General features: G+C 44.1%; 2 protein-coding genes across 2 annotated transcripts; both read left to right on the forward strand.

The window, feature by feature from the left end:
• Positions 1-14,418: 14,418 nt before the first annotated feature.
• Positions 14,419-33,657, forward strand: VSTM2B (V-set and transmembrane domain containing 2B). The gene is made up of 5 exons (XM_086621156.1): positions 14,419-14,491; positions 15,093-15,277; positions 16,866-16,895; positions 17,885-18,290; positions 33,569-33,657. Exons 1-5 carry the CDS (start codon positions 14,419-14,421, stop codon positions 33,655-33,657), a joined length of 783 nt encoding a protein of 260 aa, XP_086477282.1.
• Positions 33,658-52,931: 19,274 nt separating this feature from the next.
• POP4 (POP4 ribonuclease P/MRP subunit) lies at positions 52,932-56,607 on the forward strand. Its single transcript, XM_086621255.1, has 7 exons — positions 52,932-53,068; positions 53,525-53,588; positions 54,065-54,288; positions 54,935-55,012; positions 55,229-55,290; positions 55,644-55,745; positions 56,250-56,607. Exons 1-7 carry the CDS (start codon positions 52,932-52,934, stop codon positions 56,384-56,386), a joined length of 804 nt encoding a protein of 267 aa, XP_086477381.1. The 3' UTR covers positions 56,387-56,607.
• The last annotated feature ends 12,819 nt before the right edge of the window (positions 56,608-69,426 follow it).

Raw genomic sequence — 69,426 nt, forward strand, 5'->3', positions numbered from 1 at the left:
TGCTTTCTCTGTCTGGTGTTTCATTGAATTTGCAGAAATCTGGCAAATCTAACCAACCATTAAAACATATAATAACAATGACAACAAAGCAGCATGCTTTGAGGGAGTGTACACATGTAAATGCAGATGATGAAGAAACCTAAGTAGAATTTCTGACTCGTGATGAAGAGATTGAATAATCTGGTCAGACACTTTTAGTAATTCATCATTTATTCATTAACTTGTACTATAGTGTACTCCTATTTGTTCTGAGTGCAATGGCAAAGTACAGCTGCACAGAATGCAGGCAGAGAGCTAGCTAACGGATAGTTTTAGGACAGATGGTATCCTAGATTTGCAAGAAGGCCTTTCTATAATTAACAGTGGATTCACCACATCCAAAACATTCGCTTGTGTAATGTGCCTTCATGTATTATCGGGGTTATATTAAAGCCTATCAATTACTTTGCAGAATTCATAAAAATATAGACATCTAATATATTTGAAGAGTAAAAGGTGAGTGATTACATGCATTTTTAATTTAACAATTTTAACTTTATAAATAAGATTTTTTCCCAGGCTGTCATTTCTAATCATGCACCTATATAAATTCATGCTATGATATTAACATTTCATAAACTACAAAGGCGGTTTTCAGTCTGTGTGGAATATTGTAGAAAAATTTCTGTGCAATACAACTTAATAGCATATAAAGTTGTAGCCCAAACACTTGTTCAATGTTTTCAGAAACAGCTCTGTGTCAAAAGTGCAGCTTTTTTTTCTAGCCGGGTAAGCCACAAGTTCAAGTGCAATCAGGTGAACATTTTAGTCTTAGCTTAACCTCTACCATTAGGTAAAGAGTCTGGAAAGCTATCAGCTATTGCTCAAGAAAAGGTCAAAAATAACTGCCAAAAAGACTGAATTCTTTGTTGCTGGATGTAGAGTTGAACCCAGTATAGCCAAAATAACAACAAAAAATATCTTGCAAGAAAAGCTAAATAAAGATGACAGTATCTTAAAAACATAAATGATTACAGCAGTTACGTGGCGGGAGAAATCTGCCTGCTGTTTTAATCATCTCTGGTATTAGCTTTACCCCTGAGAAGGTGAGACCTTTTGCAGGTTTCACGAGAGCAGTGCCCACGGGCTGCAGCTACCCAGCGCTCAGGAGGCCACCACAGCCTCACTGCCTGCACCCTCACATGCCGGTGTCCCGTCTATCACTCTCCCCAGCTGCTTCCCAGGACAGTTGGCCACAACAGAGAATTTCCCAGAGAGCATCTACTGTGCTTCTGCTCTCTAGGGCCTTGTTCTCCCCCCATGAGCCCCAGTGATTGTCTGGAGTAATGAAGAGCATCATTTTTGGTTTGGATCCTGAAAAAATTTTCCTGCCCATCCCTCCCCTGGATTGCTTTAGGTGCTGGTAACTGTCCACACACGCAGAAAGCTACAGATTATTACAGCAGATCCCTCTTCCTTCCCACAGCACTTCCCCCCTTTCTGTAGAGCCATGCTGTAACATGGGAATTATTGAAAAAATGAATTAATATGATTTCTTTTAGCCATGACTAGCATCACCAACTTCAGGCCTCTGGTTTCCAAAGGTCTGCTTTTGACTTGATGGTATCACATTGACAGAGAAACCATAGACAACAGAAGAACTTCCCAGTGTGAAAAACGTTGCTTGTTACTATCAGGATTTTCAGTAATTGTTAGCTAATCTGAGATTCACTGCGATGCACTTCACCAGAGTCTCATTAGTCAACCGATCCTGTCTATTTGACTTGGCATTTCTCATCCACAAAACAAGACCATGAAGTTGGACTTTAAAAGATGCCTTCCCTGACAGCAGAAAGTATTTTGTACAAAATCATAAGCAGCAGTGAGGAATCATCACCTGTAAAATGAAATTATATTCTATCAAGCAGATCATGTATTGCTGATAATCAGTATAAGATGAAGCATGGTTATGATTTTGAGAGCCAACTAGGAGTTTCCCATAAAAAGCTATCTTTGACATTTTGGGGGTAGTGTTTATAGCAAAAGCCATGTGTACCATGCAGGAAGAAAACACAAAAAACATTTAGGAGAGGTTTTGGCTTTCAGGTGCAGGTCTCAGAGACACAGCCAGATAATCCAGGCAGTGCACAGCAGCCTCTCTCCAGGGCAGTGATGGTCCCTGGAGAGGTGGTCTTGGTCCCTGGAGAGGTGGTCTTTGTCCCTGTGCCTATTGCCCTCATGCCGCGCAAGTGAGGCGTGCCAAGCCGCGGCGTGCCGTGGCCGGCACTGGCAGCGAGGAGCAGGACTGGTGCGCCTCATTGCCCAGGTATGCAAAAGTACTTCTGACATTTCTCCCCATTTGTTAGAGCAACCATCTGGCCGATGGACTTGTTCTGAGGTGTAAAGCACAGCTCAGAGAGGCTTTATTGCTAAGAAAGACGCAATAAAAATAGATAAGCAGAAAACATCATATGTAGAGCTTTCATACACGGAATAATAATGCTGGGAAAGCAGCCTGAACTTCCACATACAGTGGCTTAAGTTGGAAGCACCAGAATAGACCATGAGTGCATACACAGCTGTAAGAAAAATACTGATTTTGCTGGGATAGAAAACTCTAATCAATGCTCTGAGCTTTCCTCGCAGTGTTCATTTGCTGCCAGTATTGTCACTGAAGTCATTCGGCCACAATATGCGGTCATCAGATGTGGTTATCACCACAGTTACCATCTCCACAGCTGCTTCCCCGTTTCCTCCTGAAAACCTGAACTCCACAGTAGCAGAAACTCGTGAGTGGTAGCAGGATCACTGCTGTATGCAGAGAGCTCTAAGGAAGAACACATATTGTAGTCAACTTTCTGTAGGATTATGAGGATTATCTCCTAAAAAAGATCAAAATAAAGCAGACCTTCTGAACAATGGAAATCGCTATCTCTAACTAGCAGTGTAGTCAATTTATTTAAACAAATATCTATTTTTACATGGTGGATTAATCTCGGATTAGTGAAGTAAAAGCCTTAATATTAAAGTAGCTGTAAATATTTGAATTCTAGTATTTTTATAGAGTTGTTACTGTTTATTTCAAATACCTTTCTGCTTAGTGATATGATTTATTCTGTGGCTAATCAAATACGTGCCTTTATCTTCTTGCTGTCGGTTGCAATACACTGAAGGTGGATGCTGATCTGAGCAAACTGTAGGTCCCTGGGGTTGGGACAGAACGTTCCTTGGCACAGCTGGGCTAGAGCTGCAGCCCCCCAGCACCGTGACCGCTGCCCACTGGGTGGTTACCCTGCCCACCAGCTGAAATGCCTCACAAATGTCATCCATACAGCCTGAGTCCCAGAAACACAAATTAATTCCTAGCATGCTATGAAGCCTGTCCTTTCCAATTCACCTGGATACCTGCCTCTGCGTTTGAATGACTGCCTGCAGTGAACTGGACATGACTGAATTGCAGCTTGAGAAATAATTGTTCTGCTTAAAATTTTTCACCATATAGAAGGCTTAAATCGGAGCAAAGTCACATCTGAGCATCAGGTCTCTTACTCACATAACAGACAAGGAAGGGAGAAACATATTTATGAGTCCAAGTTTTGTTATCTACAGGCTATAGCCTAAATTACCCTCCTGACAGTCAGCAGAGCTTTCAGAGGGAAGCATCCGAAGTCAAACTCATGCTTATCCCTAACAGGAGCCACTTTGAACAAAAGTGCATCGCAACTTTTTTCTAAAACTCTGCAAATGGAACTATTTGTCAACAAAACACTTTGTTAGAACTATTTGCTCACCCCTAAGGATTCAGTTCATGAAGATGGTTTGTCTCAGACTCTTTTCCAGGATGCTTTTGCAGATTAATTGCTGGTACTTGTGTATTTCTAGACTGATCATTATCGTTATTTTAAATTAGCAAAAACGTAGTTAAATTTTTGTAGAAGTCAAACTCTCCTGAGCATTTCCTTGAATCCATCTTCCCCTATGTTCAATACCTCATCTGAGTATTGGGCTGTCTTAGCCAGTATTTTCTGCCCACCCTTTGTCCTCCTGACAAGCTCCTGTCTGCTGAAAATTATTAGTTACCACTCTGTAATGCACAACTTCTAATCCACACACAGCAAATGTGCTGCTGAGGTTAGGTTTTGGTGTTCCCTATTAGATGAGGTACAAAGGGCTGACACAGAAAACCCCTGACAGAAGTTAACCAGTTCAGATCTTGGGAGAAGAGAGGTGAGAAAGGAATATTTTTAATCTCATTTCCCTGAGAACACTGAGAAAAAACATCAGAGTCTGTACACAAAGGATGTGGAATTAAGAGCAATCTGCCTTTCAGTTCCCATCTTCTTTCCTTTGCTTGTGGCAGCATCTGCCCAGATCTTCTGGTGCCACAATCTCTGGAGCATGGGGAGAGGCTCCTATTCCTGGGCCATTTGTGACCGAACAAGTGATTTAAATCCCGTAAATTCTTGAAACGTGGTTGGTTCTTCGAGCCTGTGCAACTCTCTGATTTGGGAAAAACTGCTTTAGGCTGCTTTAGGCTTTTTTACATAAAGAGGAAATTCCTCCTGGCCAGGAGTGGGCTCTGACCATCCCAGCCAGAAGTCGGGAAGCAGAGAGAAGCATCACCCATGTCTGTCAGTTTCTCAGGTCACTCACTGGAGTGGTCTTTATTTCCAAGCTCTGAACAAAGCCCTTCACAAGTGACTGCCGTCATCTGCCTGATACACTTGCTGACTGGTTTCTTTCATTTTGGGGGATAAGTTGTTCCATTTTCTGGATGGATTTTTCTTCAATCTGAGTCCTTCCTACCACGGTCATAAAATGCTAATGTATCAACAGGCCATAGCCAAACTTCCACAGTGTCACCTCCCAGACCAGCAATTATTCCTCCACGTGCATCAGCCCTGTGGCTTTCTAACTACAGCGAGCACTGAGGAAACACTAGTGAGTAATTGATCCTGCTCGAACAAAATAGTCATTGCAATTCTAATTTAGGAGCCACAGTCTCCAACAGTCTTTCTGAAATAGGAGGTAGCGGGTTGATGCACCAACAGAGTGAAGAGCTACATTACTGATGAAAGGGTTATCTGGTAACTGAAAAACACACGTCCTTTCACGTTCCTTTCTCCCTTCCACAAGTGCACACTGCGATGAGAGAGGTGTGGAGGTGACCCTCTCCCAGGCAGGCTGCTGCAGGCTGCAGAGATGCTCTGCTGGCATCTCCATCCAGGCTGCTTTCTCCCAGTGCCAGGGTTGCTGGGAAGAACGGGAACAGAATAGGGAATTTGGCCCAAAGTTTCTTTTTATCTCATATAAAGAAAAGTAATATAAATTATTAAGTTAGAACATCTAATTCCTCTGTACAGCATGAGGTCAGGTGTTTCAGCTGATAAATGAAGACACGGACTTATTAGCCTAGTTTTGGCAGAATTATTAAGCGCGTGTTTACATTCAAGCTCATTAAGGGAGACACCTAAAACTAGAAGCATCCAAAATTAATGATGCTTTTTGAAACAGTTGGCTCCAATGAGTCGCATTGCATTCTTTTATTAAGTGGATATGTTTTTGTAGTCTAGGCAGAGAGAGAGCAGCTGCAGATAGTTCCTTGAAAAATAAAAATACAGTCTTGAACTGTAAAGGAAATAAAATGAATATTTAGAAGCCTTTTGCACGTCAGACCAGATATAGTGTGTTTAATACAAGATGTTTCTTCCTAATATGATTTTCCATGTTGTGTGTGTTTTTTATACAGCATCACTTTCTTGTTCTACTTGAACTTGTCTTGCATTCTGTTGTCTTATGTTCTGGTATTAGTTGGAAAGACAGGGTTTCTATACATTTTCTGATTGCACTGATTTAACAAAGGTCATTATTTTGGATTTATCAACTATCCAGATCCACACTGCCCATACCTTTTCTCTTGCTACCTCGCTCACCCGTGATTCAAAGACGTAGTACATAGATATGCTATGTACTTAAATCCCTAACTGACAGTTACAGTAACTTGCATCCTTTTGGAGTATTCCCTTTTGTTCCCACAGCTTAAGTGGTATCTATAAAGGTATTTAATATAGAAAATCTTATAAATCGTTTAAAACACAACAACTCTAATACTGAATGTATGTATATAAACACACTCTATAGAAAGTGAGAAATATAGATCTATATAAAATAAAATGTATTTTATGTTAAACTGTTCCTAAAACAGTTGGTCCTGGCAAAAGGCCCACAGGTGAGCACAGGAAGGTTACCCTCCGTACTTGGATAATCATTGTGGTGAGGCCAGGAAACAGAGGCCCTTGGGCTGCAAAGGATACCTCAAGTCCTGCTGGCTCAGCTTTCTTCCACACTTTTTCTGCAAGAGCAGTATGTCCTCTTCCATAGTGGCATGTTTCCGTGAGCTACCTAGCAGCCAAATCAGGAAACCTAATGCAACAGTGTTTAATCAAAATTTTTTTCATACTACCTTTAGCTTCAGCTGTTGACTGGAAGAAGGCAAGGATGACTTTTAACAGCAATATTTTTTTTTCCCAATAGTTTATCAAGTATTTATTATTAAAAAAAAAAAAAAAAAAAAAGAAATCAATGCATTCTAAGCAAATAAAACTCATTTCCCCAACTCTAGTTAATCAGGTCTTATTTGCTTAGTATCTGTGATGTTGCAGTAATTATACTAATTCTCCAGTCATCCATTGAGTCTCTCTTGAAAAACTGGATAGATGTGACTTGCATTTCTAATTCTTTTGATTTTCTAGCTTTATACTAGTGGAGAGCCTAGCATGATGGGATACTGGCAATGCAAATAATGAAAAGGAAAGGAGAAACAGTCTTAGCTTTTTTAAAAGGTAAAGCAAACTCTCCAGTTTTATACATGGAAAACATGTATCCTTCTTTAAAATCTTGCACAGTAGGTTCATCTCCTCACCCTTTACCTTAGGAGCTGGCAGATTGCTGAGGCACTTAGATTGCAGCTCACGCAGAAACACTTGCAGAACTGAGGCCTAAGCATTTACAAGGTTGCTGCAGATCTTGCCGGATCTGTTGGTTTCTTACATGGATTTTTTTCCATATGAGATGCTGGGAGTTCTTTGAGGTCAAATATGTGTCATTTTTCTGTGTGGGAGATGTTACTAGTTTCTGTGAGCCCAGTGGGAAATAAAAGGTGTTGCCTCACTCAGTGGTGTTCTCTCTTGGACTTCACCAACAAAGAAGGGCTGGTGGGGAACGTGACACTCAAGGACAGCCTTGGCTGCAGTCATCATGAAATGGTGGAATTCAAGATTCTTAGGGAAGCAAGGAGGGTGCACAGCAAACTCACTACCCTGGATTTCAGGAGAGCAAACTTTGGCCTCTTCAGGGATCTCCTCGCTAGAGTACAATGGGGTGAAGCCCTGGAGGGAAGAGGGGCCCAAGAAAGCTGGTTAATATTCAAGGATCACCTCCTCCAAGCTCAGGAGCGGTGCATCCCAACGAAGAGAAAGTCAGGTAGGAACACCAGGAGACCTGCATGGATGAAAAAGGAGCTCCTGGACCAATTCGGACACAAAAAGAAGGCCTGCAGGGGGTGGAAGCAAGGACAGGTAGCCTGGGAAGAATACAGAGCAATTGTCCGAGCAACCAGAGGTCAGGTTAGAAAAGCTAAAGCCCTGATAGAGTTAAATCCGGCTAGGGACATCAAGGGCAACAAGAAAAACTTCTATAGATATGTCAGTGATAAAAAGAGATCTAGGGAAAATGTAGGCCCTCCCCAGAAGGAAACGGGAGAACCTGGCTACCCAGGATATGGAGAAAGCTGAGGTTCTCAATGACGTCTTTGCCTCAGTCTTCCCTGGCAAGAGCTCTGGCTGTTGATTCCAGCTGGGGTGAGACCCCACCTGGAATACTGTGTTCAGCTCTGGAGTCCCCAACACAAGAAGGACATGGAGCTGCTGGAGCGGGTCCAGAGGAGGGCCACGAAGATGATCCAAGGGCTGGAACACCTCTGCTATGGAGACAGGCTGAGAGAGTTGGGGTTGTTCAGCCTGGAGAAGAGAAGGCTCCAGGGTGATCTTATTGCAGCCTTCCAGTACTTAAAGGGGGCCTACAGGAAAGCTGGAGAGGGACTTTTTCCAAGGGCATGTAACAATAGGACAAGGGGCAATGGCTTTAAATTGAAAGAGGGGAGATTGAGATTAGATATAAGGAAGAAATTTTTCACTCTGAGGGTGGTGGGGCAGTGGAACAGGTTGCCCAGAGAAGTTGTAGATGCCCCATCCCTGGAAGTGTTCAAGGCCAGGTTGGCTGAGGCTTTGGGCAGCCTGATGTAGTGGAGGGTTTCCCTGCCTATTGCAGGGGGGTTGGAACTAGATGATCTTTGAGGTCCCTTTCAACCCAAACCATTCTATGATTCTGTGATTCACGTTCTTTTTTTTTTTTTTTTGTAGTATTTTTAGTAGTGTTCTTTTTTTTCAGTCTCTCTTAATAACATTTTGGCAATTCTCCATTAATTAGACTGCTTTAAGAATCAGGACATTGGTAAACAATTCTTAAAATTATTTTGTAGACCCAAATGTGGAGTATTTTGAATTTTGTCAACATGTTTATCTCTTTTGAAGGACAATTATATTACTTTTTTCCCAGAAGAGGGACAAGTGCCTTCCAGAAGTCCAAGGTAGTAGTTCTGCTGGCCCGGCTCCTTATGTCTCCAAGAACCAAAAATTCTATCATTTCATCACTGCTGTGCCCAAGACTGCCTCCAGCCACCACATCACCCACAAGTCCTTCTCTGTTCACAAAAAACAGGTCAAGCAGGGCACCTTCCCTAGTTGGCTCACTCACCAGCTGTATCAGGAAGTTATCTTCCACACACCCCAGGAACTTCCTAGACTGATTCCTCTCTGCTGTATTTCCAGCAGACATCTAGTAAGTTGAAGTCCAACACAAGTACAAGGGCTAGCGATTCTGAGACTTCTCCCAGCTGCTTATAGGCTATTTCATCTGCCTCAACATTTTGCTTGGGTCATCTGTAACAGACTCCCACCATGGTATCTGCCTTGTTGGCTTTCCCCTGATTTCTGCCCATAAACCATTACTGTTTACTAGATCCCTTTTCGCATGTAGAGGTTGCACTGAGCAGTGGAGGTGCAGCAGTTCTGATCTGGGGCAGGATGAGCTCCTGAATGGTGACCTCACGTGCTGATGGGCCTGACAGATGACAATTTTTATATGTTGTCTTCTCTTGCCGTCTTATACTCCTGTCTAAGTGTTAGGCAGCTGGCATCATGTCTTTTATTAAAACAGGCTATATGCCTTAAATTTCAGATAAATTTTACATTGTGGAGTAATCAGATTTTCTGACTGCTTTTAATTTTATTGTAAGCAGAGTGTACTAGATGAGCTGTTGTGGCATTATTATGAATATATGTTGCCTTCTCTTTTCGTATGTTCTTGCATGAGTGTCTCATGTTGTTAGATCGTTTAACAAAGAATATCAGACAAGAAAACTAAAGTAGAAACTAAGGGCAACTAAAAATGCATTTGCTGCATAAAGTGAGAACTTTGCCTAGCCAGAATGCAGAAGCGTGCTTTCTACTTTAATCAGTTTCATGGAAAGTAAAATGAAGCTTTTTGGTGGAAATGTCACTTGTCCAGTGCAAGGCTGAATAAACCAAAGAGATGGCACAGCCTGACAGCTTTAACCCTGAATTTCCTAGTGTAAGACCAATCAGTTCTTTCTCAAACGCTGTGTTAGACTGCTGCCTGTCACCTGGATCCTGGAATAGCTTCAAGGCAGTGCAGCCCACTGCTTGCAGATGGGAAATAAGAAGGTCATTGTGTGTATCAAAAACAATCCAGATGTTTGGACTTGCAGCTTTTCTGAGCTTTTACAGACTTCTTATGGGAACACAAATATGCCGTCTGTTTGGTTTGGGCCTGATCAGAACTGGAATTTGAAGAGTGGGGAGAAAGAAGGAAAAATGCAATTATACCTCTTGATTTGATGTTAAACCAGTGACATTTTAAAGGCAACTGGGCTGGCAGTTGCCAGCCTGTTGTTATGAGCTACTCTGAGGCAGAAGCTCCGCAGTGAAGGTCACTGTGCTGGAAGCATAGACGCGAACGTTTTAGCATCTCTCTTTTGCTTTTTTTGGTTTGTTTACATCCAATATTCGCTTCTGCCCCTCACCTATTTTCTAAAGATAATACAGTTTTCAGAAGCCAGTCAGCATACCATCAGCATATCCCAGTTCCTGGGAAGGCACAGAGCCCCGGAGTTTGCCTGAACGCTGCCTGTGAGCTGCGAGCAGCAGCCCTGCCTGCTCCACCACGGGAGCAGAGGGCCAGGACTACCCTCCACATTCACGGGAGTCATTTTCAAAAGCATCTACTTTCTATCAATACGAGCAAAACTGGCTCCTGTGACTATGAAAACATGCCAGTCTAATGAGAAAAATGAGGGAAAAACAATGACAAAAAAATGTAATAATAGATTGCCAAACAGGACGTATTTCTGCCAGAGGATTTAGGGCAGAGATGAATGTTGCTTAAATGTGGTAGGAATACTGCATCACATCGAGTGTGTTACTGTGCTTTTACACCAACTCAGAGTAAATGTCTCGTCACATATGCTTCGTGTTTGTAAAATTGGGTATTTTTTGCAGTTTTCCTCCTTTTCAAAGGTGACCTGCACTGTTTTAATTTCTGAATGGATTAACTCCGAACAGCAGGGTATGAATTAAAGGCTCCTCAAGCAGCCATTAGAAAGTATTTTGGTTATTCAAATAATGGAGTTGCTAGCCATTTAAAAAAATTACAGGGAGAAATGTTCTTAAATGTCATCAGCTGCACAGTGCTGGAATCGTTTATGGGATTTCATGAGTTGATATAAAACATGGTCCAGCAACAGCAAAAGCAGTATCCCATTAGCAGTCCTGTGAGTCTCAGTATCTGCTTAAAGCACCAGATACTCATCTGCTGTTAATCATCATCACCTCCTGATGTCAGCGATTCTCCTGCATTTCATATCAAAGGAGGATGTGGGCTAAGAGTGGAGTATGAGAATGGGACTTAGTGACTACAAAGATGACTGCCCCTTCAGGAGGAATTCTGCTGGTTTCATCCAGTGGTCCCTTCAGACTCCTGGCTTCCCTGGAAAGGTGTTCAGGAGCCAGGAAGGGTACTTCAGAGCTTCTCCCTGACACCATCTCCTTGAGAATGGCTTAGGGATGAAGTCACATGGATAAAGTGACAAGGTGTCCTGTTGCCAGAACAAATGCACCTCTGTTTTGGCTTATTGTACGGCAGAGAGAATCTTCTCTACTAAAATCTGATTTGGACGTGGAAAGCTATGGAAATGCCCTAGGATTTCTCCACAAAACCAAACATTTTCAGTTTGCCTAGGTGTAAAATATTGTTACCTATCCACCATGCAGCTTAATGTGATACCTGAGTGAGAGTCACAGCAAAAAACTATGGTCATCGACAAAACACAGCCTTTACTTCAAGCACCTGAACGATTTCCCTGATTTCACTAAGAATCACTGGTGTGGATGATGCTGCAGAATCAGCAGCTGCAAAGGGAGCTTCTCCCTCTGATATTCCTGCCGTTCATCACCTGTTTGGGGTATGAGTGCAGGCAGGTGATGGCTTCTGCACTGCAGAAGTCCCCTTTGCTGACAGCATTGAATCAATAAATGGCTTCGGATGTTGTTGTGATCCTGAGAGCAAAATGATTTGCACAGAATACTTGCTAGTCAGTGGGGAGCACGACAGTCCCCCGTTATAATTTTAGTAGAAAAGGAGAACATAAAAAGAGTCTTGTTATTACTCTAACTTCAGACTGTGAAAAACACGCTTGTGTTCCTAATTCCTTACTTTAATTGAATACAAAGATATCAGCGCTTCAGTGTTCAGCTGCTACATATAAAATCAAATTTGGTGGGTAGTAAATACAGTAGAACTAAGGTTTAATGTGATAAAGTGAGGGATGCATTCCAGATAAAACTGTCTTCACTTCAGCAACACTATTACTATAATAACAACCTTAGATTTATTAAAATAGAACTAAGTTTAAATGCATTTGCCTTTCCTTTTCATTTTTATTACTTATTTTTTATACCTAAGAAACAAAACTCACTTAACATGAACTGAGTACTTTTACATTCTGAGTCTTTATGAATTTTCACAATGCTGCAATTTCAGAAGAAATTTTTAAACATCAATTTTAATAAAAACTTAAGTAAACGTTTTTCAAATACGATTTGTCACTGGTAATTTGATATAAAAATTACTTCTGTTTTGATTTTTTCCATTAGGAGTTTTCTAATCAATCCTGCTGTGGAGGGCACAAAGTTGTGGAATTGCCTCTCTTGCAGAGGACCCAGCTAACCCATTCTTGGGATTTGACTGAAAGACCACTGCTGCTGAGCGGAGCAGCTGCTGGATTTACCTCCTCAGGTACGTCTGTCATGATTGCCTTTCTCTGCCTTCACGTGGCCTGGTAGGTGAAGCGCTACGCGGGGACTCTGCAAGGTGGCAACGAAACTCACTGCAGTGTTGCATGGTTCAAGGCCCTATGCAGAAAGAAATAACGATGCTTACTCACTGCACGAAGCACACCGAGCTGGTGGAAAAGCAAAGCGTGATTATCAGATATTTGATTAAATGGTGTTTAATAGTTATTACAATAAAAGCTTTTATGATTGGTGGGGGCTGACACCACCTGCCTGGGGAACTGGGCTCTGCCTGCTGGCAGGATTCAGGCTGGCAGGATTTAGGCTCCCAGTAAAGACTACGGAGAAAGGCAGAGAGTTAGTCTTCAGGCAAGTTGTTATAGAGGACTGTTGCAGGATTTAAATTATGATATGATCATCAGGAATGGATGAAAATGCTCTGAAGAAAACATTTTCCTATAGGAAATACTGATTTGATGCAGTTTCACTATTCTTCAGGATCATGTGAATTTTACTGAACCTACCCAGTGGAAACTATGTGGGTGGGTTTTCCTAATAGGGAGCCAGCAGCTGGCAGGGCCCGTCTGCTTAAGCCTCCAGTAGTCTGTCCAGCCAGACAGGGAGTTAGCTGGGACCTGGGACACTAGATCCTAGCACCCATTTAAAAATTGATCCGAGTTAGTTAATCAAAAAGTGAACGTTTCTAAATAATTTGTTCCATAGAAATCTTCATGCATCCAGCTTTGCATTCTGGTACAGAATGAAACCATTAAAAATGTAAAGGAAATTTTCTGCGGATCATAAAAGACACTTCTTGTGCCATCCCAGTGATTAAATGAAGTTGTGGCTGAATAAAATGGTGACTTTTAATGGAATTTCAGAAAAAAAAAAAAAAAAAAGCAGCCAAGATTTTAGAAGGGCACCTCAAAATCATTAAAATACAGCTCCCTGACATTACTTACTGCAAAAATCAAACTCTGCTTGCGATTGTAACTCACTGCGACGACTTTACTGACTTGACTTTTGAATGCTTCTGTTTCTTAATTGGGATATTTGACTGAGAAACAGCTGATCCACAGAAACGTTTTCTTTTTATGATACCGTATTCTAACTCAATAGTGGGTGGGTTTTTCCTTAATGTATTTTAACAAGTAATAAACATGCTGAGTTTGGAAGCCTGACAGCAACTGAACCATCAGCTCCGGGCGCGCACCCCCAGACTCGGACGGGGACGCCAGCAAAAAGCAGCCAGTTTACCGCTCTCCCTCCCAGCACCGCCTAGTTACTTTCAGAGCGAGACTGGGAGCTCGAGAAAAGCGGGAGGCACGTGCGCAGCGTGGCGGCGAGACGGAGTTGCTCCGAAAATCCCGGCGGCGGCGGGGCGCGCAGGGAGGCGGGCGCGCAGGGAGCCGAGGGGCCGCGCTGCCCGCTGTGGGCGGAGCGGTGCGCGGCCGCGGAGGCGGGGGCCGGGCCCGCGGGTCCAGCTGCGGTCGGGGCCCCTCGTCGCCCGGGAGGGGAGAGGCGGGCTCGGACGTGCCGCCGCCTCCTCCGTGCAGCCACCGCCCGTGCAGGGGCAGAGCCTGGGCCGCGACGGGAACACGCCGGGCGCTCCGCGGGCTCAGGGAGAGGAGGCTGGTCCCTGCCGCCTCGCTGGACCTTCCTGCGAGCTCCGACAGCAGGCTGGTCAGTGTGATGGGTCTCGGAGGGGAGCCCAGCGTCGCCTCCTCGCTTGCGGACCGCGGGAGCCCCCATTCAGGGCAGGGCAGTTGAATCCCGAGCGAAGAACCGGGACGAGATTTACTGCTTCGTTCCCAGGAACGTCGGTTCCACCTGCGAGCGAGTTTGAGCAGCCGGCTGTGGATTTTATATTTGCTTCCCCACAAACCAAGGTTAGTCGGGTGGCTTTGGCTATTTGGGAAGGAGCCCTGACCCGGCCCCGCTGTGTGCGATGGATTGAGGCGTGCCCGGCTGCGCCCGAGCCCGGCCCCCGCCCGCAGCCCACGTAGATGCGATGGAAAATCGGGGGCTCATCTGCACCCTCTGTTACCTGATGTTCAACGCACCGCTGCTCTTCATCGTCACCGGTGAGTAGGAAACTTCTGCCTCTTCCCGCAGTGAGCCGCCGCTCCGGACACAACTTGCTGGCGGGAGGCGGGGGGGCTCCGGTGCCGGCAATCGCTCCGAGTCCCGGCCTCCCCGCCGCCTTTTCCTGTGGAAGCGTTGATGGCGGGGGGCAGGGAGCGCTGCCCGGGGAGGGCCGGTTGCAGAACAAGGTGGCACTGTTGCGGCCGCAGCTGCCGGCAGCGCGGGCTCGGCGCCTCGCAGGCGCGGAGCGGGGCGCAGCGGGCGCGCAGCCCGGGACAGTCCCCGCGCCGGATCTGGGGGCGGTGGGACACTGGTACCCCTGTGTCCAGCCGAGGGCTTTCTTGGGAAGACGGGCAGTTTTAAGGTCCTCTTCAAACTTTCCCTTCCCGCTGGAGCCGCGGGGTCCGCCTCGGCCCTGCCCCGGGTGCGCAGTCCTGGATGCTCCGCTTATCCTGCGGTCCCCAGACTACGGGAAACCTGTGTCTGGGGTCAGCGCTTAGCCCTTGCACTGAAGCCGCTCATGTTGTGCTGAAAAGGAGGGATACTGTCTTCTAATCTCTCCCGTTAACCAGCCCTTGTAACTCTATCTTCCCCTCCCAGCTACCTTTACTGAAGTTCCCAAAGATGTGACTGTTAGGGAGGGAGATGATATTGAGATGCCTTGTGCTTTCCGAGCCAGCGGATCCACCTCTTACTCCTTGGAAATCCAGTGGTGGTACCTTAAAGAACCAGCCAGAGAACTTGCACACGAATTAGCCATCAGTGTTCCCGGCAGCAGGAGCAAGGTAATACAGTGCTATGGAGAGATATCTGTTCATCGAGTGCAGCATGCTCAGAGGGTGATCAAAATAAACTCAGCAGTCTCAGCAGGGAGAGCGCTGCTTCTGCCCAGTGCCAGCGAGTGGTTGGAAGCATCGGCATCCCCGGGCCCTCCCTGGGACAGTGGAGGACAGGGCATGCACCATGGGGGAGCTTCACCTCAGGAAAAAACATCAGTTTTGTAAATAGAAAATGATAAATGTCCTGCTGCAAAATCAGCAGTGAGGACCCAGGAGAGGCAGTCAAAAATAGCTGTAGTATGCAGTGGGGACAAGCAAATACCAATGCTTCTGTGAGCTGATCTGGGAATTGTAAAGGTGGAAGAGCCTCTGTTTGCTCACTGCTAGGGCAGAGAAAGGCATGAAGGATACATCTCTCTCTGTCAATATGTTAAGTACATATCAATCTGCATATAAAAATGCACACAGTTTCTTGGGGTGCACATACACACCTGTCCCTGTATCTGGAGCTCAGCAAGACGTTTCCACAGTAGGATATAGTAATTAAAATGCATGAAGCAGAGTTAAATCTTGCGTGTCTTTTCCCCTCCCCCTAGCAAGCTGCCTGGCGTGAGAGTAGGCTCTAGCCTAAATTTTTCAGCTGCATTTCCCCAACATAAGTCAGTTCATTCTGCAGCCTCCCCCCAGTGCAAGACACCTTGCTGGTGCCAGATGGGGCTGCACAAAGAGTGGGGTAAAACAGGATTTCCAGGCCGTGTTGCCCGACTGCGTGTGGCACACCATCCTCTCCAGCCCCTCGGCCCCTGCGCCAGCAGGGTGCCCCGCGGCAACCTCTGTGCCTGTGCCAGCTCCCCTCTCTGTGGCACGCTTGTTTTCCTGCAGAGCTCAAATAGAGATGCAAAGCGTATAGACGCTGAGCTAATGCGATGCCGCCTAGCTGGGGAAAGTGTAAGTCAGTTGTCAGACAGGGAAATAAATCGCTTGGATTTAAATGTCTTCTTTAACCTTATATAAAAACCGTGAGTTGCTTTTACAATAAATGATGACAGGGCACGCCTGGAGAATGATGACCGCCTCCCTGGGAGGCGCATCAGTGAGATCTGAGGCATCGCTGAGGTTTACAGTAGTTGGCTGGAGACAAATAACCAAATACAAAACTGGCTGAGCGATACCTGCTCCCAGGATGTTTCAGGACCAAAGCTCTGCCTCGAGCAGTGTGGGATCCAGCCTGCCCAAGCACTTCCCAGCTGTGCTAATGCTGCTGGTAAAGCGGCTTTCCCAGCGTGTGTCAGTGGCTGTGAGCAGCACAGCATGCAACAAGCATTTCTTTGGCTGCTCTTCTTACCCTTGGTGAAGGCGGCGCTTCTGTGGGTGCCACAGGAGCTTTACCAAAACAGCCCCCCCAGCTGAGCACTGGTTTGCAGCCTTCCCCATCGCCTGGGCAACTCCCCCCCAGTCACACACGGGCTGTGTGAGTGGCAAGTGGAGAAAGTTACGTCTGCCTGTGTCCTGCCCTTGCACTGGGGTGGGAATATGAGCATCTTGTTGATGTGCTGGCAGAGCTGAGTCTCATCTCTTTTTTCTGTTCTTTTAGGTAACAAATAAGGATGCAACCAAAATCAGCGTAAGTGCAGCTCGAGCTGGGTGGTGCACACCCCTCCTCCCACACACGCAGGATTTACTGCATGCCCCCCTCCTTTCCTAACACATGAATGCAGCTGGTCTCCCTGGCAGCCCTGCTCCTGCAGCACGGCGGGAATGCGGCACGTTTCCCCTCCTCGGTGTGCCGTGGATCGCTCGAAACGTTGCCATCTGTTGCTGGTTTAGCAGTCGTTTCCCATTCCCCACGAATTGAGAGGAGGCGATGTTTGCCTTACGGCCCTTCCTTAGCCACGTTTGAAAAGGACTTGTGGGCCAGATCAGGAGAGAAGTTTGCTTCTTCCTGCTTGTGGCGAGCCGCTTCTCTCCTTGCCGGGCAGTAAACGAGCCTTCCCCTTGGTGCGGGCCGGGATTGCCTCCGGCGCACACGCCGGCCCCTCTCCGCGGTGCTGAGGCGCGGCTGGAGCTGTTCCCTGCGCCGCGGCGTGGGAGCGCGGCCTGCGCCGGGACTGCTGGGCACGGCCTCGGCCTCGGCCGGGTGGCACAGCACCCAGCAGGGCTTGGTCCCCTGCAGCTGGCACCGGGCGGAGACCCCCGGGGTGTGGGGCTTTCCCCACGTGTCGGGTTCGGGCGGTTCGTGTCGGCTGGCACCCGGGACGGCTGCGGGGCTCCGTGCGGGACTGGGCAGGGGGAGAGGGGACCCATAGGCTTGGAGCAGGCATGCAGGGGTGGCTGGAAGAGCTCCAGTGGTGAGAGGTGCGTGGTGGCATGGGGATGAATGGGAGCAGGGGCTGATTCTGAATGTCCCCTTGGGACCCTGAAGTGGCTTAACAGCGGAGCGCTGGGCTTAAATACCCGGTGCGCTCGCCGTAGGGGGTTCGAATTAGCCCGGGTCCGGTGTTGGTGACAGCAAAAGACGCCAGGGAAGGGAAAGGCGGCAGGGCCGCGTTCCTGGGGGAGGCGGGGGCCGGTGGCAGCTGCTGAGGTGGCGCCCGGCGGTGCGCTCTCTTGCAGACGGTCCGCGTCCAGGGCAACGACATCTCGCACCGGCTGCGGCTCTCGGGCGTGCGGCGGCAGGACGAGGGCGTCTACGAGTGCCGCGTGGCGGACTACGGCGACGACGAGACGCAGGAGCACAAGGCCCAGGCGCTGCTGCGCGTCCTCTCCCGCTTCGCGCCGCCCGACGTGCAGGCGGCCGAGGCGGTCTCGCACATCCAGAGCGGCACAGCCCCGCGCCGCCACGGCCCCGCTGCCCGACCCACGCTGTCACCAGGCCCTGGCAGGCGCCCACCACCGCCCCCAGCAGAGGTGGGGGCCGCCGCCTCTGTCACCAGCGCTACCGCCTCGTCAGCCGCCGCTGCCTCATCAGCTTCGCCGCCACCCGGGCAGGCCGCCATCCTCCGGCAGCAGCACGGGTCAGGTAGGGCGCGGGGGAGTGTGGGAGGGGGGCACTTTGAACGGTAGCAGCAGCCTGGAGTGAGCGAAATGCCACGGCTGTTCTGCAGGGAATTCACATCGGTGAGTGGTTGCAGGGGCTGGTTGCCCTGGGCAGGCGTGGGGCCCATAGGGAGCAGGTTCGGAAGGGAAATGTCAATTGCTGTGTCAATTGAAGCTCCACTTCTGGATTACTGGCAGGATAAGAATTGGAGATACTTATGCTCTGTAATGGTCTGCAAGTGTAAACGTTGTGCTGATACTGATTGTCTATCAGTTAACACTGTATTTAAAGTTATTAATGCCACTTTCCCGCGTTACGGCTAGCTGGAGAAAGCCCTTGTAAACCTGTATTTACACTAATGACAGCAAAGTCTGGGACAAAGAACTCGGGATCTGAAATCTGCATCGCAAAGGTGTTTCAAGGCGTTTGGTGCTGCTCTGGCTGGGCTTTAGCTCAGCTCTCAGCCACTGTCACTTTGCTGATGTTAAACAAATGTCCCTGCCAAGTTATCTGTGGAAGAAAGGAAACAATTTTATACCACTGACTATGCAGGGAAAACCCTGAGCTCCCCTCTCTGCTTAGTCTCTTCTGACGCAAATTCATAATCCTTATGCAGGAATGTTCACACTTCTTCCGGATAGCTCTTCACACTTAGGGCAAACGGTTGCGAGTTTTGGCTCACAGAAATGGAAATCAGTTGTATGTGGATCACTGTGGCCTACTGGTGCTTTACAGGTGCTGTGTTTTCTCTGCCATTTGCTGTTTTCTGAATAATTTAGTTTCTTTCTCATTTAGAAATACGTGTGCAAACTAGATTTTACTCCTTATCGTTCCTAAGGCTAAACTGGCTGTTCATTGGTGTCTACTGGAAGATAAAGTGGTGATTCCTGAGGTCTAATTACAGGTGCTTGTGGGCATATAAAACAGTTCAGTTTGCTTTTGCAGAATTCACTGACCACAAGAAATTAAACCAAACACAGTAATGCGCACGATCTGTTGTTTTCCTATGGGAAAGATCTGCTTTCCTCCTAGGAGCCCAGGCCTGGTGGCTGTTTTGATGTTTCCTCTTTCCACGCCCCCACAGTGAGAATTCTTGCGATGTTTTCCATGCTGACAACAGAGTGAGGTTTAGGATTCACAGCACTGTGTGCCCTGCCTCCTGAAACCAGAGCTTACGTGCTGCATAGGAACTAAAACCAGGAGGATGGAAGTGCAGTGGGCTCAGTTCCATCTCAACAGATGGATGTGAGTGTGTGCTGCCAAGAAAACATGTCACATATGTCTGTTAGGGCAAGACCCCCTGCCCAGATCATCTAAACTGCTGTCTATCCTGATTTTTTACATGTCTCTGATTTGGGAATGTGGCGCTGCTGCGTTGTTTCTAGGCTGGATTAAATTCTGAAAGTAAAATATAAGCATTGTGGCCAGCAGTGGAGATAATGGAAAAAAACATTTTTTGAGGATCTCCAGATGGAGACTGATGCTAAGAGGGCTACACAGTAGGCTAACCCAAAATTTCCTGCTGTGACCTCTCTGCTGTGCACACTGGTGTCTGTGAACAGTGCCACGCCGTGGCAGCTTCCGTTATGAGAGGAAGCTGAAGTCCGTATCATGGTACTTACTTCATAAGGTATAAACCAGCAACTGCTTTTGTCTCCATATGAGGGAGGCAACTAATTCTGTATTTTGTTATGGTCCTCTGCAAAAATAACGGCTTTTGACTCTGCTTAAATCAGGACCCCCTGAACAACAGGCTCCTACTCGGTTCATTGTAATTTCCGTACCTGTGGCAGTTTGGAGCTGCCTGTAATTACTTACCAATAAAACATCAGCCACAGCCTGGCTCAGGAGATTAGCACCTGAAAGACTTGGCCCTCGGCATTCCTCATTCAGGTGCCTTCTGGACCAGAACTGTCTGAGGCTTGTTACCGCAAGATGTCTCTGTGGTTGCTTTTGTGAAGCAGGTTGTTGGTGGCCATCCCAGTCCCCATCACTGGTGTATTTTAGAAAAACTGTCTGGACCAGACAGTTTCAAGCAGAGAGACACAGCTGGGGGTAGAGGCAAGAAATGGATTTATCGCCCTTAGACACAAAGTGTTGCTCCCTACCTGGAATAAAGGCACATGGATAAAATACAAATGGTGTGATGAGAACTTGCAGGGATATCACCTGCTTTTGTGAGGAAATCGAAGACTCAGGTCTCCAGCGCTGTCACTCGGGTTGGATAAGCACTAAACTTTCTTCAAAATGTCTTAAAATAAAATGGCAACCTTGAGCTTCAGAATTTCCCACTTGTATGTTAAAGTGGTGTTCTTTAGAGCTATTTTAGGTGCAGTAGTTATTTTTCTCTGTAAAGAATGCAGTCTTTTTATAGGAAATACTTTTTTTCTCTTTTTTTTTGCGTCTGTAAACTAGAAGCCCTGTTTCGAGTCCACCCCCTTGAGGCAGCATCGTAGCTGGTTTTCCATCAAAAAAATGGTTTTCCGTTTTTTTTTTTATTTGATTTCCATCAAATCAAACCACATCTTTGCTCACACAGGGTACACAAGGCTGCAGGCCCTAACCCTGTCCTGTGTGTAGTAGCACGATACATATGCTTCATTATCCTGCTTCGAGCTCTGTAACACACACACAGATAAGTACTTGCACCAGATCTGTGTGTAATAATTGAATCATCTGATACATTTACTCTCAAAACTCTTTAGCATTTGCAAGTCCTTTCATTGCAAACGGGGATATCTCCTCTGTATAAAAGCAGAAATGCACTCAAACAATGGATTTCCCATCAGTGATCAAGAAACACCCTCATTTAATACACTGGAGAGCTCTCTGCCTACAAGGTGATGGCATGGCACTAGCCACAGTGTCCTGCATGAATTGGGTTCTAATCCTGTTTTCCTTGCAATAGAAATTTTCCAGTACGTGCAGTGTAGCATAGGGCCTCTATGTGCTTGTATTCCAATAAATGTGATTATAGATCAAATGCTACTTTCAGATGTGCCTGCAGGGCTCTTGTTGACTTCAGTTGGAGTCCCAGTCATGCACTGTGAAAAAATGTGATTCTTTGCATCTTCTAGTTGATGAACTTATTAGAATAAATGTGTCTGTTACTGAGATTCTCTAAAGAGCATAGAGTCTCATCTGACAAACCAGGTCTAAATAGAAAATCCACAGCTTTGGACATGTAGTCTGAAATTGTATTTGGTAGAAATTTGTGATCAGCATCATAGTATATAAGGGAATAGATCCAATGTAACAGAAAAATGGCCCAATATGCCAGAAATATTAGCTACTCAAACAGAATTTTATCCGTAATGTTTAAACTACCATATAAAAATTTAGTGCTGTGTCTCATGAGAGTCAAAATGATGACTGCTTGTCTGCCGGTAAGGTAGCCTGAAGCGGGAACTGAGAACATGTTACTTAGCCTGCAAAGAGGCAAAGATCTTTCGGTAAGATCAGTGGGTTTAATACCATCAGAGAAGGAGTTGTTGTCCTTATGGTTCTAAATGAAAATAATATTTAGGTCGCAGTTTACTTATATGCAAATGGAACCTTTTGCTGTAGGGAAAAAAAAAGCAGGGTGAGCAGGTGAGAGAGTGCATATAGTGTTAATGTGTTTGGGAGCATTCCTGGTTTTACTGGGTAAGTAGGGGGCATATAGGAGCATCACTGAGCGAGACACATAGTGTCTGTGTCCTGGAAAGTTCGTCATCCAAATGGATGAAATGGACAAATGGCAGGAAGAGTAATGACCAGCTTTGTTGAGTGTGTGGAAGCTGTGATATTAAATATGGAAACTTTAATTTCAGATCTCTTAAATTTAAGTCCAGTGCTTTAGTCATGAGACTAACTTTGTCATCTAATAGGTGAAGAAATAAACAAGGATCTTCATACTGACCTTCTGGGACGCAAATTGGCTGTATTATATCCTACCAAACGGTCTCCAAAATGAGTGCCTATGTGTTGACTAGGGGGCAATTTTTAGTTTAACTTCTGAGCAGAATGTAGATCAGACGCTGCAGCTTCCAAATTCCCTTTTATTTGTTTGATCTCTAGCCTCAAAGCTCTGAAGTGAAAGCTTTAAATAAAATAAACAAAGATGGGAGTGTGAAACAAGAAACTGTGCTTCATTATGCTTAGAGTGCTCTAGGAAGGACACCAAGAGACTCATGCGTTATGCAGAGATGAAGTGTTCACAGCAAGGAGGAAGATAAGTCTTCGCTTCACGCCTATCCCCCTCTCCCCCCACAAAGCCTTTTATGTCTGAGGCAGAAGGAAGTCTGCTTGTGGGCGACATGGCCTGAGACAATAAAGGATCTGGACCAAATTCTGCAGCCTCTGTGCATGTGCAGCTCCCGGTGAAGCTCACAAGAGCAGAACATGCACAAAGTCAGGCTGTGGCAACCTACCTTGAGGCAGGAGACCATGTGGAGGAGTGTTAGATGTCCATCATGCACTGGGGAGCAAAAGGTATTATTTTGCAGCTTAGAGACAGGAAAGTAAATCAGTAAATCACACTGTTTTCTGGCGCATCATGAGCTGTGGCTGGTTAGAGAGCTTCTGTTTGGAGTGGCTGTAGTGGAGTTGGGATTAACTTTGGATAAACATTTGGGTCTAGGGCTCTCCTGGCTTTGTCAGAATTTGAATGACTCTGCATGCTAGTTTGAGAAACAGCTAGTGCAGCTCATTTATCTTTGATTGATGAACATCACACAAAATAGCAAGAAAGGAAAGTCTCTCTGTGTTGCTGTTCAGCTTAGACTCCCTCCCTTTCCAGCTCGATAATGTCTGGGTCTGTTTTGCTCCCCTGTGCTTTTTATGAGACCACATATGAGCTCGCATTCTGTTGTTATTTGTGGTTAAATGCAACCTGGGTCACATCACATTTTCCTTTACATTAAGTAAAGTAGCAAGACAGAGGCCATAACTGAATTATCAGGCTGACCTCCTGTATGTCACTGGATAATAAACATGCAAAAAGAATTCTCATTAAATACACGTCACTAGCACTTTAATATCTCGGCAAATTAGACTGCTTTGGGGACAAGTGAGGTCAAATATCTTCTTTTGTGTGTGTGTAACATGGATTAATTCTTAAACTGGACAAAAGCACAAACTGCAGTACTCTGTCACCTCATTACCCAGGGCAGAAACAAACTGTGCCAGGGTGTTTTTGTACTGTGGAAATGCAATTTATTTGAGTAACCTCCTTTCAGTGGTTCTTGCTCGTTCCCCGGAGGACAGACAAAACTGTACTAACCTGTTCGACTAAAGCCTGTGCAGTGTCCTTGAAGAAATCTGAATATTATTTGAACTTCTTTAATACCTTCAAGTTACAGATGAAAAAATGTTTTTAAAAAATATTGCTGAACACAATGAAAGGCGTATTCCAGGTCTTTCTAATGAATATGGAAGCTATATCTAACATTGGCCTAGATTTCTTAGTTTGCAGTGCCAGCTAACTTAGTCTGTGTATTTTACAAGAGGTAGATAATTGTTACATGATCCCAGCCTCTGCCAGACTGGTGCGTAAGGTACCACTCGAACTATGTTGTGGATTATATAGTTCCCTAATACTTTAAGTGGTATAGCAGTCTTTTTAGCAGTCATAGCAGAATGAAATGTCAAGACAATCATACTGGTGCTAGTTTTGAGGAGGATAGTAATAGTGGTGGTCTGTAGTTGGAAAGCAAGCTGGGAAATTAATCTTATAGTAGTCCTGTGAAGAAGGTGTTTCTTCTTTACATAACAGAGCCTGACAGAACTGTGCTGGTAATAAGAGAGGTTTGGTTTGGGTTTGATTTCGCTTTGCTAAAGCAGTGAGAATGCTGGCAGGTTGGCTATTGCTGTTTACTATATGCTTTTTTTAAAATTAGATAATGGCAGAGCAGTTCCGTATGTCAATAATAAACAGTTCGAGTAGGTTTGTATTGGAAAAAATGGGGTTGTCAGCAGAATGGTATTATTTGTCACAACAGCGGTTAACAACCGCGTATTTTGTATTGCTAGGCTGTTATCAGTTGGGAGGCAATTTTATTAGCTGGAAAGAAGAGCAGTTTGGCAGAGCAGCAACTGTGCTCTGTGGAGAAGTCGGTGTGATCGCAGCGCGCAGATCGTTGTGCCGCAGCTGGAGCAGGGAGCTGCGCTAGCGAAGCCTACACAGGATGTCAAGTGGTTCCCGCGATAGCTGGTCGTACCCTGCGTTTGCGTGGCTGTGGCTGGGAAGCAGAGCATCCTTGTGGGAGCTGGGAGCAGCTGCGAACTTCAAGGCAGAGCACAGCTAGTAAGTCGTCTAAGGGACATCGTCTTCTATGTCTGTTGTATCACCAAACTGGTGTAATTAGAACTTCTTTACTGCTTGATAAATTTTAAAATCAGCATTCTGCTCTGAATTCCTCTCACACCAGGGAGCTGGAGATGTCATATGTAAAGAGGGCACTGAGGAATATCCCATGTCCACTGTTTTTCCAGATAACCCATTGCTGGCTTATTCGGTAAGGTTTGGCTTCCCTTAGATCTAGGGCATGGCAGCGTCTTTAGTTAGCCCATATCTAGAAAATGTCAGTCACTGGAAATGTTTGGAGGGTCTTTGTATTTGTGGGTCACTCCCAAAATGTCACTGTTTGTTCGTAGCAAAAAGACGATCCTTTCTTTATGTGAATCACAGGCTCTGTTTTTTTCAGGCACACACTGTCAATACAGCCATTTTCCTTGTGTCATCATGTATTCTGCTAATGAGCTTTATTCTTTAAGTATGGGGACGATAGGGTTATTTTTCAAAAAAATCCTTAGATAATCTGCACTTGGATCTGCTTAACTTTAGTAATTCTGATTGGACTGATAATTACAACTACACTGGCAGCTTGATCAAGTCAAATCCGGATCAAGTCAAAAATACTCTAAAAGACAGTGAAGCAAGAACTGCCGTGTCTTGTTCTTCACTTCTCGGTTGCAAATATTTACAACTTCTGACAATTACAGATGTGAAATATGTGGTTCTGTCCAGTGTGACTTTTATTGCAAGTCTTTTCCTCAAGTGTTGCCTTAGGGAATTGTGTGACTATGGCTTTTTAGTCCTCCTGCTTATAATGAAAAACTTGGGAACATGGCCCAGACTCACTTCAAAACTCAGTAACTGAAACCTTGCTACCGATACTCTTCATTGAGTATCGGTATCAATGAGTATTGATTGCCTCATGATTATGGTTATGCCTTTTTTCTATTTGTGTGTATCAATATGCTGTGGGTTTGCTCACATAGTACTGAAGAAGGATGTGTAGGGCTGGATGCTCATTTACCAACTGAACTCCCACTAATGTACTTATTTTTCTATATGTTTTAGTTCAGAATTAATTTTCCCCCAAATCACGTTACAAAGACTTTTGTATCTCACATATTCAAGTGTCAAGGAGTGAATCAATGGTGCTTGGTTTTAAGTTAGTTTTAGATCACAGAACTGCACAAAAATCTGGAAATGAAACAAATCCATAGTTGCATGTTTTGGGTCTCTTTTATGGTGATGAGATCATCTCACAGATACCAAAGCAGCAATCTGTTTATGGAAGTATACTACAAAGTAGAGACCAGCTGCAGGTCTCAAAAGAGGAAAGTTAGTGGCTTACTGAAATGCAGACCAATGTAAAGCATTTAAGCTGTATAATCTAGATGGAATTACTCTTTTTCAGCATTCAGGATGCGTTCCTATTCCACATTGACTCTGTCTATAGCAGTGTTTCCTTTTGGAAGTTGTTACAAATTAGCGTTAGTGTTTTAAATTTTTTCCTTAATTTCTCCTAGGAGTGGATATTTAGAGTGGTCGGGTGGTTTGTTTCGCTGTCTCCAGTTGAGGACAGATCCCAGGAGAAGCCCCTCGAGGGCCCAGCTCCATGTGAATCGGCTCAGCTGCTGCTGTGCTGGGCTTTCTGGTGACACCACCTTCTCTCAGTAGAGCAGTTTTTCATAGTCAAATGTGGTGTGAGGCTTTCAGTAAGTCTGCTGACTGCTCCGTACATATTTGACTACCACAGAAGGCAAGTGGGTATATTGAGGGAAAATGTTTCAACTATTCCCCTTATTGTGTGTCCCTACTTCTTGTAACTTTAGTGGGAGATTAGTTTTTACCAGCCTGTTGACAATGAAACTGCATATTTTTCTGGTAACCTAAAAAGTAGGAACATTTTGTATAAAGGCAGAAGTATTTCTTGCTTTCTACTTGATATGCACTTCCATGCAGTCATCAAATCCACTAGTTTAACTACCCCTTTTTCTGTTTGTTCGTAGCTGTGTTTAATACAAAAATGCCACAAATTTTTTAATACAAAAAAGCCACAGACCTGCAGCTACTCTCAAACTGGATCAGATCAATTCTCCATCTAATCCTGTAGCTATGTCTAATAACGTCCTTAGCATCTAGGAGAAAAAGGGAAGAACCTCCATAGAGGATAATTGAGCACTTGACTGATCTGTGTGCCATATGCATGTTTGGAAGGGATTATTAGTCCTCATATTTTGAGAAAAACTTGGCTTTAATGAGTCTCAGTTGAAATGAGCTCTAATAATTGCAAGTGCCTTCATAAACATACACCCAGCTCCTCTCCCAATCTGTGTCTGCCCTGTCCCACAGGCACTCACATGGATTGACTTCCAGCAAAGCACTGCAGTACTTTAGAAAATCAACACTGCAGAAGGAATCTTTTTCTTTTCTTAGCTTCATATCAGAACCAAACTTTTCTTTCTGCATCATTTCCTTGCATGACTACCTCTCCTTGCCATCCAATTTCTTTGTTTTCCAATACGTCCATAACAATATGATGTATGTGACCCATTTTTCATAGGATATGCTACAACAGGGGCTTCACAGTATTCAGAAGTGGTTAGCCATGTTGCAGGTTTTCTTCTCAAAGTGAGGGTTAAGCATATCAGTTGAAGTGCTCAGGGAGCTGGAAGATGCTGCTTCTGAAGAAAACAAGGTTCTGCTGGTCTCCTTAACAGTGCCTTCGTGCCTCTCAATGTGCTGCAATTCCCATGCCTTCCCTGCCACTTGTGCTGTGGATTACCACTAAAACACTGAAGTCTTCTGTCCTAGATGGGCATTTTCAGATGTAACATCGAGAACAATCAAAATTCAGAACCAAGGTGCTACAAAGAATTGGGTTTTTCTCAAATGCACATACTTATTTTTCTACTTCTGCTGGAAATTTGCATTATGCTGCCCCTGTGTACAGCCTCTGGAGTTATCAAGCCTTACATTCTACTTCACCTCTATGTTTGGTTGCAGGAGGTCAGCCCAGCACATATATGGATACAGGTAGGGGCAAGTCCAACACGGTCATTTCAGGAGCTCTAAATACTCCAAATGCAAATGGAATCTTATTTGAAATACTAGAATCTGTTGAGTTTCCAAAATTAGGATAGGAGTGGCTTTCAGTTACTCTTGTTACATGGTATTTTGGCAATTCACTTCTAAATACAGCCCTGAACATAGCAGTAGATATCTTAAGAGAGGAGGCAGACAAACCATAGAACTCAGGTGTAACTGAGAAGACCTAAAATTATGACAGAGTTTTGCAAAACTCTGGCCAGTGTCTTCTGGCCGGTAGAACTTGTTTCAGTCTCCTGGGGAATTTGAGGCTACGATGTGGATAAGGAAAGTGAAATGTGGGCATTTTGAAGAAGGGTGTGGAGGGTAATTCTGATAGTTTCACCCATCTGTGTGATAAGATTTGCTCTTGACCTTAAAAACCTTGATGGCATGCATGAAGGAAGAAAGCAGGATCACTAGCTTATACCTGCATGGTTGTGTAGAAATAAATACCTGTGCAGACTTCTATGAGGCTTTTTTTTTTTTTTGAGAAGAGTTATGGAAAGCTGTTCTAAAATTCAGTGAATAATAAATAAAAATGTGTACTGTGTAGAAAACTAATTTTGTCATCGTGCCTTCTAGGCAGGTTCAGTGATGACCATCTCCCATGCAGTTGCTGTTAAGTATGTGGGAAGTTACTGTTGCCCAACTTAGCAACACCAAAAGGCAGCTCAGGAGCTGTTCCTAGTGGTGCCGAGGCATGATGATCCACAGCCAGCTGAAAGCCAGGAGCAATGGGGACCTCAGAGTTTGGTATTTTTGCATAGATTTCCATAGTACCATGCACTGCTTTTAACAAGAGCATTTCACATACAGTGCTCTAGAGTTTAGCTGGAAGAGTGGGGAAGTTAGCACAGGCTCTGGATACACTTCTTCACACTATCCTGGAGAATTAGCACTTGGTGAGGAGCAGGAAGTTTAAGGCACCAGTTACAAGCCTTTAAAAAACCCCAATAGCAAAAATGCGGTGTGTGGATTGTGCTGTAAGTATTTAAGAGTGGAAGAAGGATATATGCAGCTCACAAGATCATGTCTGAGACCGTGGAGTAATTTGGATGTGATGTAGCTTATTATCTCTTTGGTTCAGTAAGTGTACAGTGACTTTAGAATGGCGTCTTTTTAATTAAAAACTTCTAAGAAGCTCTTAGATCTGAAGTTTGGTGAATTCCGTTCGATTCAGTGGAAGTGCTCCAAATGTACGTCAGTGAGAAAGGATTTGTTTTATGTAGGAGGTTATTGCCTGTAATGATCCTTGACCAACAACCCTTATAAAACTCTATTTTCTTCCATAGATAGAAGATAGTAGGAGCAGTTTCTCCAAGAGTATGTCTCAAGCACAGTCTGAAGTTTCGGGACTGAGAGAATAAATCAGTCTATATGGTCAGTTTGATCCCTCACCTCTTAATGAAATGCCAGGTTTGAGAGTTTTAATTGAACATTGTTCCATAAAGAAACCGTCTGAGGCTAACGGGTCACAGCATAAAAGCCAGCACAGAGAAACATCTTGTGATACTGCCAACCAGCATCCCAGCTCCATCATGAATAGGCAGTTAGATTCTAGGTGTTACCTTGCCTGTTCAAGGAAAACAGGCTACTAATGCCTTCCAGCTTTTTATTATAGGGGCCACGGCATTTTACCACCACCTCAGAAAGAAAGATATAGGGACTTTTCAGATTCTTTCTAGGAAGGAAAATACGAAAACTGCTGGAAACTTTGGGTTTTGGCCATTAGTTAAATATAGCTTGTAAAAGAATCATCCTCTTTTTGCCGTATGTCACAAGTCGCTTGGTTAATTAATGTTTGTTTTCAATTGGATGAACTGTTTTAAGTCAAAAATTGATGAATGCCAGCACAAACCAAATTATTAAATAGAAAACTACAGTAAAACATGATTATGTTGTAAATCGAAAAGAGGGATGAGTGATGCCAGAGAGCAATTTGCCATACACGAACAGAACAATTTGTTATTGTTCTGCTTAGTGGTAGACTTTCCCCTTTAGCCATGCGCATATAAATAATTTAAAGGCAAAATTGTAAATCTATGTAGTGATAAATAAGCTTACAATAACAAAGCATCAAGTGAATATTCAAAATGTAAATGAAATGTTTTCTGTTCTCAGACCTGGGTCGATTGCGTGTCTGGATCCTGGTGGTCAAGATCACGTTCTCTTTGTTTACATCTACAAATGCAGCAGTTTACTAAGTAAAAGTCAAGACTTGTGCAGGAAAAGCAGAGTTGAGGACACTAAGTCCAGCTTGTTTATAAACCATCCTACCTATAATGAAAAGAGTTTGGGTAAACTAAACAGGGAGAAATTACTGAAAATTGTATTTCCACTCTGCTTATGCTCAGAGGGGGGAGAATTCTGAAGTTCTGTGTACCTGCTTCTACTGCCTGAAGTTTTAGAGCAGAATAGCACCAAATCAATATGAAAAAAAAAAAGAAGTTTGTATTTGGTGTTCAGTAAGAATAACTGCTTTCAGATATTTTTTTAAATATATTTTATTTAAGTGCCGAGATCTGTTAACAGACTCTGAGCTCACATTCTGCTGTCGAATCAAGAAGGTGGAGAATGTAGGTTAAAACCAACGGTGACTTCTACAAGAGAACACAACGAAAAAAAATGGTCTCTTGCATTAATTCACAGTCCTGCATTGAGATTTAAACTAAAACTAGTATATGAAGGTAGAAGTGGCCCAGGAATGATTTTGGTAAGCAGGCACATAGCTGCTGCATGGAGTTGTGAGTAATACTGCTTTCCATTCAAAACGGAAACAATCCTAACCTGGTGTTGTTTGCAGCCCTCAGTACGATGGTTGTAAGAGCACTCGAGCTACAAGAGCCTGTTTCTCCAGGCTGAGTTCCTCAGCGTTTCCAGGGGGATTCCCCTCTTGCAAAAGTGCAGCTTTCTTGTTGAACAACTGGCAGCATCTCCTCAGACTCCAGTCCTGGTCATCAAAAGAACAAGTTCAGCCCTAGCAGGGGAAAATGGGTTCTCGCTACCCTCGGGTTTGGGCATAATAAATACCCAAGGCCAGATCTTCACTGCAGTGGTGGGCAGGTGTGGAACTGGCACAAATTGGGCACCTGTGAGCTGCGTGCAGCTGCTGGGAATGTTGGCTGCTGCCAGGCTGCCCTTGCCATCCCGGGGCACAGGGGATGCCAAAAGCACATGGGCATCATCCTGGGCTGGTGTTCTTGTAACTGTGCCATGTTCCAGAAGTGAGAAGAGCCATTTGGCAGCTTGGAAATGGGGATGTGCTGACTGGAAGTATAGGTCTGTTGTGCCGGTGACTGCGATTTGTGAGAAACACTCCTCCTTCAGGTACCACACAGCAGGTCAGGCTCAGAGGTGGATAGAAGATGGGGCTTTACCTTCAGCCTTCCCAGTCAGCAAGCTGTTCTTTCTGGTCTAGGTAGACTTGTTGTTAGGGTTTTATCCTTGTTAAAACTGTAGGATATAATGTATTTGCGAATTGACTGTATTTTTTTAAGGGAGCGGCAGGACCTGCTGGAGGAGGGAGGTCCCTGAGGCTGGGGAATGTCTGTCACAGCCCTGTTTGCTCCCAGACTGGCACAGAGGTGGGGAAGTCTGGCAGGGTTGGCATCAGCACAGGCAGGGCTCCCGCTGCTCCCACCCTTTCAGCACAGGAAGGACAATTGCTTATCTGGCCTGCAGCTCTCCAGGGGCAGACTCTCCGTGCCCCTCGGCTCTGCAGGGCTGGTTCCTGCGGCAGGGAAGGCAAGTCTGAGCTTGTGAGCTCCTGCATTGCTGCCTCGGAGCAGCAGGAATGTTTGGGGCTGGTGATTGTCGGTCCCACGTGCTGGCTGGGAACATGAGCTTTAGCAGCTGTTGTGCACTTTCCTGCATACGCTTGTAGTGTCTTTTTGCAAGAATTTAACGAGTTACTCCTTTAGTTACCTGAGTTAATTGTGTTTGTGAATGATTTTCAGCTTTAAAAAGAAAACCCCTGTTTTCATCTTAGTGCCTTGCTGTTGCTGTGTAGGCAGCCCTTAGCCACGTGTTTATGCATGCAAGCATTTAATTAAAACTTTAATAACTAATCTCCACACAGTCTCGGCATCTATGAGATAGCACTATGGGGACATTTCTTGAGTTCCTCAATTGCACACTGCATTACTATGAACTATTTTTGATACTGGATGATAACACTCTAGCTTTGCTGCTGAGGTATATATAGATTACGAGGCAGCCTGAACCGTGAGCCTGAGAGCAGTGGTTTACTTCGGAGCTGTTCGAGGTATTTCCTTTGATCGTGCCACAGCTGAGAAGGACTCACATCTCCTAGAGACCAAGACTAAAGTATTCACATCAGGGTGCCTGAAGGGAGTTTCCTAAATAGAAGTGGCCTGATTCCTTTTTCAGATACTGAACATGAAAAACTTTTTTTTAAAGCTTTTGTGCTTTGCAGAGTGGCTCTGACCGTCACTTTTCTGGGTGGCTGTCAGTATCTTAGGCATTGATAACTGCTGTATATTGGGTGTTCAGCACTGATGAATCCTCTCCCCAGCTGCCTCTGTGCGCTCTGGCTGCAGGGCAAAGCTCCGGCTAGGGTCCTGCTTTGGCATTCACCCCTCTGGAAATGTCCCGTGGCCACAAGACATCAGTCACAGATGTGCAGCCCTGGATTGTCATGTTACAGTGTTGGTGACAACTGCACACGCTAGTCCACATCATGGCTTTGGAAAGGTGTCACCCATTGGCACTTGGGACCCAAATAGCTGCTCCTGCAGACCAGTCCAGCCTTGCTTGCGTGGGCTCAGCAGGAGCTCGGGGAGTGGAAGGCTTGTCCTCTCTTGTCCTGCAGCAATGCCATAGGCTGCACCAGAACAGTAGAACTTCTCCATAGTAAGGGGCTGTTCTCGCCCTTTCCCTGCAGCAGAGCAGTGACCTGTTGCAGACATGGAGTAGCCCCAGCACTCTACGCTGTGCCTGCATGTCCAGCTCTCCTGGCAGAGTGTGGCCAATGGACATTGGCCCCACAGCTCAGGAGGGGCTGGACCACAGTGGCACACAGTAAATTCCTCTTTTTGGTGCAGGTAACTAGAGGATAAAAAAACCGGAACAAGTATCTTCATGTAAGTGGATACGAGGTAGGGACAGCCCTGTTAGCTGCAGTATGGACACGGATGCCACTTCCCACTGTGAGCAAAGGCATTGATGTCTGCCCCTGCCCAGGGAGAGCTGCATCCTCCCTCTACAGCCGTAAGGTTGTGGGCACCTGCTTTCCCGTGATGGCATATACATAACTGCTCTGCCGCCCTGTATCGTGCCACGTAAGCTCACCTCGTGGGAGCTGGAGTGGTCTTGCCCTCCCTGGGTTTAGACGAAATGGCTGTAACGGGTTCCACATCTGACCTCTGTTTTTCTGCAGCTTCTGCGCACGTTTTTAATTTAAAATTCTGCTCTTTCCTATAAAAGGTAAAGAAGATGTCAAGGTCTTGCTGTTCCCATTCCAAATGAAATGGGTTCATGTCCTGTTAATCAAGGAGTACAGCCGCAGCATTTGTCATTTCCCTTTAAAGTAATGGGTGGTTGATACCTGTCATTTCTCAAGAAACTATATGCCAGATTAAGGTGTATTTATAGAAATCTCAATTGCTGGTAACTTGGCTGAAGCCAAGTTTAGGCATACCATTAGTAATGCATAATGAAATGACCTAAGTGGAGTTAGATTTGGGAGGGGGAAGAGAAAGCTATTTGAGTTGGATAGCTTGAGGATGCTGTTTTACTATTAAAATTAAGCTTCTGACCCCTGGCTCTGAAGTGATAAAAATAAATCTTCCTATATTTCTCTTCTGCATTTAATCTTCTATATTGGAAAAGATAAAGAATAAAATCCCCTTCTCTCCCTTGTCTCTGTCTTTTCTAGGTACAGGACCTATTTATGCCACAGACCCACTCCTATATATGTTCCTGTTAATACTGCATAAGCTTGTATATTTGTTAGTAAACCACTGACGGACTATTTCCTCCACTCCTCCTCAGCCAAACAAAAAGGAACCTATTTAAAAACAGAACAAACTCCTGACAAAAAAAATACCTACAGTTTTAAAGATGGACAGAGAGAGACTGAAAGACGCATGATAAATTCTACGTGGGGGGAAAAACATATTTTTGGGGATGCCACAGAAAGTAAACCACATAGAATAATGCATCTAGTTTCCAGACTCTATGGTGTAAAGCCCTGCTCTGTGCATGGCACTTATGATTTCTCTATTTTAATGTAATATTTTTTTCTTTTCTAAACCTTTCCTCTGACTCTTCATTTTGCACGAACTGTTGAGCAGTTATCTTTATGACAATATGTAAAGATTGGGTCAAAGCCCTTCCTAAGAAAGGAAATATTTTTAGTAGATTATTGTGTTTAGGTTTTTGGATTTTCTTTTTCTTTTTTAATTAAATTATTTCTTTTGGAGACATTTTAATTAAAAAGGTACATCTTACCATAATTAATATTCACTGTCAATAATATTTATTTTTAAATGAAGATTGGAAACAAGGTAAGACATTTGTTTATAAACTGTATTGTATATTGCTGAATAACAGTTGAATAAAAAGATTTTGAAATAAAGTTTTTACAGATATGTGTGCCTCTCCCTGTGTCCTGAAGCTCCCTGAGAAGGCTTCATGGCTGTGTCTGTTCCTTGCCTGTCACAGCACAGAGAACTGAGGAAAGGTGCATCACAAAATAAAATTGAAATTGTTTATTTATTACACACCCCCATGTTTTGCCAAACCCCACAGCGGAATGTGCTGACAGCTGGTCACAAGCTATAGCTGCATTTTCCTGTGGTGACACCAGTTATCTCTGGGCAGTTAATGCAAGATCTGCTCAGATGGACAGTGTGACAGTGTGGAGCGTTCAAGGTAAGTTGCTTTTCTCCAGGCATCTTTGAAAAAAGATGAATCAACCAGTGGAAAATAAAAATGAGTCGACCTGGAATGTTGTATTCCCCAGACCTGGTTCCAGTATTTGTTTAAAATACATTCAGATTTTTAAAATCACATAACTGTGTCACTTGTCTTACCATGTGAGCTTTCCTCTAATGAAGCAAAAGGCTTTTTTACAGTAAATACAGCAGTTATTTTTCTGTTCCAAAATGCTTGGTGTTTAAGTAAGATAATAGGATGACTTGATAAAGAAACACAACCTTCTTTAGCTGAATTTATTGAAGTACTTTGAAATTTCCTATGTGTGACTGTGATTCTTATCCTTTCATTTGCATAGCATTTTGGAAAGGACCTTAATTGTGGCAATGGTAAAGTGACAGCTAACAGCGCCAGCAGGACTCTGTCGGCAGAAGCTATGGAGCAAAAGCAGGACGTGCCGTTGCCTCACTTCGTACCTGAGTCCTCTTCTAGAAGGAGGGTAGGAAGGGATTTTGAATTTCTCAGATGGTCAGAATTTGCTTTTTCTAGGACTGCCGGTAATAGTCAGGGATTTGTGCCACTCACGTCACTAGGTGTGAGACCAAAACACATCTGGGTTTTGTAAGTGTTACTACATTGTGGTAATAAAAGCCCTCTTGTTCTGGGGCAGACTCACCATGGGGGTGCAAAGGTGATAAAATCTTTGTTAAGAATGTTCGTCCTCTTAATGCTAGCTGTAGTATAGAGCATGGATTGGGGAATAATCCATAATCATCCTACAAAAAACAGAACTGTTCTTCAGAAGGACTTGGGGGAGGTGGTTGTTGCAAGCCTGGAAGTGCATGAGACACTGAAGAGCATGGTCCTTGGCTTCCATATGCGCATGGGAGGGTGAGTCTTCTATAACCTGAAAGGAAAAGACAAGTGGAAAAGAATATTTGAATGTCGGACCATGCCTAAATTAGTACTGGCATTCCTGTCTGGGAACTTGCTCAAGGACAGTTACTCAGTGCAGAGGTATGTGTGGAGTCTGTAATGTCAGGAGAGCAGTAATCCTTCGAGTAATGGCTGGTCGTGAAAGTGAAACCTGCCTGGCTTTGAACTGCGGGTCCTCTGGCGAGCTCATCATTGCTGCTGCTTTTTCTCAAGGGCAGTGAATATTTCTCAGTCACTCGTCTTCCTTCTGAGGAAGAGAACCAAACCAAATTTTTCCGGACAAAGAAGAAGAAAATCTGCCTAAATTTATCTAAATAAATAGCTGATGCCTGAAGCAGTGGGCCATGTCTAGGAGTAGTTATGCTTCTATTTCAACATCAGCCATACCTCAGTATGGTCTCTTATACTCTGATGCTTTTGTTTCATCACTTACAGAGTACATTATGTCTTGAATTGCATACTGTGTGGTTTGCAGAAAGCATGGGAAGAAATACAGCATCTTGCATTTGTCCTTCCCTTTGTATTGGAGCCTGTTACCTGCACAGGAATGCGGCAGCAAGTGGAAGTTTTGTGTGCAGTGGCAGGAGTAGAATTATCAAGGTCTTTTAGACTTTAATCACATTAAAGGTGAAAAAATATTAAATCTGCAACTAAAAATAACTTTTTTTATCCTTTCCGAGATGAGAATTAAGTGTGCCACAGTAGGAATAACAGTTTTTACATTCCAATTCACTATAAAACCTCAGAACTACTAAACAATAACCTGAGGATTTGATGAAAAATCTCTTCTAACAAGAGCAATAGGCACCTTTTCTTTCCAGTGAAGACCTGCACACATGCAGAGATAACTCATTCCCAGCACAGAGGATAACATCAACAAGGGAGCGGATTGCCAAGATAACCTGGCTCTGCCTTTACCTTTGCTATTATTTCTGCCTTCAAAAATGGATAGAACGAGCCCTCCAGGTTTGGGGGCTTTGGTTTCCAGATTCGGGCCAGCTTTTTGCAAAATACACAGCCTACGTTTGACCCCATATTCGCGTAGTGCAGGGAAAGCAACTGGCTGAAGAGGAGGCTGCAGCTTTCCATACAGTATTTAGTCTTTGAAAAGCACTTAAAGGGATGAGAAATGTTTTGACGGGAAAATGTAAAGAATCTGGAGCCTTATTGCTTGTGAGTGTGTTAAAGACTTTTGCTAAAACATCTGTCCTTTGAGAGTGCTCTTTCTTCTGAAAAGGGCAACTGCCTCACTTGTGCTGATTGTATTTACAAAGGGCAAAGTGAGGTTTTGCTGTACCCTTAATGGACAGAGGCTAGTGGCAAATCTTGCTCTTTCATCAATCTCGGCATTCCTCATGGTGTCTGCTGTCAGAATCGATTAGGAATAAGTGCTTGGACCGCAGAGCCGTGGAAAGGCGGCCTGTCTCCTGCAGTGCCACGCAGAGCCAGGCAGAAAGTCCTCCAGCACTGGTGGTGGGGTGGGTGCGTCTCTGGGCACCTCGGGAAAGAGCTCCTGGTTCCTGCACTGGGGGACAGCACGGTCAGCGGCTTCTCCTCGCACTGCCAGCAAGCAGCCAAGCTGGGAAGCATGAGTGATGGCTGTTAGGGGCCAGAGCTGAGTCATCTATAATATAATCATAAGGAAACACACATTTTTCCTGAGAGAAAATCAATAGAACTTTGCACTTTTCCTTGTAATATTTCCAGCCTGTGCCATGAGCCGTAGTTTGCTCAGTTATACTGCTATAAATTCACTGCAAGTTAATGGATTTCTACAAAAATGAATGGATTTACAACAGTGTAACAGAGCTGATGCTAGAGCCATGCACATGTAAAAATACATGGAACAAAAGTAGTTTTATAGCACACAGGTGACCTTCAAAGTGCCAAGACCTAGCAAGTAAAAAGCAAAATCACTTAGTTCTGGTGTGCTCCTTTTCTGGCAAAACTCCCAAGTAAAATAAAGCATGCAGTCCTGAAGTCATCGCTGTGCATGAAAAGAGGGCCAGAGACCCTCCAAAGGGAAGCCGGGCACGCGAGCAGCTTCACACTGTGATGGAGAATGCAGAGGACTGTCTGAACATGTCATTTTTCATTTCCTGCATAAAGCATTTTGGAGCCTAGTCTCACTTAGAATTAGTAAGTAAGTAAATAATGTGCTCCCAAACTCGTGTGTCAAAACTAGGTTGGTTAATGCATGAGCTGCATTTGTTACTACACAGTAAATTTCTGCTTAGCCAGAGGCTGGCAAAGTTCATTTATTCATTATCCCCAAACTTCGGGCAGTTATTATTCGAACTCCCCTAGTACATCTATTTAATAAGAAAAGAACAGAAAATTGATGGGATCAAAAATGTTAAAGTCTTAATTAATGCTTTTAGCAAAGACTGATCGGAGGGAGGTGGTTGTGAGAATATTAATTTGTAGCAAGTGAGTGCGGTGCCTGGTTTTGCTGGGAGGAGGGAAGGGCTCTCCCAGCCCTGCCAAGGGAGCTCGGCCCCTGCAGCCTGGTGAGCTGCTGGCCCGCGGGGACACTGCCTGTGTCACCCAGGGGCTCTCTGCCACCAGGGAAGGGAAAACCAGCGCTCCAAGCCGTGGGAGAGTGCTACAATACCAACATATGCAAATTACTGGTGATTATTTACTAAAGAGAGTGTTGAGGAGGTAAAACATTCAGTTATAGCAGAGAAAAGACATGAGATTTTCTGGGCTTTTGTGGTATTTTTATCCGCCAGCAGCCTCCCAGTACTGCAGACCATGGAGCTGGGACGCAGGGGGCTGCTGCGCAGCTGGGGGTTCGCTCACCAGCGAGGTGCCCTGAGACAGAGCCCAGGGCTGCGAGCGCGCGTGGGACAGGTCTGGGGTTTGTTCACACGGCAGCAGTTACAGTTATTTCATAGGAAAATTAATGGGCTCTAAAACAAAGGGAACGAGACGAAGGCTCGAGGGGGGGCGGCTGCGAGGGATTCCTGCATCAGCCTGTCCTGCCCCAGAGCAGCAAGCAGCGCCCATTCTCTGGGCACAGCCATGTGGTTGGGCAGGGGAAGAGGAAAGGAGAGGGTTTTGTTGCTGTTTTTAGACCACGTTTCTAAAACCCAGCAGTCTGCTGAGTAAAAGATGGATATTACAAATGGAGCCAGTCAGGGAAACTATGAGGTTCGCATCTGCATCAATGGCAATCCAAAACATAGCACTGAACAAGCTGACTTTTTTTAAGGATCTGTGATAATGTCAAGGAATGGATTGAAATCTCCTGTTTTTCCTCTAGTGACTGCTAGCTTTTTAATTATAGTAATTATGGACATTCCAAGCAAATTACAGTTACATTAAGAGTCAAATCAAAGAGGACTGTGCCGTAGAGTTAGTTAATAGATTTCCCTATTTGTTGCCTATAGATTTGGTTTCCTGTTATTGTTAAAATCTTTCTTAAATCTCATATGGAAATTCATCTGTAGTTGAATACAAACTAAATGACCAAGGTCTTGATAAATAACTCAAAAATGCTTACAGTTCAATTGAGGATTATACTTTTCTAATAGGACATTTTTTTTAATTTATTCTGGGGAAGATGGGAGTTATGCTATTTTTTTTTTTTCTATTCCATGAGCAGATCTGTCCAAAACTTTAATTCATTGTGGTGTTAGCAACAGGTAAAACTTTGGGAGTGTTATGAAAGATGAAAAAAAACAGATGACAACATAAAACAGGCTCTTATTTTTGATCCAAGTGACTGATACCTGTCAGTATGTCATTAATCAACTGTCTTCGCAGTTTTAAAAATGTGTCATCAGCCCCACAGGAAGAGCTTCTGCACTTTTAGGATGGGTATGAGGAGGGTTGGTGTCTGGACTTTGACACCCATCCTTGGTTTGCCTCATCCTTCCCTCCCCAGAAGAGCAACATGGTGGGTTGCTGTGACCTCGTATCTATGAGCAGCTTGGCCAGGCTTTAGCAAAGGGTCTGATAACTCAATTACTCCTTGGCACACGTGCCCTCTCATGGCCTCAGCAGCCCTGGGCTGGGGCACAGTCTGTGCTCCAAGATGTGCACTCAGAGAATCAGTCCTCAGGGGCCTCCAGAGCATCACCAATGTGGTGGTGAGGCCTCTTTATTTTTCTTACTTTGCTTTCTGGGATCCCCCCGAAAGCACTGAAAGCAGAATGGCAAGGGATATATTGCCAGGCTCTCAGAGCAATGGCCAGTGCATCTCAGGAAACCTCTTGCCCAGTGTCCCAGTGCATGGCTCAACCTTGTGTGCTCTGCTCCAGCAGGACAGCCACCACCTCTCCCACAGCTTTGAGACAGCAAGGACAGAGCACAAGGCAAAGCCACCTGTCGGTTCCTGAAGTGCCTCAGGATTTAAAAGCCTGCTTTCCCTAGTTAAACTAATCCCGTGTCTGTAATAGGTATTAGGATGTTGTTGAAACACCCTACGTTGTTATACTGAACATACATTGCTCTGAGCTCTGGAAAGCTGAAGTACCTAGTCAGAGGGCCTTGCCACAACTAAGCCAAGCAGTGTGTGAGTTTGGGAGCTGTGCTTGCTCCGGAATGTTGATAAATCTTTGGACAAGGACATGGTGTGCACATCTAAATCTGAGTCAGGCCAGGGAATAACTGTACTAAGTGATGATCTAGACTGAGCCATGTCTGTCAGTGATACCTGTTACCGTGAGGGGAATGCAGCACTTGACAAAGTGCATGAGAAAAGCTAAAGGCAACAAAAATCAAATGAGATGATGAAAATGTACAATTTGATTAAGGAAACATCAGTTACTTTATGATCTTTACCGAATAGACTCATGTTTCTGATCAATTTATGCTAATTCAGTGCAAGACAGTAAAAATACAATCATTCAGTGCTACAAATAATGATAATAGTGTAATCCATTTATAGAGTGCTTGGATATAATTTCAACTTTTATAGTATAGTGGTATGAAAGTCTCAAGTTAGTTAAGTGCACAGCAAGGTGCTAATTGCAATCCTGGTTAAAATAAACCTGAGGTTATGGTTAAGTCACCGGTTGAGCTAATGACTTTGTATCCAAGCTAGCAGAGTCCCACTGAAGTCAGCACCCAGACTCCTTATATAGAGAAACCTTTTCACCATTAGTAACACTGGCATTTCAGTCTCCAGGGAACTAAGCAGGGTTTGATAGGACAGGAAGACCAAAACTGGGTACATACCGGTGCCTTGATCTGTTGTGGGTTTGTTGGTGTGGCCACCTTGCAGTTTTCCAGCATGTAGGGAGAGATAGCGGAAAGGCTCACCTCGCTGCCGCCAGAACTGGGAGAGCTCCAACACAAGCAAATAGTAGTTAGCAACACGCAGCAGGCACCCGTCAAAATCTGAACCATAACATGATTTACTATCAAGACTGAGTAAATCAAACTAAATCCAGCTTGCTGCAGTGTCAAATGTGAGAAGTTGAATTTTTGCAATATTTTTCAAGAATATATAAATCTCTTCATAAACCCAAGAGTTAATTATTTTAAGACCAGACAGGTCTTTTGCTACTTATGCTAGACTAAAGCATTTCACTAAAGCAAGCCATCTCAAAAGCGTGGAGCTTTCCTGAGTTCGGGAAGTGTTTGTCAACCAGGTTGTAAATGAGCATAGAAAAGTCAACCGAGTTTAGGCCCATTACCCGGGGTAATTCAGAGCTTGCCACTGCAGGGTTTTGGAGCAGAGCAGCACTAGAGAAAGCACTGCTCATGTTCAGGGCCATGAAAACACCATGTGTTCACACAGCGCGTTTCCCTTCACTCAGTTGCTCTTCTGTTGCTGCTGGCATGCACGGCGCTTGGGGAAAACATCCGTCTGGTTTGTTGTTTATAGCTGGGAGTGCGACTACAAAATGGCGAGGGAGGAGGGCAGGCGGGATGGGAAGCCACAGGGGCCATTTACCTGGGGACACTGTAAAACTCACCTGCTGTGGGGTCTTGGGAGCAGGAGACAGATGCACTGCACAGCCTGTGCAGGGAATGCGCTCCGTCAGTTCTGCGGTCACGCTGAAGCCATTTATTTTCATTTTGTGCAACACTTAATGTTCCCAAAACATCCGGATGGAGCTCAAGGAGACAGGTGAATAAGCAGGAGCAGCATGATTTGCCACGGCTCAAAGTTTCACTCTACTCTAAAACAAGCTTTTCTCAGGGGAGAAAAAGGGTGTGTGTTTTCTTCTTCACATGCTGAACCAAGTCACAAAATAAGGTGTTTTCCCAAATAAACTCACTGATAATGATTTTCTCCATGCATCCCTAGCTAATTGGGGTGCGATGAAGTGCATAATTCAAATGCTATCATCTAGCCTGAGGGCTTAAAGAAAAGCTTAACTCTGCCTGCAAACCAGAGTGGAGATAGCTGATGTGACAACTGCCTATCAGTCGGCTGCAGGCTCTCGAACACGCAGGCGACACAGGGGCACTGTCTGATTGCAGCTTAAATTCTGCCCATCGTTGTGCCTGCTTGGGTCAGCGCAGTTAGTCAGTGGCCAATAAGGCACTAAATAGTCACAATGTACAGCATATTTCAGGAGAAAATATTTTAACGGCCCAGGTGACTATCGTGCATGCATTAAGAAAACCAGGACACAGCATACCAAGTTTAGTTTAGCTACAGTAAAATAATTGTAATAGAGCAATGCTGACCCCAGCTACTGAATGGTGACACCTGGCTTTTGCTGCACAGGAGAGATTAGATTTTTCTGGTTTGTTTCCCCCCCTCTCTCTCTATATATGTTTCATGTATATAGGATATATTTAGTATTCGGATGTTTGAGACAAAACCCCAACATTTTAGAGAAAGACGTGCCCTTCAAGCCCAGCAGCGCAAACCACGGTCTCATGAAAATAACAATTTCAAGTGGAAAATAGGCCCTGCTGTGCAACACCACTACTTTGTTACATTGCAATATATTTTCTTATTTTTCATGTGCCTGGTTCGTGTGACCCTGCCAGTATGTAAAAATGGTCGCTGACAGTTTCTTTGTTTTTGTTTTATTATAATGTAAGTTATGGGATGCTGAAAGTCTGCAAGTTACTTGTTCTTGACTGACATTTCTCTGAGAGCCAAAAAATCACTATGTACACTTGACTGAGATTAAAATGGGTAGACTGTCTATAGCTGTATCCTGCTTTCAAAGCACAGGATTGGAAGGCTTCCATTAAATTGTTATTTTCAGTTATTATTAGCTCCTAAATCAGTTAATATAATTTCTTTCCCATAATGAATGCACAGCATTGTAAGCCTAAATGCCATATTTTCTATTGATCTATTTCCACAACCTGTTTAGTGAAATAATTAAAATGATTTACAAGGCTGACCCAATATCTTAGTGGTTTAGTAAATCATGTTGCCGTGTGGGAGGCTCAGCTAGTTTTAAACTCACAGCTCTTGGCAGCACCAGGACCTTGAAGCAGAGCTGCAGCGAGTGCCGTGCTGTGTCCGAAGGTGCGCTCGAGGCCAGCCTGCGGAAACGCCTCCGCCGATGCTCAGGGAGAACAAGGGCTCCAGCTGGTTTGTTCGTTCATCACCTCTGTTCAAAGTAGGAAAATTTCTTGGTGCTACCAAGCCAGAGCAGAATTTGAGCTGCAATCCGCAGGTAATGCAGCTTCACTGGCAACTTGAACATCCCTGTTTCCCGCCCCCAGAACTGACCCACATGTCTGTGTGGGCAGTGAAAATGGGGGCAACTGTGGAGCCTGGTATTTTTACATGCAAGGCAATGTGGGAAATGGTTATTTCTATCCTTATTGGTTGTTTTTAACTCGTAAGAAGAGGACAGCTATACATACAATCCCTGTTTAAATGCCAGGGTTATGGAAGGGCTTAGTCGGATTCAGTAGTGTGAAGACAGAGATACAATAAGGCATGCCCCCCAAAGTCTCTTGAAATCTCTGGAAGTCCCTTTGTTAATCTCAAAGAGCCATAGGTAGCTCCTCAGGTGATAGGGAGAGCTTCATTAAGACAATCTCCCTGGCACGGGAGCCCCTCCTGTAATGACACAGGCTCTCCCGACTCCCCCATGTCTCCCACAGCTCTTACAGGGAAGCACACAGGGCTGACACATGTAGGACTTACGAAATAGTCCCAGGTTTGTTTCTAGCTCACCTCTCAGTGTTCTGGTAACATAACGGGGAGCCCTTGGAGCAACAGCAGAAGGACACTACAGCAGTGCCTGGGAGAAGACATAGCAGCCAGTCTCTGTAGCGAGAGTAGCAAGAGCAAACTACATTTAACATACTGTTATGAAAAGCTGGTAGCAATCCTGGTAGCAGTCTCATGAAAAATGTGCATTCTGACAGCTGCAGTCTGGAACAAAAGGGATTGGGGTGAATTCTGTGGGATCAGGGCAATGGCTGCAAAGCAAGGAGTGTGCCACCAGGGCCAGCCCTCATGGGGATTGTGCCTCCACGGGGTCCTGCCCCAGCCAGCCGTGCAGGGAGGACATCCCTTGGGGACACATGTGCGGGCAGGAAGGTCAGAGACCACCATCCTGGTCCCTGACAGGAAGGACAGAGTCCATAGCTCTGAAATCAGTCAGCGTTTGAGACATCATTTATAATGTCTCCACTTGCAATCCCTGAGCAAGTCTCGAGCTTGCTTTCAGCATCTAGTACGTCTTTTTTTAGTTCTATTCTTTTGCATAATTATACAAAGAAAAGAAAAATGTTCTAGAAAAACTTAAAAATCTGAAGACGATTGTTGGATGCACTTTGCAGCAGATGTCATTATCTTCCTTCCCTGACCCTAACCTGCCACCATTTCTACTTTGCTTTAAATGGACCTGTAATTTCACAATGTGAATTCAGCTGGAACTATCCTTTTTGTTAAATAAACTTTACCCTTGCACCAACTGCTCCAGGCTCTGAAAAGAAACACTTCTTGCTTGTGACTGTTCCAAAATGTAGGTCTGAAATTCAAAAAGAAGTGTTGGTAAATGGGCTGTAATCACACTGAAGGGCAAGGGAGTATTTCTCCTCTAAGGCAGAAGAAAATAAAGGAAAATCTGCTTTGCCTTCTGCTTCCTCAACGCTGATAATGATCAGAGGATTTTTTTTAGAAAGAAGCCTGCTGTGCTGCAGTGTGTGTTTCAGAGCTGAAATACCTATAGTCATGCCCTTAATGCCACACTTGGAAGTGTAAATCAGGGCCTCGTTTCCACAAGCAGGTGTGCCCAGCAGAACCTTGCACTGCTGGCAGCGGAGCGCCCATGCGGTGGCACACACCACCAGCACGCCCCGGCAACTCCAGATTCACCACCGGGCAGAGCGTGCAACGTTAATGGCATTATCTGTCCTCTAACATGTGCATGAGAGCTGTAGGGATGCTCTGTGAGAGCTTGATGGCTGTGACAAATATGATTGAAGGTGGACACAAGGGTCAAAAATGACCTCAGAGAGGGACGGTAACACACAAACACACCCTGGCTGCGCACACAGCAACGTCACAGTCTCCTCACTGCCTTCTGCATCAGATGAACATCTCTCTCCCTCACCTCCATGTCTGCCTGGCCTCGGAATTAGTTTTCTTCCACAACAGGATAACCACAAACCAGAAGGAGCTGGGCAGCCCTGTCAATGATAAGTGCCACCGCTAAAGCTGACGGGGTCCTGAGCGGATACTCGCCCACTGCCCCGAGCCCAGACAGCACGTGCCGTTCTGTTGGCAAGTACCGGCGCAAGGCGGTCCTTCCTACACCTCTGTGCACCCACCGAAGCATCCTTGAGCTTACTGTAGTCTCAGACAACCACTGCTCTGCCTGCAGATGCGATCCGCCACTGCAGCACTCCTAATTTCACACTCGTGTAACTCCCAGAAATCCTTTAAACCGCACCAACGGAGTGACTCGAGCTGAAGCTATTTGCTAACTAGGGCTCTGTACTTAAGAGCTGAGGCAAAGCACAGGAGCCCCCGGCAGTTGTCTGCAAATGTGTTCGGGTCAGTTATAAGTCTGTGATTAGTTAATTCTGTGTAGAGCATCTGCTTAAATTAAACACTTTCTCTCTCCCATTCTCACCCACTGTTCTGTTTTTAAGACATATAAGGTGCTTAATAATCTCCACCACTTGAAATAATCACTGGCGGGATGAAAGCTCTCCCCCTCCCACCCTGCCATTTTGTTCCACTGCAAAATGTATAAATTAATCTCATGCTAAAATTAACATGTATTGCTGAGGCAAATGAATTGGCATCTCCATGTGTATCTGTTGGCTTCCAGCATTTCCTGTGACGGGTTTTCATTTAATTACCAGCCTGACAGGCTAGCTCACACCAGAACTGCAGCTGCATTTATTACTTTTATCTCCTTGGACACCTGCCTCTCTCCATCATTTATCAGATTTCTACTGAAGAGACGGACAAAATATTTTCTATTGCACCAGGTCATTGTTTCTTTAAAAGGCACTTCCTAGAGCACTGACCTCAAACAGGGTTTTTTTGGTTGGCTTTGGATAGGTGTTTTTTTTTTTTCCTTTTCCAATTATCAAAGCAATCCAGCAGCATTAACCCCCTCACTGCCCCACCACACACTGGCAGTTCAGAAGAAATCAGCCTACGGACAGGGAGCTGAAAGCCTCCCTGCTAGCTCTGTGCAAGCAGCTGACTACCCTCACCACCCCTCATAAAGACCTTGCCTGCAGTGGGAGTCAGAACCCCCCAGCTGCTGTGACTACTTTTCGTCCTCTCATGTACGAAAACTTCCAGTGGGAACGCCGAGAGACTCCTCAGCACATGGCTCAGTGCTCTCCATTCTCGTCCAGTGAGAGGGATCTGCCTGAAATCCTCTTGATGGTTTGGGCCACACTTTATATCGTCACCAGTGCGGCTATAACTGCTTGATAAAAATCTAATGTAGATGATACAAGGAACATTCTAAAAAAAAAAATGCTGCCTACAAGCATTACCAGCATAGTCACAGCCAGTGTGATGGGTTATACATGACCTGTGCGACTACACACTGCTCCGTAACAGCTGGGCAACGCCGCTGCTCTCCCTCACTGCCTCAGAGCAGCTCAGACACTGCTGGCAGAGGTGCTGGCTGCGGGCTCGTTCAGCACACTTCCAACAGACAGACAGTTTCCACTTGTTTTTCTCTGAACCTGAAGTTGTGGCGACACACGTTCCATGGACAGGACTCTCCTGAGCTCGTGTGTCGTGACAGACGTGACCAAACCAGTGGGACCTGAAGCTACACGGCGCCTCGGCAGATGAGGCCTTCCCGTGTGCAGACTCAGCAATGCATCTCTTTGCCCAAGCTGACTCATTTTATTAAAAAGAGTGATTCACTCCTGACAGTCTAATTGTGTTACTTCGAAGGAGTCTGGCAGGAACAGGGCCTTGCTGATAGTGATGCCTTTCTCAAAGATGCCTCATTACAGAGGAAAAATGAGAAATTTGTATCTGCTTAATTAATGAACCTTTTTGACTCTCTAGGGATTTCATCCCAGTTCCTAACTCCAGTCATGCAGGCAGTCTGGCACGAAGCACCTGCTGGCTCTGAGCTGGGCAGGAGGCAGCTGCATTGCAGACACCCCTGCACAGCTGGAGCCTCCTGCTCCTCCGCAGGTCGGGGCGGCAGGAGCAGGCCCCCCGAGCTGGACGCTGACCCAGGCAGTTAGCGCTTCAGCACCTTCTGGGAAACGCAGCAAAAGATGATTCACTGAAACATAAATTATTTTAACACAAGCCCTGTGCAAAAAGCGCCTCTTCCTTCCCATCACCTTAGTCCTAGTAAAGACAGAGCCCTGAGGCTGTTACACACAGCATATGTAAAACTCGTTTGTGTTCAGGAGCTCACTGTGTGTGGTCCTTAGATTGTGGGTGGCCTGGCAGTGCCAGGAGGTTTGGAGGTGACCCGAGGAAGCACCCTGGCTGGCAGGGATGCACAAATATTGCAGCAGCCACAGTGCTGCCTGAAGCTCTCCGAGGTACCATTTTTCCATTGCACCCTATTACAAATAGTAACAGGCAGTACGCAGTAACATATTTTGGCCAAAACTTACTGTGGGTAAAGTGCCAAGTCAAGACAACCAAACCACGTCACACAGGCACGCAGAATTTGACAACCCTTTTTAGAAAAGTTTAAACATTTTTGGATGAAAATCCAACGTAATTGATTTTGAAATCTAAAACTTTATTTGTATTTTTTTTAAATTTTAATGAATTATGTTAAGCTTCTATAGGTATGTCAGTGTTGGAAGTGTTCAAGGCCAGGCTGGATGAGGTTTTGAGCAACCTGATCTAGGGAAAGGTGACCCTGCTCATGGCAGGGGGGGTTGGAACTAGATGATCTTTAAGGTCCCTTCCAACCCAAACCATTCTATGATTCTATGTTTCAATGTTAATTTTATGTAGTTTAATCAAAACCAAATGCAATGTGTTAAACTGTTCAATTTGCGCTATATATATAATTACAATTTATGATTTTTAATACTCATTTTGTATCATACATCCCTACCACATATGATCCAATGTTAATTATGTTTTAAATTAAATGTTCAACAAGATCTAAATGAGACTCTAAGAACAGCAAAGTAATGACTGTAAGACAGACTGTCATAGAATAATACATGAATGCAGAATGCTGGTATCAATTAGTAAAAACAAGCTGTTCAGGAGCAGCAGTGGTGTCTGTCATCCCGATGTGTGTTTGGATCATACGTGATCTCAGCATGCAGGGAAACCAAACGTCAGCTGCCAAAGCGTCGGCTTACTGACTCCTCGTTACTGTTTTTGAGGAGCAAGTGCTGCTTTTTTAGCATTGCTGTGCAAGGCAGGGATGGGTAGTTTGCAGCAGTTTTCTCCAGGTATTCTAGGGTCAATCATATTTTTAGTATTTTAAGAAGGATATAGCTTCTTATTTTGATATAAGAATATATTGGTGTTTAAAACAAGTGGCTTCCTTAACTTGTGGTGAAACTGAATGCCTTCAAAATCCCCTTTCCACTGATAATTTTACCGTGATGTAGAAGAGGTTGGTGTATGGGAGAACCGGAGTCCTGTATACTAAAATAAGCTGCAAACAGACAAATTTCTTCCAAAGGAGGAAATAATTTTTAAATTTTTTTTTAGACTTGAAACAATTAGTTGAATTCTAATAACACGTAGAAATATGTACAGAAAATTCATAGCAGAATAACGTAAAAGCCCATGGCAGCAGGCGGTCTCGGGCTGCCCTCTAGTGAGAGCAGCCTCCGTGACAAGGCCTGGGCTCCTGCAACCACCTTTCCAAAAAAGCCTGCTTGTGTCTTTGTCTTCACTTTAAAACCCGGCTTTTAAAGCATTGAAAACATTTTGGGATTATTATTTGCCTTCTGATTTCTGTACTACTAAGCTAGATAAGATTTTGCCTCCAAGCTTTTTCTTATTTTCTTCACGTGTAGAAAAGCTAGTCCTTTTTATTTGCCCTTGTGTGGTATCTGCCAGTTGAGATGACAAGGAGCCAGGATTGTAAGGAAATAATTAACTTTCAGCCAGAAAAAATAGTTTATCAGCTGGGAAGAGGGTACGGGAGTGGGGGCACATCTCATCCTAACCCATGAGTTAAAGATGAGCTGATAAAGCAGAAAAATTTACAGAAATATATGGAATATAAATATCTGAGAGATACAGGGTACAGCAAAAGATAGCACTCATTAACCAACTACAGCTGTCTAAAATGGGTCAACCAAACCCACGCTGCAAGAGTTTGGGCTTCCACATACGAAACTTTCCTCTCACAAAGCTACACTGACATGACATGAAAATTCAGGCTACTAATGATCAAACACTGCCTACCCACCTGGCTGAACGGCACTTCTCAGCCTGCCCGCCCCACCACCAGCCCCAGACACGACCCTTTCCTAGACAGGTTTTTCCAGGGAACCATAAGTACCGAACCCCTGGAAGTGTACTGCACATGGCACACCAGCACCGCCCTGATGCTGCACAGCCGGAGCTAGGAGGAAGCCGGGTATGCCAGGGACAGTCAGCCAAAGTGCCCTAAAAATGCTGTCACGGAGTGGCTCCGTGCTCCCTGCCAGGCAGAATGGAGGTGTGGGCAGGAGGAGGCGAAGGCAGCTGTGGAGGGGTGGTGAGACACAGGCCGGAGGCGGCAGGACAGCCGTGGTGCTCCACAGGCGGCTGCACGCTGCTTCGGCAAAGGGGGTGGGAATTGTAGGAGCAGCTCGACATTTGGATAGAGGAAATCAGATCAGAGGGCTTTAAATGGAAATTATTTTCACCAGACAGACGTCCCTAGGGACCAAATTAATTTGGCTAATACAATTTGGCCAAGAGGAATAAGCTGTATTGATCTAGAGAGCTCAAATGCTTGCTGAGACAGTCCTAGAGAATTACAGTATTTATTTCTTGTATCAACGACCATCAGCAAAGGTGTAACAGTGATTATAGCCCAGCCATTCTTACACACAGCGGTTAACTTCATGTATTCTGCTCATTTCTCGCTTCAGTTCATAATTACTCTCTTTCTTAAAAAAAACACTGATCTATTCATGTGTCTCACAAATATCTTTAATTACCATCTTTGGTCACTCTACATCTCGAGTTTTAGCTTTATGTGACTGTCAGTCTAAAGCTCTTTCTATAATTGCTCCCACATTCACTCGACTTGCCCCAGGCTGCTCTGTTAGCCGGCCTGGCCTGCACGGTTTTTCTCTCACCACTACAGGCACAGCAATACGGCCCTCTAGTGCACGCAGTTAAGATTGCTTTAATGTTGGGGGTTTGCATAGCTCTTTTTTAGGTTGGGTGGGGTTTTTTTTTGCGAACAATAAATAAAGCCATACACAGATTTAATAGAATAAGAAACACCAATGTTGGCATCATTAATTTGGTGCTAATAATATATAGTAGGGATTTATATATCACTATAAACCTATTGCAAGGTGATTTACTTGCAGTAAAAAGCTTCAAAAGTCTAAGACACTAAGACAGGCAGAGCAGGTGAAACTGCACATTTGGAAATGTGCATTATAATTACTTTGTTTGCATACTTCCGCTTCATTTTACATTCACCTTTTACCCATCTTTCCTCATTTCTCTGAGCCTTCTTTTATCTACAAACCATCTTTGCATATTCTCTGATTTCTCAGTTTCTTCACCTTTTCTTTTTCATGTTTATTTGATGGGAGTCTCAACTCCTCACGCAGAGGCTTCTTGCTGGGACACACGCTAACACACTGATCTCGCTCCCTCAGACATTATATCTGAAGATAAATTGGGAAATGAAGATGTAGAGCTGTTGGAAGAGACTGGCTTCCCCAGGCACCAGTTTAGCCTGGATCATTGGATTTACAACACCAGCACCGCCAACACTGATTTGACTATTAATCCCTGAAGTGCCCTAGGAATTGCAGCATAAATCCAGTGAAGGAGCACTCATACGGCCCTAAAGACTCATAGCGCTTATCCTGGTACTCCATTCATGAAAATTGATCTTTTCTTAGTAGCAATGACAACTCAAGGAGTCCATGCTTTGTAAAACTGAGAGATCTGCTCGCTGTGGCAATGTACTTAACTGCCAGGAGGTCTGTGATACAAACCAACCGATGCTCACGCTTAATACTCTGCAGAGACTGGCTCTTTCTTCTTTATACACATACAGAGAGATCTACAATTTCATTCCCTGTTAGGGATCACTTCAGTGCCTTTGTGCTCCACAGCGGCACTCAACAAAATCATCGTGTTTCCTATACTGTCTCAGTAACTTGCTCCCCAAGTATCCTTTACCAAGCAGTGCTTAATTATCTGCTAAGCCAATATTCCCCTCGTGACGAGAATATAAACCTCTTCTGTACTTGAAGAACCATCATGTCTGAGCAGAGGGCAGCATGAGTTGGGACTAAGCCAGCAAGCAAAAGGAATTGGCTGTTCTGGTTTCAAAGTACCTCCGTGTTGTACAGCAAGCAAGACACTGTTCTATCCCCAGACAAGAGAGTCAGCAACATATCAGAGGAGGTAAACCTCACAGCAAGCGGTGTCTTCCTAATTTTTTGACCTTGATTGCTAGAAACATGGGGACAGATTTTTAAAGAATGATCTCATGTTGCTGGGTGTGCGAGTACAGGCACAGTATGGTAGCATTTGACGCACTGTCAGCTATGGAAACAGCTGAACAGGAGCATGTAAGAACCAGGTACCTCCAATGGCTGGAGAGACCCTGAATTACAAGCTGGGACTAGGAAAGAAACTCTCTCCTACCAAGAGAAGTGGGATGGAAAGAACTTTGGCAGGGAGCAGAGATGGCTTGTGCTTCCCCACCGCCTGGGGAGTTCAGGCAGTGGCTGGCTCCAGCACTGCATTTGTAAATCCTGGGTGGGGGAGATCTGCAGAACAGATGAGGCAACAAAAGGTAGAAGGTGAGGGAGCTGCAGGATGGAAAGGTGGAAATGGATGTCCCAGCACCCTTAGTGAGAGCAACTGCTCTCCTTTCTTCTCCCTCACCCTTGAGGGAGAAGTGAGGGTTGACTATAGCCAGGCTGCCTGTCGCAATGAGTGTCCAGACTCTAAAGCAATGCTGTTACTATGGGAAGGATGCTAACGAATCAATACTCGAACAACAGGCTTGTCTGCTCCAAGCATACATGGTCATACTGAAGTGGTGGATGACTAGTGAAAATGAGGTGGCCTACATTACAGAAGGTATGACTGACGAGACTTTTTTAAAGAAATTTCCCCATGATAGTAACTGAAATATCTGGTGCTCAACATAACTGTTGCAAGTCAGAGAATTTGTTAGGGTAAAAAAGATAAATAATAGCCAGATTTCGTTTCGTAAGACTGTTTCTTTGGCTAGAAATAACGTTAATTTTGCATTCTGATCTCTGCTGAAATAAACCTATGACTTGCATCAGTAATGTTCAGACACCTAACACAAGTTGAAGGTAGTAAATAGTCTCTATTTAGCTTAATCTAAATGCTAACCTAATGATCTATCCTGGCCACAGCATCCCCCTTTGTAGAACCTTATGGTCGCGATAAGCAATGTCAGTTCCCTGGTTTATGTTCTTTTTTTTTTTTTTGCATTTTGATCTTAGCGATGGCTTCCCTGTAAACCAGTCTCGCACAGTCTGTGATTTATGAGGGACACTGAGCTCTTTCGGACACCGGAATGTGCAGACCCCAGTGCCAGCAGTGTTACACAATAACCCAGAAACGCTGGTATATGCAGGGAGGCTCCTCTCCCCGGGACACACAGGGTAGAGGAGCAGCCTCTGAAATTCAAGTTTAACGCTTTGATTTACTACTCCAACCAGCAGTGGGGGAGATGGTAATAAGAACGCATTTCTTTATATATGCTGAGTAGTATAAACTCTCTATAAAAGCTTTTTAGCAAACAGAATCCAACAATTTTTCCCCCTTTTTTTGGCCGAAAAGGATTTGACACTCCTTTCCCTTTGTCCCCGATGACTTTGTTGTGCAGATGCCGGGCACGGGCAGAGGGAGCGGGCTGGGCTCCCCTTACCCGGGGCCCCCCGCGCTGCCCACAGCCACCTCCGCGCCCACGCAGCGCATGAGGGGAGCCAAGGCCGCCGTGCTGGATACACGGGTTGCTCCAAGGTTAGCCCGGAGTGTGTTTTATTTACTCTGCACTCAAAGCGGGTTCGAACGGTGCCCCGGGCCTGAGCTCCTGCTCCCCGGGGCCAGACAGCCCGCGGCAGCGCCATCCTCGCAGGCCTTCATTCCGGCTTTGGCAGATCTGGGAAGCCCTGGGAGCTTCACATGCTCCGGGAGCTGCTGTGGGATGCTTTTGGCACGAAACGTTTGTTGCTTGCTTCCTGGAGCCCCTTCGCCATCAGGCTAATTGCACTAATGAGGCACCGCGGTGGCTGACTGCGCCCCGGGCGGTTAAAGGGCGGCCAGCCGCGGCAGCCGCTCTCTGCGCAGGCGCTCGTCGCCTTCGCTGTCGTCAGCCACCCGCGCCGGAAGCGCCGCCGGCCGCCGCGATGGAGGGTGAGTGGCGGTGGGCGAGGGGGGCCCGCGGCGCGGCGGCCCCGCCTGACGGCCTGCCCCGCTCTGCCTTGCAGGGACGCTGTACCGCCGCCTGGCGCCGGAGGAGACGGGGGAGCCGCGCCTCCAGGTACCGCCGCCCGCCCCAGGAGCCCCAGCCCGGCGGGGCAGCCCGGCAGGGTCTCGGGCGCAGCGCTCGCCGCCCGCAGTTCCGCGGCGGTTTCAGCTCTTGCCCCACACAGTCTTACAAAAGCCCCGCTGGGAACCAAAGGCGGGGCGCGGGTTTCCCCAGGCCGCCCCGCTGGGCTGTAGCGTTTGCACGCGCCGAGTCAAACCGTGCCGGAACTGACGTTTCTCCGCCGCGGAGGCGTCAGGGTGACGCCAGAGAACCGCGGGCTGTTGCGCGCCCGCGCCCGGCCCTGCGTGCCCGAGGCGTCACCACGTGAGCCCTTTGCGTTTACTGTTCCGTTAGTGTAATTTCTAAATTTACATCTCATTCTCTAATCTTGTGGTGATTATGTCAACCTGACAAAACTACTAGTCAGCAGCAAGTTCTTAATTTAATTAAAATTTAATATTTTAAAGTGTCTTTCAAAACATCTTTAGCCTCAAGGACCAGAAGAGGCCAAAGCGTTTGTAAATGCCTTCCTGAAGCGTAGTATGCCAAAAAGGAAAGATGAAGCTATCCAGGATATACTAACTCGAAAAGCTGTTGTGCTTGAGCATTATTCCAAAAAAAAGACAAAGCAAAAGAGGAAGAAAACAAAAGGTTTTACAGCAAAGCAAAGGCGAGAAATGCGTCTTTTTGAAATTGAACCAGAACAGCAAAGGTAAGATCCTAACTATTTCCTTTTATAGTAAAAGTGGGAAGTACATCAGAAGTATGTAAGAGCAGCAGCACATACGTATGGATACTGACCCTTCAGTGTGCAAAGTCAGTCTGAGACTCTGTGGCATCTTACCATAAGAAAACAATTCCTTTGGCTGTACAGCTGGAAAATTCATTTCCGTTTGTTCCTGGTTCTCTCTCCTTTTGTATGCTTAAGTGTAACAAGAAATCAAACCCAGATATAGTCACCTCTGGTTTCAGTTTTTAAAGTTAGGCTGCCTGTGACCAGAGAGTCAAAATTCTGCCTCAGGTTCCTTAAACAAAGCATGTTGAATAAGGCCCCTGCTGTTGCCAACGTGATGTAAGCAGGAGGTGAGAGAGTAGAAATCTGTTCTGTCTTGGATGTGCCTGGTCTTCTAAAACACATCACCGGTCCGGGTTGATAGAGAGGAGCATGCTTTGTGCTGTCTTTATACATCAAAGCTGTTATTTGCAGTGGGTCACCTCATAGGTTAAGTTCTGAGAGCAGATCACAAAACTTACTAATGTTAGGCTTGACTCTGTTGTAAATATGGATTACTTCAGTACTCAACCAATGGATTTTTTGATAATTAAGTTCTTGTGTAATACTTGTCTTTTTACTGCAGATATGCCATCTTTCTACCACTACATGAACTCTGGAAGCAGTATATCAGAGACCTATGTCATGGACTTAAACCAGATGTGTAAGTTGAGATATTTTTAAGTTGTTGGGTGTTTTATTTAGTAGATATTTCAAGGTTCACTGACTTCCTGTTTGAAACATCATAGTTACTTGATAAAGATATGAACTATTTCTGTAAGCGTTGGCCATGATTTCAGTAGCCATGGTCGCATTTTCTAAACCTAACTTTCCATACAATTTTCTTCCCCTCTTCTCTGATCCCGCTCTCTTCTTCAAGGCAACCACACATGGTTCAGAGCAAACTGCTAAAAGCTGATCTCCATGGAGCTATCGTTACAGGTATTCTGTTTTCTTTAAAAAAAAAAAAGTCATCTGAAGTTCAGTAGACACTCCTACATTTCAGGGGCTTATTTTTTAATTACTTTCAGTATCATTAACTCTAGAATCACATAGTTGAGATCATATGTTGATGAGTTCTTTCTCTACTTATCAATGCTAATTACTTTTCAACTGCTCTTGGAAAACTTGGTCTTAGTTGCGAAGATTAAGCACAAGTTTTACTAGGGATTACTGTAATTGCATTATTTCAGAATATTGCAACCAGTTTTTAAAATGATGAGACAAATGTAGAAGAGCAGATAAACTGCCTGCACCTGAAACTTCCTAATACATACATACTTCTGTTCTTTCAGTCACAAAATCAAAGTGCCCCTCTTATGTTGGGATAACAGGAATCATTCTACAGGAATTCAAACATGTCTTCAAAATTATCACTAAAGAGGACAAATTAAAAGGTATAAGTGTTTTTCAGTGCTTTTTCACAATTTGAATAATCAGAAGTTCTTTAACATGCTATTCATCTTGCATGTCAGAGTACATTCTTTTATATCAGTGCTTTTAGTTCTTTGCAAAGAGTGGCAGAAGTCAGTGTCTTTACTGACCATGTAATTGCCCAAATATCTTATCAAAAACTATCTCATTAGAAATGAGCAATTTTTTTTTTAAAGGCATTTCCAATGAACCCAACATGATTATGCACATGGCTCATTCATTTGATTCACATTAGATGTTCTCTGCAACTTACTGCGTGCTCCTGAAACAGGACTAACGTCAGTAATTCTAGTGTAAAATTTAGAAGCTTTGGTTATTTTTCCTCTCTTGTTAAAGTATAAAAACCTTGAAATGTGGCAAACCTCAAGTCTACGCATGAGTAATATCCTCTGGTACATCGGTGTATTTTCTTAACAGGGATTTACACTAGTCCACTTCTGTTAATTTATTTCATTTTACATTTTCAGTTGTTCCCAAACTTAACAACGTATTTAGCTTGGAGATTGATGGATTCATTTCCTACATTTATGGAAGCAAGTTCCAGCTTAGAGCAAGTGAGCGATCTGCAAAAAAGTTCAAGTTGAAAGGAACTATTGACCTATGATTTCATGGAAAATCAGAAGTATTAATAGAAATGTCTGCTGGTTTACTTCAGTTTAAAGACCAAGTTTTCTGGCAGACTGAAATTGAATTGCTATGTGAAATATTTCTAAAGCATTTCTTCTTACTGAAGAATGTCTAGTATCTGTTGTCTTTAAAGCAGTCTCTCAGACTGCTGGAGTTTTTCATCTGTTTTGTTATTTGTATATAACATTCTGGCTTCTATTAAAATTATATGATTAGTATCAATTACCTGGCTTCTGTTTCAATTTATAATCATAAATTTGCAGAATGAAAATTATATCATTTAACTCTGATAAAAGTTAACGTTGCCTTCTGTATAAATTGGGCTTTATCTATTATATGCTTATAATGAGACTGTACATGATGACAACTGCTCTTTTATAATCATTGTTCCTGGGCCAACATCAACATCTTTGCCCAGTGCAAGCATATGCAAGTTGTTTCAGCTGATAGGTTTTACCTTGAATATCTCCTTCCCTGTGGTTAAATTCAAAGATGGAAGCGACTCCCACTCAATGTTGTACTTAAATTACCCAAAAAATTGATTTCTGAATATTTAACCTCTATTCATAGAGGTTTACTCTAACCTGGTTTTGGTATATATTCAGACATGGCGTCTATGTTTTTAATAATTTTTTTACTATATACTTTGAGGATCCTTTTTTTGATTACCCAGATTACAATCTCTCAGTGACTAGGCAGGTTTGACTTGTTTGGAAGATGGCAGTGATCCCTGTATTTAGACTTTTCTATTATTAAAGAGCCTCTATATTTTTGTATTATAAAGGTAGCTGTGAATGTAAATTATGAAGTCAATGTCATGATCAAATGAAACACCTCCTAATCTAGGAAGAGGTGTTTCTCTGCCACCATTCAGTGTTTGTGGCCAACCAGGGTCATTTCTTTAAAGAGAACATAGCACACCACTGTATCACACTGCATATCAAGTCTGGGACTGGAGTTAGGAGGACGGTTCCAGCTAGAGCACTTAACTGCTCTGCAGAGCACACAAGCCATTTATCTGCCATGAGAAAGCCAAAGATGACAACCACCTCCGACCCTCCCCAGTCCTATGAAAACACTAACTGTGCCAGCCAGCCCTCAGTCAGTTGGCCTGCAAAGCTCCCCCTTCCTTTCTGGACCTGCTGCTGGGAAAGGTACCAGAGAGCTGCACCTCCCTAGCATGATCCCTCACACCCCTAGCATGAATCCAGTCTGCTTCAGACTGGATTCAGCATCACTGAACCAGACTCTGATCAGCTGAAATCACAGCATGGGCAATACTGGTTTTCCAGAAGAACAGACTGCTTCTTTGCCCCCTTTGAAGTCAGGAAATAAAGTAGTTGGTATGGAGATAAGTCTTTGTTGCAATTATATGAAGTACTGCCTTTGAGATGGGGAAAACAGTGTTTTTGCTAGAGATGTATATTTTATACAGGGAAATACAGTCATTTCACACCAATGGGAAACTAGGAGAAAGAAACACTGGGAAAGCTTTTGAAATATAGGTAAACATACTTGAAAGTTCCAGAGTAGAAGCTTTTTTAAAATGAATTTACATCTGTGAAATAAGAATAAGATGTGTTAAAGTTGTTAGACCCCAGTTACTATTCTATCTAGTACTCATTGCTCCTCTTCACTATTCTCTGAAATTAAATGCCTTGGTTTCCTGTGAGAGGTCAGAGGAAAAACAAAGTGGTAGCAAGCATAAATCATAGCAGTAACTTTCCTTTCAGGACAATGACCTAATTTTAATTTTGCTCATAGCCTTCAGTGTAACATCTAATTAAGACATCTGTTAAATGCTTATAATATTAAATTAATAGGGGAAAGCTAATAGAACTTTATTGGCATAGTCCGGTTAATTAACATTAAGGGCCTTTAATGGGTGTCTTAAATGGACATCATTAATGGGAATGCCATACAAATTGGAATTAGGCGCACTCATGTTTCATTGTGCTGTGAAGGACACACCATATTCTACCATATGGACACATAGATGAACATGGTACAACTTCCCCTAGCTACCGGCATTTCTGGTTTTTTAACAACCAGCAACCAGAAAAGACAAATGCTGGCTAGCAATCCCTTTCGATAAATAATAGCAAGGCATTCATTGCCTACAGTGAAGAGTGCTGGAGAGACGCTCAAAGGTCTCTTCAAGGTAATCACATGCTAGCAGCATAGAAAGACAGATGACAAATGAAGACTAACAAGAGAGCTGAACAGCCAGCGCATTCACAACGCCTTTACTGCAGTTGGTAAATCACCTGAAGCGGCCTTTTTGTAGCAACTCGGTGAGGTGTTCCAAACAGCCCCCATAAATCACTTAAGCTAAATCGCTCCTGCAGACTGCTGGTTTCACCATCTACCTATCAGCTCCTTGAACCAACTCCCTGTCCCATCTGCTTTCACCAGAGCACAGCTCTGTGGTCATCTTTCACTACAACACATTAAACTCCCCGTTGCTTGTGAAGGAACTTCCTTAGAAACTGGGTAATGCAAAAATGACTGCACACCAGTCCTCCTCTGCTGATTCATGACCATTTCCCCATTTCTTGATCAGCTGAGACAGTAAATACTTAATGGATTTAATATTAGACAATGGGGGAACTAATCACAGCTATCTCTAATATGCCTCTTCCTTCATATGTTCAACTCTGAATTGCATGCAGCAGAGATGTTTTTTGTTGCGATTTTTATACCTAAACTCACACTAAAGAAAAGCTTAACCAGGGAATAAAGAACAACTATAAACAATACACTGTCTCACTACATGATACACATTTCTGCTTTCCTATTACTATGTATATATATTTATAACCAATTTGAACTGAAACAATTGTAAACAATCCAGTTACTGAATTTTGAACATTTAAGAAAGAATGGAAAAACAAGCAAAAACCCCATAATTTCTGTTTGAAATCTCAAAATAATTCATTGTAAGAAATGCTTGAAATTAAAGCCAAGTCACATCCAAGAAAACATGGAATTTTCTATTTGAGGGCTTATACTTCCTCTAAAAGATGGATTACACAGCAATACAATGGAAATCCCCAGAAGCCTCCTTGGGAAACTCAAATTAAATCACTGAAATCACAGCAGCACGTATCTGATGTTAGCTGTATATATTCAAGACACCCAATGTTTTAGAGAAGCATAAGGGAGTGCATAAAATTCTGATCCAGACCAGAGCTTGCTTTAATGAATTCTCAAGTCTTGGACAAGTTCGTCCCTCTGGTGGACTCTGTCCATTTTAATATTTCAGGTCTGGGAGGACGTGTGTCAATGCAAAAGATTAGAAATAATTTCCAAGCCTCTTACAACCTTTGACAAACCTTAAAATAATTTGGAACAGCAACACATAGTCTTTAATAAGTAGCTGCATTTTGCAAAGGAGAAGTGTCTGCAAAGGAGACTAATATTTTTTTTACTAGAACAATGCCCTTGTTGAACTGGAAAAGAAAAGGACAGGATATGGCTATGCCAGGCTGAGATGATCTGGAAAAGGAAGCTTCTTGTTCTGAGGTGTGTACACAAAAGGTAGGCAAACTGGCTTAGCTATTTTCACCATAATTTGCAAATCATAGCTTTAGAAACCTTAACTGAAAACATGGGTGGTGTCTTCTATTAGAAAGAGAAGAATAAATGGCATGGGGTGAGAAAGAGTAGAGAAGAAAAAACAGTGAGTCAGAGTTCAGACTGAATAACAAAGGGAAGGAGAATCAACTTGGTAAGGGAAACAAAGCCTGCTGAGAAAAGCTGCAGGTGCTCATTGGCATGACACTGGCAGGTCTGTGGTCACCTGCAGGCTTCCCCTTTTCCAGGAAAAAAGATACTCTAATTTTGCCACAGTGCATGCGATACACACTAACCAACTGGGAGCTATTGGTCCTTCTTCACATAGGCATTTTTACAAAGCTTTTATAAAAGATTTAGATACAACCTTTAACATTCTACAAATAAATGTAAAGCAGTCCTTGAGAAGTGAACAAAAGCCACAGCATACCATCTAAAAATTACCAAAATTTTTCACTTTCCAAGGAAAACGGCTTCCTTGGCCATTTGACAGTGTGACTGGGAAACACCGAGAAACTTCCATCTTTCCTATACCTCCTTTCTTAAATAGCATCCTTTGCCTCATATAACCAGAACTTCACTTATTTTTATATGCTTCCTTCTACTCCTTTTAAAATTCCTTTTAAAACACAGCTGTGATCTCAGGCAGGACCCGCTGCACTGCATTAGACCTGAGACATCTTGCTCCTCTGCAGACAGGTTTTCTAACTAACAAAAAATTCTGGTCACCCTCATTCCTGCTGCAGTCACTGACACCTTCACGCTGAAGATCACTGGATGGCTAACTCCTAGCCTCTGCTGTTCCTACTCCTCCCTCAGCACACACTACAATTTCCCTAATTAATTTCCCTAATTAATCTCCCTTTGCCTCCCTCCCTTTGCCTCCACAGTGATCTTACCATAGGTGATACAAGTAAAAGGCTTCAGCAATCCACAAGCTCTCCTTTCCAGCTCCAACAATCCCATCTTCTTCAGCCTACACACCGTGTGAAGTTCAAGCAGTATCAGCAGGATGCAAGTCCCTAATAGCCAGTAACAGTTATATCAGGCCAGTCTCCTGTACCACCGCAGCTGAGGCAAATGCCCAACTAACCTCTTTGGCAACATCAAAACTCCAAACAAGCTCTCTTGATATGGAAAACACCTGAGCAGTTTGAAAGACTAACCCTTGTCAGCTGTGCCTCTTACCCCAGCTGTACTGCCTTCTTGCACCCAAGGTGAGCTCGTTAGTGTGCGGGGCCTTGGTGAGGAAAGCATGTCAGTTGACCTGTATGGCAAATGCTCACCTTCATTCATCTTGTTAGACAAACAAAAACTGGATTTACAAAGCTTGCCATGTTATCACCTTCACCAGACCATGGTCCTACATACCAGGTCAAATTATATGTCAAAAATGGCTGATTCCATGGAATTTCACAGAGCTTTGACCGACATTTATCTCACACTCTCCTTTCTTAATTCTGTCATTTCTATGGTAACTCCAATTCTGAGTCATCTTCCCTACAGCGTGTGATGAAAATTTATTCTTTTGGTAAGGCAGAAATGTCCCTCAGTGTACTGGTTTAATTAAATTAATGAGTGAGTGTGGAAAACAGAGGATTCAAGCATTCACTGCTGCCGAGAGGAGCCATTACATCCGACAAACACAAACCCTCCAGGTTGCAGAACAAACAGTAACCTGGCACTCTACCTACAGATGGGTTTTGACACCTAGCTCTAAACATGCTGCCTGTTGGACAGAGATCACAGAGAACAACAGAGAACCCACCGACATTTAACACTGAATTAAGAGCTCTCCCTGGTAAGAGAGCTCTCTGCTGCTTTCTACTATTGTATTAGATAAGGTACAGTACCTTATAACCATTAAGAAGAGAAAAAAATCAAGTATACAATTGACTAAAATAACATAACTGATAGCTTTGAACCAGGATGATGAAGGAAAAGGCACAACCTCAACTTCACAGTTTATCCTGCCCAGCTCCCCAGCCCATTTTCTGGCTATTACTTTATTTCATTCTGCTGGGAACTATTACCATAGCATCTAACTATTGCCAAACAAATGGTGATTTAAAACATGTTATTTTCATATTCTTTCAGACATTGAACAATTTACTAATAACTATCACCTTCTATAGGCAGCTGAACAGCATGTTGAAGATTTGCAGTACCAGGCCTGTTAAAGGAAATCTCTTCCTGGTGTATTAGTTAATAAATTCAGCCTTATTTCTTTCAGCTCTCAGAATGAGCTCTTAGCCTCATGACATATGTGCATACTTTTGACTGAGACACTAATCTTAAAATATACACATATAATAATATAGTTAGAACTTTAATTATGATATTCATATAATAGTTCCAGGGAAGTATGATATTACCAGAAATGCCAAAGGACTTTGGCTTGACCTCACAAATTTTAAATCAATAACCAAAATTGAATATAAATGCTAAACTCATCGTATGCTTGTTAAAGGCAAAAGTTAAGACTCAAAAAAAAAAAACCCTCAAGCATGACTGCACTCACTTGTCTGTGAGTCAGGGCTTCTCAGCTGGGCCCCATGGCTCCAGGGCCCCAGGCTTGCAGCTGAATGCTTTGGAAAACATGCTCGTTTTGTATGTGAGTCTGGCTGCCACCACAGACCTCTCGACTACAAGCTCCTTGGCCATCCTCTAGTGTACACACAGTATCAGCCCCCAAATGGACTCCACTTAATAGCACTGTTATTCTGGAAGGGAGGGAAAAACAGGATTATGCTCTTCTTGTAAATGTTAAAATAATCCCATAAATCTGAATGAAATGATTTTTTTTTTGTGAGACTGACTGCAACACTTTGCCATGCATATTCTTCCTCTAAAGGATTATTTCATAATTATGGACTCAGAAATGTTCAGCTGCATAGTTCTTGGGTGGCTGAGGTGCTCACTGAAGAATTTAAATGATGTAATAGCTATTGAACACCCCATTATATGGCTGCCTAATTAATGTAAATGATAGTTATGTCTCACTCACAGAGGATTATTTTACACGGAGGAAAATCTACTCACTGCCACAGTAGCCATTTCGACAGTTTTTATAGGAGCAGTTGCATTATGACTTCATTGAGTAAAAGGTAAGTAGCCGTCCTAAATAATGAAGATTGAGGGTTTAATAGTCCCAATAAAGAATCCTGCAGGTTTTTTATTTCAAAAATTAGAGTTTGATTGCAAACGTATGATAATGAGAGAGAAAAGAGCACTGGCACATGGAATCCTTCTGCAGCCCAGGCTCCTCCGGAACCTCCATTTATTCTGCACAGAAATATATAAGAATAAGGACAGAAAAGAAGAAAATAAGCTCTTCTCCACTTTTCATGACAGCATGTCCAAGCTCCAAGCCTCTCCCTGTGGCAACATTTCACTGGATAAGGATATGCTGGATTGTGCCTGTTATACTTGGAAGGCTGACATGACTGGAACAGCTGCATATGGCTGATCACTTACACACAAATACCCTCAAATAATGTGAAGAGCCCAGCTTGGACCCATTTGAGTGATGATACGCAGCCATAAGCCAGCCTTGCAAACTTGTCTCAGAATTGTAGCCTATTACAGCAACTCTTTTTTTGCAAGGCAATAGTCAAGGGACTCGGCATTTCTGTTACGAGACCCTATTTCCAAGGTTATATATCAGAGATTATAACAGCTATAAAAATTCAAATGAGATTTAAAACTTGGCATGAGCATTCTCACTTGGGAGCTAGTATTTTTTAAGCAAATCTTTGCAGGAAAAGCTAAAAGTTTACTTGTTCCACTTGTTATTTTAGGTCTCTATTGCTACATAATTCTCTATCTAGATTCTTACGCACTCCCCATCACAGCACCCAAGTAATCTCTTTTCGCAGCTGCATTTTCAGAATGGCAGTTCAGAGCTAGGACAATTGATTTGACATTTGTTTCTCCAAACAGCAAACTTCCAAGAAGGGTTTTAAAAGAACTTCTGTTCCAAGGCAGCCACTTTTTTTCAGCAATAAAGCACCACATGTGTTTTAGCAAGAAAAAAGTGGCAACAACATTAACCTGAATTATGGTAACAATGACTACAAAACAAGCTGGCTAGGGATTTGCAAACACAATCTCCAGATGTCTGCAAAAGATCTGATTTATCAAACACACTCCAGGCAGGATCTGTTGTGGGTTTGTGCTTCCTAATGAAAGAGGTCTGCAGTATTTATTTACTGTTAGCGCTGGTGAAAGGTGCTACCCTTGTGACATCTTTCAGAAAGGTGAGTGCATCCCTTTAGAATAATCCACAGGATATGGAGAGAGGCACACACCCTAAAAATCAAAGCTTGGAATCACCAATGAAATGAAATAGGATAAAGCTGAAGGTTAAATATAGGGAGGGGGAAAAAAAAGATCATAGGAATTGGAGGCAGCCTCAAGAGGAAACCTCAAGTAGTGCTAAGGGGAAGTCCAGTGGACTCTGGATGCAGGGACAGGTTAGACTAAACGCTAAATGCAAGCCATGGAGGATGCAGTCTTATTATATCAACACAGCCTGTAGCCACTTAAAATGCTTCCCTCTGTGTGGGGCCTTAAAAACACCAACTGAAGAGTAAAGGCTACTTCCACCTAGTTCTGGTTTCGATGCTCAGCCTTGCTGCTGAGGCTATGATGAGAAATTCTGGCTAGTGCTCATTTTTAGGGATTATTTTTGTGATATGCCTCCCTGCCATACAGGAGCAGGACTGACACGAACGCATTCTTTCCACACAGCCCTCCACACAGATAAGTGCTGGGTGCAAATTACTCACCATTTGCGTTAGTGGAAGAGTGGCACAACTCCTGGCAGAAGCAGTGGGGCCATTAAATCTATGTTCCCTCACAGTTCTGCCAAGCAGAAGTCTGGACTGAAAACTAATGCTCCTTACAAAAAATATAGAGTCCCTTATACCCTAGGCTCAATATCCAGAGGGGAAAAAAAAAAAAAAAGATACTTAACATATGTACACAGAAGTAAAACAAGTAAAACACATGATCTGTATTTTTAATTTTGCATTTACAGTGGAATACCTCCTATTTGCAGTGACTTGTGAACAACAGCTTTAGGATAGTACTGTATCAAGATAATTACCTTCGTTTCTGGTTTGTTGTGGTGTTAGGGTTTTTTTAAAAGCAACAAAGTTGACACAATTCTTTAGGATTACTTAGAAAACCCAGGGCTTACCCAGAGAATGATAACATCTCCTGGTTTTAAACAATGACTTACTTCTCTTTAAAAGAAGAGGAGTTACTAAGGTGAACAGATTGAGTAATCAAGCTCAATTAAGCACGCACAACATGCATTGTAACAACATGCACTGGTTGGTGAAGTGATAAAACAGCTTTGTTTTCTTTTGACTCCTGCCAGTCTACCTCAAAGAACTGTTCATTCCTACTTCTACTCAGCTAGTGTTTCCATGAAGATGCATCACGAATTTTAGCTATTTTGCCAAAGATATTGTTGGGGAGGGGGAAACAAAGTAAAACATCCTACAGCTACAAGCAGAAGACAATAATAGCACATACATAGGAATCAAGCTTCACTGGTACAGTCCATGCTCTGATCAAACATTGTTTTCATGTAGGAAAGCGATGTGCTTTGGAAGACAAGCCATTTTTAGGGCTACACACTTATGAGAATGTTTCAAAAGACAGTTTTCTTCCCATGCAGCAGAATAGTTTGTAGCTTCAAGAAAACTACATTAATAACTTGGGGCTTGGCTCTGAGGCACAGGTGTTTTAATTCAGTATTTTTGTTGCTGTTGTTTTTGTTGTTGCTTTTGTTGTAGCTAACACAAAAATGCTATAGAAATCACCTCCTTCTATGCCCAGAGCAACACATTTTGCTTTGGTACCAGAAGATGGAGCCACATGCTCACAGTTTTAAAGTGGCTTTTTTTTTTCCCCTGTTCTGACAGAAAAACCACCCATGAAGCAGACAGTGCCTAGAAACTGCTCCCTTACCTTACATGAACTTGCCTTTCTACTGCATCTATGTGTACTGCTAATGTGGTGCATGCCTTACCCTATGTCAGCGACCTTTCTCAGATGTTTCCATAACAACTGAATTTTCCGTACTGCAAATACACTTTCTGAATTGCCTACCATGTCAAAATCAAATCAGGAAACAGAACCAAACTAAACCAGGCATTTCCTGCTAAAACACCACACTTTTCATTTCCTTCATGAAAGGATATACTCTTAAAGGAAGTCATGTATGTCCCAGAACCATCAATGTAAGACTATTAACTCATCTTGTTAAAAGGCTAAATAATTGTAGATATATCATCATGTTTACTCTTAAAGCTTAAAAACATGTGCTCAGATGAGAGAACAAGCTAGGTTTGTACTCTGCAAACCCTTCAGCACTGCTGCAGTCACTCAGAGTAAGCCACAACTGAGGCATGCCTTTGCCCACCTCAGCATCACGCTGCTGCCCAGCACGAAAGGTTGCCACAAGGTAGGGCATGGTTGTTTTTTCTCACTGTGTTTAGGGCAAATAAACCCCTTATTCGGCTTCAAAACCTACTTGCCAAAAAAAAAAAAAAAAACCAAAACACCAAAAAACCCAAGCAGTGGGAGATGCTTTACTTCAGCTGCTCCTTCAGACCGTGGTCCGGTGCAGCTCCCACCCACTGCCCTGCAGATGCATCCAGGCTGTAGCAGTGCCAGTGGCAGCTGCTCCACAGGCAAGGCAGGCGAGGAGCATTGTTGACCCCTCCGCAGCTCCACGCTGAGCGGTGGGATAGGGCTACTCAAGTCTGACAGCAAGCCTGCTAAGCCCTGCCCCTTAGCCAACAGAGTGTGTGCTTGTCCTTCTGCATACAACCATCTCCATGATACATTAAGATGAAAAGAGCCTTTGTAAAATGATACACATCTGAGGGGAAGAGAAACTCTTCAATAAAGGTATTAAAGCCTATTAGGGCTTTCCTTTGTTGGCTACTTACTCTGCGTCAGCTGCATAAGCAGCCAGTCCTAGAGAGTCAGATCAAAACAAGATAATGGCACTCCTAATAAAGCCAGCAGAGATCTTTCAGGTAAAAATGTTTATTCCTCAAGAACACTGTCAGGTCCTTTCATGTCCTTTCCTGACCTGACAATGTCCCAAGTTACTACAGAACTGTTTTAAATACACAGATTTAATTACTCTTTTTGCCTCACTTTCAGACTGATCTCAGGCAGCAGAAGCAGCCGACTAGTTTTAGTCTCATTCGTTTCCTCAGTACAACGCCGTAATCTCTTTATAACAAATCCTCCACCACAGCACTTAACATCTCTCTAGCGGAACGTTAAAAATTAAGTCAGCAAAACATTCATAGAATAGTTTGGGTTGGAAGGGACCTTAAAGACCATCTAGTTCCAACCTACCTGCCATGGGCAGGGACACTTTTCCCTAGATCAGGTTGCTCAAAGCCTCATTCAACCTGGCCTTGAACACTTCCAGGGATAGGGTAGCCACAACTTCTTTGGGCAACCTGTTCCAGTGCCTCACCACCCTCAGAGCGAAGAATTTCTTCCTTAGATCTAATCAAAATCTACTCTTTCAGATTAAAGCCATGGCCCCTTGTCCTATTGCTACATGCCCTTGGAAAAAGTCCCTCTCCAGCTTTCTTGTAGGCCCCCTTTAGGTACTGGAAGGCTGCAATAAGATCTCCCTGGACCTTCTCTTCTCCAGGCTGAACAACCCCAACTCTCTCAGCCTGTCTGCATAGAATTGCTCCAGCCCTCGGATCATCTTCATGGCCTTCCTCTGGACCTGCTCCAACAGGTCCCTGTCCTTATGTTGAGGGCCCAGAGCTGAACGCAATATTGCAGGTGGGGTCTCACAAGAGCAGAGTAGAGGGGCAGAATCCCCTCCCTCGACCTGCTGGCCACACTTCTTTTGGTGCAGCCCAGGACATGGTTGGCTTTCTGGGCTGCCAGCGCACATTGCCGGCTCATGTTGAGCTTCTCCTCAACCAACACCCCCAAGTCCTTCTCCTCAGGGCTGCTCTAAATCCTTTCTCCACTCAGCCTGTACTTGTGCTTGGGATTGCCCCATGTGCAAGACCTTGCACTTGGCATTCCAGCAAAGAGGTTCACCAAACAAAACAAATCATTTATTTTTTACAAAACCTAAATATGGGACAAAGCATGCTGCCTCTATAAGCTGGCATGCTGCGACCTGCTATCAGCAGTAGATACTCACACATGGCTTCAGCTCCCACAGTCCTTGGGGAACCACCTTTGATGGGGAAAACCAGAAATGTGTGTGTAACACTGAGCAGAGTCCACGATGGGTGAGATTGACACAAGTGTCATCCTCTATCCAGAGCTTGTAGGAAGGCTTTGGCACATGGAACAACTAGAGTAATAGTTACTACTAATTCTCAGCTTTTATTTTAAAAACGGTACTTGCAAGCTTATCTCCACCAATTACTTAAAGGCACCTTGAGTGACAAATCTGAAGAAAATGTCATACTGACCCTTTTTCCCCCCCATTTACTTCAGTGCTGTGGCTGAAAGCCCAGTTACAGCTTTGGTTGCCAGGACTTCTGAGCAGTGTCTCTAGCACACCCTGTATGATTTTTCGGACAATCACTTAAAAACTTGGATTTGCTTCCTTCACCTGTAACATGTGATCAATACTCAAAGTCCTCAGGGGAGCACTACATTTGGGAATCACTTTGGGGCTACGAAAGCACTCCATAAAGGTGTAAGGGAGCTGTGGGTTGGGATGCCAAGGTAGCGCAACCCCTCAACATGAACAAAAAGCACTTTAATACTCTTTCCATCCACAATTTGGGTCCCTTGCAGAGGAGCCACAGCTGCAGCAGTGGTCCCAGTCAAACTGCAGGAGGTGGAGACATCTCAGCAGTCAGCTGTAAAGCAAACCCACCAAAAGTGGCTGTACCATGCATCTACCACGCTTCATCTGTGTTAGACTACAAAATCCACAAAGGACATCCAGGTAGCACCTGGGTAGCACAGGTAGCACAGTAGTATGCTAAATGTATCCCAAATATGTCACCTGCACTGTTTGTGCTCTTTCTGCTCAGAGACAAATGGAAATCCCAGGCAGAAATACAGGATTCCTATTGAAGATCTGCACTGAAATGACAGCAAGCTGAGGAAATCTCCAGGAGGAAGCAGAAAAGGCCACACTGTTGATTGACTATTGTGTCTGCAAGATGGACGAGAATTTGAACTCTTTTGTAAGGAGACCAAACATATCACTTAATAAAAACAAGGCATCCTACAATGAACCTCTCTTTCCCATATTTATTCCTCTCTAAACACAGCAGTGCACAGATTATAGGAAATGGTTTTACATTTAACTTCAACCCCAAGTGGTAAAGAAACGGATTGTATCTCACAATGTAAATTTGCATTTACCATCATTTAATGGATGTTTTATACATGCTATGTACTACTGTGTTT

The sequence above is a fragment of the Tauraco erythrolophus genome, chromosome 15 (assembly GCF_009769465.1).
Source record: "Tauraco erythrolophus isolate bTauEry1 chromosome 15, bTauEry1.pri, whole genome shotgun sequence".
In the NCBI taxonomy this organism is placed as follows: domain Eukaryota; kingdom Metazoa; phylum Chordata; class Aves; order Musophagiformes; family Musophagidae; genus Tauraco; species Tauraco erythrolophus.

Bases quoted from the DNA above. Each gene is read 5' to 3' on its own strand.
- POP4 (XM_086621255.1), top strand. From the start codon at position 52,932: ATGCCGGGCACGGGCAGAGGGAGCGGGCTGGGCTCCCCTTACCCGGGG. The intron at 53,069-53,524 runs GTTAGCCCGGAG...GCCTGCCCCGCT, and splicing joins GATACACGGGTTGCTCCAAG to CTGCCTTGCAGGGACGCTGT. The intron at 55,746-56,249 runs GTATAAGTGTTT...TTACATTTTCAG, and splicing joins TAAAGAGGACAAATTAAAAG to TTGTTCCCAAACTTAACAAC.
- VSTM2B (XM_086621156.1), top strand. From the start codon at position 14,419: ATGGAAAATCGGGGGCTCATCTGCACCCTCTGTTACCTGATGTTCAAC. The intron at 14,492-15,092 runs GTGAGTAGGAAA...TTCCCCTCCCAG, and splicing joins GCTGCTCTTCATCGTCACCG to CTACCTTTACTGAAGTTCCC. The intron at 18,291-33,568 runs GTAGGGCGCGGG...TGTCTTTTCTAG, and splicing joins CCGGCAGCAGCACGGGTCAG to GTACAGGACCTATTTATGCC.